At 42.5% G+C, this 64,844-nt stretch overlaps 4 protein-coding genes, 2 long non-coding RNA genes and 1 pseudogene across 6 annotated transcripts in view; 4 read left to right on the plus strand and 3 right to left on the minus strand.

Moving 5' to 3' along the window:
* Positions 1-547, plus strand: part of LOC100709847 (olfactory receptor 11A1-like) — a 6,408-nt gene extending 5,861 nt beyond the window's left edge. Inside the window, exon 2 of the mRNA XM_019367197.1 lies at positions 404-547. Coding sequence (XP_019222742.1) covers positions 404-547 — 144 coding nt within the window. The remainder of the gene's footprint in view (positions 1-403) is intronic.
* Positions 548-2,243: 1,696 nt separating this feature from the next.
* On the plus strand, positions 2,244-3,221 carry LOC100710114 (olfactory receptor 142-like). Its single transcript, XM_003460001.3, has one exon. It carries the CDS (start codon positions 2,244-2,246, stop codon positions 3,219-3,221), a length of 978 nt encoding a protein of 325 aa, XP_003460049.3.
* A 9,380-nt stretch (positions 3,222-12,601) lies between these two features.
* Positions 12,602-12,925, plus strand: LOC112842108 (uncharacterized). Its single transcript, XR_003213746.1, has 3 exons — positions 12,602-12,653; positions 12,753-12,815; positions 12,910-12,925. It is a non-coding gene; the product is annotated as an uncharacterized LOC112842108 (long non-coding RNA).
* A 6,821-nt stretch (positions 12,926-19,746) lies between these two features.
* LOC100691417 (olfactory receptor 52D1-like) lies at positions 19,747-22,127 on the minus strand (annotated as a pseudogene).
* A 6,184-nt stretch (positions 22,128-28,311) lies between these two features.
* LOC100691146 (olfactory receptor 4S2-like) lies at positions 28,312-29,474 on the minus strand. Its single transcript, XM_003457818.1, has 2 exons — positions 29,070-29,474; positions 28,312-28,851 (listed from the first exon to the last, which is right to left on the minus strand). The coding sequence occupies exons 1-2, from the start codon at positions 29,472-29,474 to the stop codon at positions 28,312-28,314; spliced, it is 945 nt and encodes a 314-aa protein (XP_003457866.1).
* A 12,404-nt stretch (positions 29,475-41,878) lies between these two features.
* LOC109205083 (uncharacterized) lies at positions 41,879-42,769 on the plus strand. Its single transcript, XR_002064552.2, has 3 exons — positions 41,879-42,090; positions 42,258-42,355; positions 42,662-42,769. It is a non-coding gene; the product is annotated as an uncharacterized LOC109205083 (long non-coding RNA).
* Positions 42,770-45,624: 2,855 nt separating this feature from the next.
* On the minus strand, positions 45,625-46,551 carry LOC109205076 (olfactory receptor 142-like). Its single transcript, XM_019367545.1, has one exon. It carries the CDS (start codon positions 46,549-46,551, stop codon positions 45,625-45,627), a length of 927 nt encoding a protein of 308 aa, XP_019223090.1.
* Positions 46,552-64,844: the final 18,293 nt, after the last annotated feature.

Genomic DNA, 64,844 nt, shown 5'->3' on the forward strand with positions numbered 1-64,844 from the left:
TACATTTTACTTATTTTACTGGAGACCTTCACTCAGTCTGTCCATTTCTACATTAAGTGCTGTGTAGAGAATGTGACAGTGACCAAAACCATTTGGGTTTTTCCTAACTGAAAACCTTGGATGACGAGTGAAGGTTCTGATCAGAACTCATAAGTCAGCCTTCAGGCTGAGGGACAGTTCTCTGTACATCACTGCCAGAGCCAACCTTAGGAGAGGCATCAAACAGAAGGCCTATAAGGGGCCTTCACCAGGTGTGGAGAGGCATCCAAGCCTTAACTAACTGCAAAAGACAGAGCCCCCAACAGCAGCCTCAGACTTGCAGAGGAGCTCAGTACCTTCTTTGCTCGGTTTGAGACAACCCCTCGCCCACATCTCCTGACCCCCCACTACCCCACCTACCCAGTGCAACCCGAGCAGTGACCCCAGGGGAGCTGCCCGTCCTGACGGCATCCCAGGGGCTGTGGTTAAAGCCTGCTTGGACCAACTGGCAGGGATTCTTACCAGGCTGTTCAACCTCTCCCTAACTCATGCCACAGTTCTCACCTGAGGGCCTCCACCATGTTTCCCATCCCCAAAAGACTGACATAGACAGCCTCAATAACTACTGACCTATCCGGTCTTTAAGGCTGACGTCATTAGCCATGTCTGGGCCCAAACTCCGCTGCAGATCCCAAAGTCAAACGATCACAAAACTATCTAAATTCTTTCATCTGTAATAAAATGATCAGCGTGGCTGCTTTACCACGTGTAACGATTACGTTGAACATCCAGGCATCCATGAAAACAGGGTTTGTGAAATTTAACAGAGAAGTTAGCAGGGAGTTAGCTCACTAGCGTCCATCTAAATATAATATACCAAGTTCTGACTGAGAGATTTCTGAAACAAATTAAGATGAACAGCTCTGCTTTCACTTCCGACATAAATGAAGACAGGAAAGTAAACAGCAGAGACATTTGTAGGGTTACTGAAGTTGGGCTAGCTGCTATATAATGATGTGCTACGTGATCGCTAGTGACACAGCTATGTTAGCATAGCATAAACAGTGAGGCTGGAGGGCTAGCGCTAACAAATGGAGGACTTTTTTCCACTGGATAAAAGTTAATGTGAGGGTTCCCAGTGGTTAGGGATAAATACACTCGGATGGCAGGATGGTGTAAACTGACCAAACTTAAGTCAGGAGAACAACTGGGATAATCCATCCACAATACGAGGTTAGTCATTAATACACTGCTGCATGGGCTGGGCTGTAGTTACATTGTAGGGGTTTAAACCTTAACTGAGTTTTAAAATGATTAGTGGTAATAAAAAACCGAGACAGGCCGACAGTGATCAGTGACTGTTACTAGGGGCTTGTTGAGATTAAATAGAACAAGATACAAAACATTAAAACACATTAAAAACACAACAGCCTTATGAAATGCAGAGTACTTTGGGCCCTTTGGAAGCAGGATTCATCACGTCATCACTTATAGACTGGGTAGGCCTCACGTCTGTAGACATGAAGTAAATGGTAAATGGCCTGTATTTGTATAGCGCTTTACTTAGTCCCTAAGGACCCCAAAGCACTTTACACATCCAGTCATCCACCCATTCACACACACATTCACACACTGGTGATGGCAAGCTACATTGTAGCCACAGCCACCCTGGGGCGCACTGACAGGCTGCCGGACACTGGCGCCACCGGGCCCTCTGACCACCACCAGTAGGCAACGGGTGAAGTGTCTTGCCCAAGGACACAACGACCGAGACTGTCAGAGCTGGGGCACTGATAGTCTCTGACATTGCCAAAAACATCATTGACTGCCCTCTAACACCCCTGGATGTCATCGCCTGATCCTCCTGTCTCAGGAAAATTACGTCCATGTTTGCTATTTATTGCTGATGTCTGTACTATTTATATATATTTTTTCACTCCTGTACAGTTGGCATGGGGCAACCAAGATAATAAAGTACTATTCTATTCGATTCGATTCTAACAAAAGACAAATATTCATTTTTCTAAAAGCCCATTTGGGTTTTTGAAACCACTAGTTTGAAATCTTTTTTCTGAGTCAGTGTCATGTAGTGTGTCCCCTGATAATGACGTTATACTGCTGCAGTGAAAAGGATAAAACAAGAAGTGATTCAGTGCAGTTGGGAGGGACTTACAATCAGGCCACTGTTGGGTGATTCTCATCCTTAAATGTAACTCAGTTTGTGCACAGTTTAAGTGATGTATGGTAAAATCAAAAAGAGGATCATGATGAACTCTTCACAGGTTTCATATTTCACACTCACTGCCTACCTCGACAGCGGGGCTTTGAAATATTTATATTTCACAGTTGTTGTGTTTTTATATATTGTTATTGTTACTGCCAACGTCCTGCTGATTGTGGTTATCTGTGTGAACAGAAGCTTACATGAACCTATGTACATGTTTCTGTGCAGCCTGTTTGTGAATGAGCTGTATGGTAGTACAGGGCTGTTTCCGTTCCTCCTGCTTCAGATCCTCTCTGATGTTCACACTGTTTCTGCTCCTCTGTGCTTCCTGCAGATCTTCTGTCTGTACACATATGCAAATTTGCAGCTCAGTAACTTAGCCATCATGTCTTACGACAGATATCTTGCAATATGTTGTCCTCTTCATTATCACACACGTATGAGTTCTAGTAAGGTATCCATGCTCATTGCTCTAATGTGGCTGTCTCCTTTTCTTGCAATCAGTGTTGTAATTTCTCTGAGTGCTCCTCTGCAGCTGTGTGGGAACATCATAAACAAAGTTTACTGTGATAACAACTCAATAGTTAAACTGGCCTGTTCTGACACCACAGCCAATAACGTCTATGGAGTACTTGGTGCTATTTTCATAACCATATCCTCTGTCTCTCTGATTCTCTACACCTACATGAGGATCCTGAAAGTCTGTTTTTCTGGATCCAAACAGACCCGACAGAAAGCCATCAGCACCTGCACGCCTCATCTCGCTTCTCTGCTCAACTTTTCATGCGGTTCCTTCTTTGAAACTGCACAAAATAGATCCAACATGAACCACGTCCCAAATATGTTGCGTACTCTATTATCATTATACTGGCTCATATGCCCACCGCTCTTTAATCCTTTACTTTATGGACTAAATCTGACCAAAATCCGGATCATATGTAAAGGTCTAATCTTTGTAAAATGCCGATGCTTGATGTTGAAATTTAGACAGGGCAGTGCATTAGTAAAGAGGAAATGAGAGTAAGAGCGTTGTGGGCTGCTGGCTCATGCTCAATTTACCGTTGAGAGTTTATGAAAATAAAGCCATCTCTTATTATCGCTTTATTTATCATAACGTACTATTAATTTATTGTTTAAATCCTTTGATCATTTGCTGTCATGTCAGCTACCATAAAGACGCCTGCATACAGACTGAATCTGAACAAAACTGAAACAAATGCAAACTTTAACCTGTAATTCTTTGCTAAAAGATATATCGGTACTTTAGTCATTAAATATCATCCAGTTCATTTTCCCTGTGATCTCAGTTTTTAAATTTTTTTTTTTCTTTTCCTGAATTTTCTGAGTTTAAGACTTTGAAGTGTGTCACATCTTGTTTAAGAAATCACTGTGAACTTTGCTGAAAGTGTTTCACTCTTTGATTGTTTTCAGTTCTGTTGCTCCTGATGATCATTTCATTTTGCTACTATTGTCAAACACAATGTTTGATTAATTATTTTTTATGAATAAAGTTTTGTTGTAACTATTGGCATGAAAGCAAAAGCAGAATTACATTTTACTTTCGATTTGTAGCTCAAATGCAATTATATTTAAAGCAGTATCATTGGTAAGCAGCTACTAGGCCTAATAATTTAAGTTTTATTCAGTCATCACAAATTACACATATTGCTCTTTAGTTTGAAGCCTAATCTTGAAAGTAGAGATAGTGTCTGTCTCCTGAATCCAAACTGGGAGCTGGTTCCACAGAAGAGGGGCCTGAAAACTGAAGGCTCTGCCTCCCATTCTACTTTTAAATACTCTACATTGAAAAAAATAATCAGTGGGACATAAAAAAAAAAAAAAAACATGAAAAAAATATTGTAATCGGTTGCACGAAATTAAGTTATGTTTGGTTAACCTTAGTTTTTTATGTTATACCTGCACACATTTTTCTGGTTACATGAACATGACTTTTTTATGTTGGTGTTATGTTTTTCATTCCGGGCAAATATTTATAGAAACCACTTGTTTATCAGACATGAACTTTTTGTGTTAATTGTATTGGACTACTATGTGTTATATTGACAAGGTTCTTTTATGGTAAGCTTATTTTATTTTATAACAAATTTCTAATATATAATATATAATCTAATATATAATTGAGTGTTCAATAAATAAAACTAAATTAAGGCTGATCTTACTGTATGTACTGTACACTTTCTCTTCAATCAAAGAAATAAGCAAAACATTTTTGAACAATGACCTGTATTTTTAAAAATACTACACAGTTGTAACAATGGACTTTCAATTCAGGCTTCCAAAATATACATGATTCATATTTGTACAATGCATCTCTTGAAAAACATTCCACAACATTCCTCAAAGTTATCTGCTGTAACCTGAATTCAACATTGTGGCCTTATGACATCACGCTTATGTAAAAGATTGTTTTTTAAATGTAAGAGCCATAAGGTAATATGGCAATAGGGGTGTAATTATTGAAATGACACAAAGAAGAGACTTAAAATAACATTATAACCCACAGGCACAAAACCAAGAGACCTAAACTGATTAGTATTGGCTTGCTTCTATCACTAAACATCACAATCACTAATACTAGACCATGCAATCTGTTTGTAGTGGTGCACCTTGGGAAAAAAATTGCAAACTAGTGAAATTGGTGCAAGGCACCATTTCCATTGAGAAAAATGGACATTCAAAGTTTGATTTTTTTTCAAAAGAGCCATGGCTTGAAAAGTGAACACTGAACACTGCAGTAATAAAGGCCCCAAGTTGAAAAGTGCCAGAAAAATAAGTTTCACTATGTACTGCAACTTTACCAGTGCTGGCTTAAAAGAAAGGATGGTCCATATTCGAAGAGGTAAACCTGTTGTTCCCACATCATAACTGGAAAACTGTTCAATCGTACAGTCTGGTCCTGAAAACCTGGGCCTTCTTTGAAAGGCTGTTCCTTTTGAGCTCCATAACCAGTTTCTATAATACCTCGAAGGTATACTTTTCCAGTGGGTAGGTGAGGTTCAAAGTGTACATTAGTCCAAACAGCATTGCAGCTGCTAGGGTATAGTTATCCAAATCCTGCCAGACTCTCTGGCCTTCAAGGACTATCCCGATGTCCTCAGGGCTGCCATTGGTATCTCTTGACTTTATGATGTAAATTCCCATGGTTGTTTCCTTATTAGATCGTTGGATAATGGCTTCATCTGCGGCCTAGAAAATGCAGAAATCCAAAATTTAATTAAACAGAACACAGGTCAAAGAACATTATACCAAATCTTATTTTAATCTGTGTCACTATTCCAAAAAATGTTAACATTAACACATTAGGTGAACAAAAATGGATTCATTACAGCATGTGATTTGAGTCCTCAGAATGCTTAAAAAGGTAATGCATTTCTGAAGTGAAATCTCCATGCAAAGAAGCAGAATACTGTCAGAGCATAGAGAGGTGTTCAACTATGAACTCCACACATAGTTCTAATGCAGGTAAAAGAAAAAAAAAACGCACCCATGGTAAATTGTGAATATCCCAGGTGATTTTCAACATACTCCTGGCATAGAGTGACAAGCAGCATTTTGTTAAAATTATTATTTTCCCTAAAGTGTATACACAAATTTTTTTTTTCTTACCTGGGCCGTGGGCTCCAGAATGTTCTGAAGTCTTCTTCCTATTTGTCCTCCTCGCCTTTTGAAGACCTTTATTAGTTTGTCAGATAGCACATCTATCTGCGAGAGTAATCTGGACTGCAGTGGCATGGTGGTAATGCGCTTAAACTCTGCATTTATCTAAAAAGAGAAGTTGTCACATAAAAATGCTGTCAAAATCTCAGATCTCACAAGGTTACATCCACACAAAGTTGTTATTTTTGTCATATTACAATTTATTAGCTATGGGTCCCATGTTGCTGAGCAGTTCCATAGTTGCCCTTACTTCCATACCACCCAAAGCCTGTTTGCAACCACAGCAGTTGCCTCCTTCTGGCCATTTTGCAGTTCTGAAAATGACCCAGAAACTACATCTATTAGTGTCATATACACATCAAGGTCTTTCATTAATACTTAGTTAAATTAATTAATTTGACCTTTCCAGAAAATTTACCTTACAGAATGAGAGATAACATATGCAAATCTTCACTAGTAAATAAAATAATGTTATTAAAACCTTAACTGTAACACCTCTACGTAACAGCGCTAGAGAATTGTTCTGAAGCAACACCAATCTGCCCTTCAGCAGGGATAAGCACCATATATCGATACAGAAAAAATAAATTTAACATATTTATATTGTCTTTTTTTTTTATCTCTTTAAGCCCTCCTCTCAGTCTCTCTATAAATCAGTTAAAATAATTTGTTGGGTTTTTGTGTGTCTTTAACATGTTATCAGTACATTACATTCACTGCCCCAGAACATGAAATAAAGCCCCACGTCATGCACTTCCTCTCCTAATGAGTACTGCATAGGTGTCATGCCCTAAATAAACCGACTTTAGTGAAGCCCCCCCCGAACACACACACACACACACACACACACACACACACACAGAGCCCACCCCATGGCAAACTAGCTTGTTTAACTGTTTAACTAAAACATTTTAGGTACAACCAGTTAACTAAATGGACACAAGTTTGTTAGTCTGTATTCACTGAGAAAAAACAAGCGAATGTGACTGAGTAGTAATAAGGTGGCACTAGTTCAAAATGGCGGCCAACCAAACCAGCCAGGTCCTGGGGTTATGCGAGTTCATGTGTGGAAACACACAGGGCGTCGGTGGGGTCATATGAGTTCATGTGTTTTTAACTTAATTTAATCAAACCATAGGGTTTTTAATTAAACTATTTTTTGTCACTTTGGTGTGTCTCAACATTCATTTATGCAGACATATGTGTCCTTAAGAGCAATTCTTTGTTTTTGCGTGTAGGGGTGGAAGCTGTTTTGCTTCACAGTGCTCCACAAAGCCCGAATGCTTTTTATTTACATCTAGTCAAAAGTGTTGGTAATAGTGTTTTAATCACACTAATTTTGTGATTCTGACAATGTCTCAGCAGGCAGTGATGCAAGTATTTTATTTTATAAACCACTCAAATGGGAATTTCTTCTGAATGGACAGTGTCAGTCTGTTCACAAGTCTTTCATTTAATCAAACCACTAGTTTTAATTTAACTAGTTTTTACGCATCTACTGGGGTTTCTTTCACTGGTTGATGCGATCATTTTATTTAAAAATCGGGATTTCGGAATGTTGATCCAAAAGGGAGATGGAGCCAGCTAGTTTTTTTCAACACCGTAAATGGTCACAAATAACATACAGTCCTTTAGAAAATAAATGCTATAAGCAGGCAGTATCACTCTTTTAAACTAATTGTGTTTTAATCACACTCATTTTGTGATTCTGACAATGTCTCCTCATGCAGTGATCCATGCCTTTTATTTTAAAAATGGCATAAACGGGAATTTCTTCTGTACGGGTAATTTCAGCTTGTTCACAAGCGTTTCATTTAATCAAACCACTAGTTTTAATCTAACTAGTTTTACGCATGTACTGGGGTTTCTTTCACGGGTTGATGCGATCATCTTATTTAAAAATCGGGATTTCGGAATGTTGAACTAAGACGGAGACAGAGCCAGCTAGTTTTTAACACAGTAAATGGTCACAAATAACATTCAGCCCCTTTAGAAAATAGAAGCTATTGGACTACTTCTAAAACACGTTGCACACGATGTCACCTTTTCCCCCAAAGCAACCAGTATCGCTCTTTTCAAACTAATCCTGTTTTAATCACACTCATTTTGTGATTCTGATGTCACAGCATGCGGCGATGCATGCCTTTTATTTTAAAAATGGATCAAACGGGCATTTCTTCCGTAAGGGGTTTCATGGTTTCAGAGTAGATTTTAACACAACAGATGGTTGCAAATAACATTCAGCCCTTTAGAAAATAAACGCTGCAGTGATACTTCAAAACCAGTCACACAGACCCGCTCCGTCTTTTCAACAGCCGATTAATTGTTTGAAATTGTTCAGGATTGCAAAAGCCCACTGCTGGTATCATTTAATTGTTGTGATTCCTTCGGAAAAGGTAAAAGCTGACAGGTGTACCAGGCGAGCCGGTGTTGTGCCCAAAAGTGATTGTCTGCCAGAAACTGATTGCCGTCCGCGGGAGCGCGCGCAGCTGCTTAAAGCTGCAGCGCCCGGATTACTTGCGTTGCCAGCTACTTCCGTGCAACTGATATAACGTGGGGGGGAAAAAAACCCCAAACACATTTATGCCTTTATTATTAGGCAAAGGTATGCATTTATGGAACTTTAACGTTTCTTGTAACCGAATTATGACGCTTATCAGAAGGTTGCTTTCAGTGTGTAGCACAGTCACGAATGACTACACGCATCACGATGGAATAATTAATGCCTACAGGTTTAGTATGTCTACTCTCGTTGTTCATATTTGTCATAAGACAGTCGAATAGCAGTTAAAACAATAAAGACTTATTGTGCCAGCATCACCATGACTCTTTCTTGTTTGTTCAGAATAACGACTGAGAACATGGCATTTTAGCGCTACCAAAAAGTGATTGTGGCCTATAACTTGTCACTGAAACAATATTTCGGTTTCAAACTTGTTGGATATATTCCAGAAGGGTTACATGTGACATATTATATCTCAAAAACTCTCCAAGAACTGCTGAATAACTTGTACAGGAACAATAAAACTGATAATATGCAATTTCCAACCTGCCAAAAAGTGATTGTGGACTATAACTTGTCACTGAAACAATATTTCTGCTTCAAACTTGGCGGATGTCATTCAGAAGGGTCATATGTCAAATATTACAACCCAAACAGTCCCTTAGAACTGCTGGATAACCTTTAAGGGAAGATTAACATTGATAATATGCCATTTTCAGCCTGCCAAAAAGTGATTGTGGCCTATAACTTGTCACTGAAACAATGTGTCTGCTTCAAACTTGGTGGATGTCATTCAGAAGGGTCCTATGTGACATATTATATCTCAAACAGTCCATTAGAACTGCTGAAAAACTTTTAAAATAACATTAATACCGATAATATGTCATTTTCAACCTGCCAAAAAGTGATTGTGGCCTATATCTTGTCACTGAAACAATATTTCTGCATCAAACCTGTTGGGTATCATCCAAAAGGGTTATATGTGACACACTGTATCTCAAACAGTCTCTAAGGACTGTTGAATAACTTTTAAAGGACCATTAATACCCATAATATGCCATTTTAAGCCTGCCCAAAAGTGATTGTGGCCTATATCTTGTCACTGAAATACTATTTCTGCTTTAAACTTGCTGCATGTCGTTCTGAAGGCTCATATGTGACATATCATATCCCAAACAGTCTCTAAAAAATGCTGAATAACTTTTAAAGGAACATAAACATTGATAACATGCCATTTTCAGCCTGCCAAAAAGTGATTGCCGCCTATAACTTGTCACTGAAAAAATATTTCTGCTTCAAACTTGACTGATATCATTCAGAAGGATCATATGTGACACATTCTGTTGCAAATTTAAATCAAGCCTTTATTGGACAGCGCAAAAAATGTCAAATTTCAAATATAATACAAAAAAACGATAATGGCCAAATGGAAACAGCTGGGAGGAGATATGCATAAACAAATTCGGAACAATAAGTAATAATAAAGAGAAAACAAAAGGTAAAAAATTGTAATTCCAATACAGCACTTATTAATTGAAACTAAAACCAAAAAAATAAAATAACAATAATATCCAATTAAAGAACAAACCACCAATTGAAATAAACTAACAAATATACCAAAAACATTGGGTATAGCGGAAGCTGAACACCAGTAAACCATGAAACAACATCAAAGCTGAATTTTAATGTTGTTAACAATACAGAAGCACACACAGCAACACAAACATAAATGAAAGAATAAATAAATAAACAACTAATAAGTATTATAGGAGACAGTTATTCAGCATTTCTTAGAGACTGTTTTGGATATGATGTGTCACATATGATTCTTTTGGATGATACCCAACAGGTTTGATGCAGAAATATTGTTTCAGTGACAAGATATAGGCCACAATCACTTTTTGGCAGGTTGAAAATGACATATTATCGGTATTAATGTTATTTTAAAAGTTTTTCAGCAGTTCTAATGGACTGTTTGAGATATAATATGTCACATAGGACCCTTCTGAATGACATCCACCAAGTTTGAAGCAGACACATTGTTTCAGTGACAAGTTATAGGCCACAATCACTTTTTGGCAGGCTGAAAATGGCACATTATGGGTATTATTGTTCTTTAACAGTTATTCAGCATTTCTTAGAGACTGATTGGGATATAATGTGTCACATATGATCCTTCTGAATGATATCAGTCAAGTTTGAAGCAGAAATATTGTTTCAGTGACAAGATATAGGCGGCAATCACTTTTTGGCAGGCTGAAAATGGCATTTTATCAGTTTTATTGTTCTCTTAAAGGTTATCTAGCAATTCTAAGGGACTGTTTGAGATATAATATGTCACATATGTCCCTTCTGAATGACTTCCAGCAAGTTTGAAGCAGAAATATTGTTTCAGTGACAAGTTAGAGACCACAATCACTTTTTGGCAGGTTGAAAATTGCATATTGTCAGTTTTATTGTTCCCTTAATGTTTATTTACCAGTTCTGAGGGACTGTTTGAGATGTAATATTTGACATATGACCCTTCTGAATGACATCCACCAAGTTTGAAGCAGAAATATTGTTTCAGTGGCAAGTTATAGTCCACAATCACTTTTTGGCAGGCTGAAAATGGCATATTGTGGGTATTAATGGTCCTTTAAAAGTTATTCAACAGTCCTTAGAGACTGTTTGAGATATAATGTGTCACATATAACCCTTCTGAATGATACCCAACAAGTTTGATGCAGAAATATTGTTTCAGTGACAAGATATAGGCCACAATCACTTTTTGGCAGGTTGAAAATGACATATTATCGGTATTAATGTTATTTTAAAAGTTTTTCAGCAGTTCTAATGGACTGTTTGAGATATAATATGTCACATAGGACCCTTCTGAATGACATCCACCAAGTTTGAAGCAGAAACATTGTTTCAGTGACAAGATACAGGCCACAATCACTTTTTGGCAGGCTGAAAATGGCATATTATCAATGTTAATGTTCCTTTAAAGGTTATCCAGCAGTTCTAAGGGACTGTTTGAGATGTAATATTTGACATATGACCCTTCTGAATGACATCCGCCAAGTTTGAAGCAGAAATATTGTTTCAGTGACAAGTTATAGTCCACAATCACTTTTTGGCAGGTTGGAAATTGCATATTGTCAGTTTTATTGTTCCTGTACAAGTTATTCAGCAGTTCTAATGGACTGTTTGAGATATAATATGTCACATGTAACCCTTCTGGAATATATCCAACAAGTTTGAAACCGAAATATTGTTTCAGTGACAAGTTATAGGCCACAATCACTTTTTGGTAGCGCTAAAATGCCATGTTCTCAGTCGTTATTCTGAACAAACAAGAAAGAGTCATGGTGATGCTGGCACAATAGGTCTTTATTTTTTTAACTACTATTCGACAGTCTTATAACAAATATGAACAACGAGAGTAGACATACTAAACCTGTAGGCATTAATTATTCCATCGTGATGCGTGTAGTCATTCGTGACTGCGCTACACACTGAAAGCAACCTTCTGATAAGCGTCATAATTCGGTTACAAGAAACGTTAAAGTTCCATAAATGCATACCTTTGCCTAATAATAAAGGCATAAATGTGTTTGGGGTTTTTTTCCCCCCCACGTTATATCAGTTGCACGGAAGTAGCTGGCAACGCAAGTAATCCGGGCGCTGCAGCTTTAAGCAGCTGCGCGCGCTCCCGCGGACGGCAATCAGTTTCTGGCAGACAATCACTTTTGGGCACAACACCGGGACCCGCCTATTGTTTAAAGTGGATGGTATCAGCTCTTTTTGTAATTCCTTAGGAATAGGTAAAAGCCCCAGGTGTAGCAGTCGGGCGGGAACCCCGCCTATTGTCTGAAGTATCGGCTCGTTTGTAATTCCTTGAGAAGACAAAAGCCCTAAAGGGTCTCATTTAAATTGATTGGAGACATACCTTCTTTTTGGAAACACCCATCCTATATAAAACAAGCTCAGAGTCCGAAACCCTTAGCCATTTACCCGTCAAGATTGCTGCAGAGCACACCATTTTCTTTGAGATCATCAAAACTAACATCGTTCTTCATAACATGGACATCGTAAACGGTAAGTAAAACAAAACCTATTATTGTATTTTTAAAAAGGTGTTATGTTAACATATTATAGGATATTTAAACATTTTTTTCCTAAAACAAAAGCTTAATTTTTAGGAGTTCGGGAGAACGGCACAGGACCCGTTTCTTTAGAAACGGGCGCTTTTACAGCTGGAACTAGTTCTCTAACAGGCACAAGGTGTGTACAGAATTACGCGATTTTTAAACGTATGTACGTTTTAAAGTTGCGATTGTTTTAAATTATGTAATAACAATGTTTTTCTTTGATTTGTTCCAGGGTTAACAAACTGAGCAGGAAAACATTCAGACGCCCTGACCACAGAGCCCAACCTTACATCAGGTGTGTATACAACGGGATTTTTTTTTTATTTTTTTTTTTTAAAGGGGTTTAAACAATTACAAATGTTCTAAAACCGACCGTTTTACACATGCAGAGCCACGCCAGAGAACTGTATGTGTGGAGAACCAGGGCCGTCCGGAATAACGCACACTACAAGGTAAGCATAGGCATATATAAATTAGATAAAAAGAGATAGAGAGGGAGACACACTTATTCTGTTTGAAATGGGTACATGTATAAATGTTTTAACACATGTCTATCTTCACAGACTGCAGCACAGTACCCCTCCTCATAATGACCAGGACACCGAACGATCCCAAACGTTTTTGGAATGTTTAAGCAGTATCGACCTCCCAGAACAACAAAAACCCGGAGCTTCATGCAACAGTGGAGTCAGAACCGATCTTCATCAGCGGCCCTGCAACAACACCGAGTGACTGGCTGCCTCGCAATTTCTCTGATGTTTTTGACTACAGTATATCAGATTTCGATCTAGTTCATATACCCACCACCCCAGAATGTGTCAGAAATAGCGACGATTCACACATAGATTTTGAAGAAGACGGCATAACAGACTCTCAAATATCAGCGGCATATGATCCTTACATGAATGTTGCAGACGGTCAGCCTGCTGAACAGAGTCATACAGCTTCAATAGTTGATAAATTATGTTTGATTGAAGCTAGCCTCAAACAATACCACCAAGAGGCACAGATACAAAGGCAAGAGTTTACCAAATTCATAAACAAAGTGTGTAGTACATTAGACACCATCTGCAGCAAAATTTCAAGTCCCTGACTTTTAAAATCCAGACCATGGACCCTCCAAATAAATTATTTAAACATAATAACGGAACCTCCACTCCTGTTAGATGTTTTGACTTAGAGACTTTTATGCAGTGGGCTGAACAAACAAATAACAAATTAGATGCTATTATTGCTAGACTTAATAGTGTGCCTGCATCATCCTCATCTGATACACATCCTTGTCAGACTGTTCCTACGCCTGCTATTGCTGCTGGGGCTATTATTGTTAACAATGCAGATTGTCCAGTCGCTGTTGCTCGGTCCGCTGTTGTTACTGATGCTAACCGTATTGCTGTTGCTGCTGTTGCTATTGAGCCTGTTACCACATCTACTAATACTTCTGTTACACATGCGTGTCCGGGCGCCGCTGCTGATGGTGCAACACCACACACCCCCTCAATCATTGCAAATTTCTCACAACCAGATACTGCAGTAATCGAGCCTGTTGTGCAGTCAGGGTCTGGCAGGCGCTCTCAGCCAGACATTAGAGAGATACCTAATTTTAATGCTCGTGAATTGTATGAGCACATTGATTTTAGGGGTATAAGTCTCGATCACCCAGAACAAGTGCCTGCGCGAGTGCTTAGCCAATGTGATAGACAGAGCTGTAGCTGGATCTCAACAGGGCAGCGTTCTAAACGTGGTCCTGCGTGGCCCCTCGCTGGCTTCAGATGTTCAGGCTGTTTTAAACGCTGATGATCGGTATGATCCGGAGCTGTTTCTCGATCAAATTGCACAAGTTATGCAGATGTAGCCGGATGGGCTACTCGCCTTTCTTTTCTCTCTCGCTCACTCTACTGCTCTCTCCTGCGCTCGCTCTCTCCTGCGCTCGCTCTCACTGCGCAACTACGCTAATTAGGAACCCACCTGTATATTGATTACAGGGTGGTGTTTACCTGTATAAAGGGAAGCCGGTTTTTCTTGTTGGATCATTCCTCCCGAGCTTCTGGTGCGACACAGCAGTAAATGCTGGCCTATCGGTTAATTTTACGATCGGATCGTGTGACTGCTACAGGTAGGCCTCCTTCTGACCTCTGATTTTTCTCAAAGTCGGTAACTAGTAGTCATATTTTTGCGGCCCGCTACAGCGCGGCTGTTTCTTTTTTTTACTCCAGCCGTGGTGGAGAGACGCGTGAGTTGCGTCCACCGTGCAGTACAGCGCCTCCAGTCTTGGGGTAAGCCGCTTATATTATAGCTGCTAGTATTTTTAAAGTAGAGAAGATTAAGGTTATCTTTGCCCTTTTTTTTTGTTTGTAGGATTTGATTGCTGCCGCACCCTCTCAGGGATCAACTGCCTGATTTTAAGCGAAGAGTTGAGACGCCTGCCTAGCTGCTGTCTTGTCTTGCCTCGTTTTATCTTGTGTTCCGATCTGTTGGTTGTCCAGTTTTGTTCCTGCTGCTTACCTCGCCCCTGGGGGCTTTGGGTCTCACGCTAAGCCCCTTTTGGACTATCGTTTCACTCCAGCTTTCGCGGCGGGTCGGGGCGATCCTCAGCTGCATATTGGGCTGGTGTTACAAAACTGGTACTGCCTTTTCTCTTAGTTGTGGAGAGCTGCGCGAGACTGAGTGGGGCTACGGACAATCGGAACCAGCACCAGCTGTGGGCTGGCTCGCAGAGTACGAGTACTTCTAATCTGTGCTCTGTGGTGTGTATGTGGGTGTGTTTTATTGCAGATCTCCGTTTTTCTTTTAATTTCTTTTTTTAGTATATAGAGAGCCTGTTTTATGTGTATGTCTTGTGTTTTTATTTCAGCGAACTGAGGATCAACCAGCGGCCGTGGGACCTTAGGTGGCGGGTCGTTTTCCACACTTCTTTTGTTGTACAGCACCAGGTGAATAGACTATAGTAGGTTTTTTTTGTGTGGTTTTCTTTTGGTCCACCGCTGCTGGTAAGTCCCAGTTGTGTTTTATTTTTTTATTGTAATTTGGGACACCGTTTTAGACATTCAGTGCGCTGTCATTGTTGTTGTTTTTATTTTACATTAATAAATAAAATTGTGTTAATATTTGAGTCGGCCTCAGTGTGCATCCCTGAACCTGTGCAAATGTTGTTGTTTTAATTACATTAAATTTTTAAAGTTCATATTTCCTGGAGGCTAAAATTCCCCCTCAGGTGGCGTTGTCATTTTATTATTTCTTTTATAACCCCGCCGACCACTTGGTCACACAAAGTAATGATGAATCTATCGGTGATGATGAATTAGAGTTTATTGTCACGGTAGCTCAGAACAGTAGTGGCGGGGCTTGCTTAAGACTGGCGCACATCCCTTATGATGAGATTCTCTCAAAGAAAGGCAGACATTTATACACACCAAACAACACACACAACAATTTGTGCTTCTCCCTTTGCATAGCACATTCATTAAACTCAACATCCTCTGAGCTTGAAAAACTTGCTACAGCTAAACAGATACATGCTGAAGTAGGTCTATGCGACACACAGCAAGTATCCTTCTCTGATGTCAGCAAATTTGAGAAGCACTTCAACATTAAGATTGTAATCTATTACCACACAGAAGGGCGTAAACGCCTGGAATGTTTTTTCACACATGAAGAGCCAAACACGTTGATGATGTATCTCCATAATCAACATTACCACCTGATTTTAAACCCGACCGCTTTTCTCGGGGCATCCTATGTGTGTAATTTCTGTTACAGTACATATAATACACCATTACACCACAGCTGTAAACATAGATGTAACACTTGTTACACACTCTGTCAACACCACAGGGGTCCCACAGTGAAATGCAGTGACTGTAACCGCATCTGCAAGTCACAACACTGTTACCAGCAACACAAATTACCTGAATTAAAACACAACATGATTCCCTGTGATAATATGAAGCATTGCATGCACTGCGGCAACACATATAGAGAATCCAAGAAATTGCCACACAAATGTGCGCAGCCTAGATGCGAGCACTGCCGCGAACCTAAGTTAGCAGGAGACTCCGACCATCAGTGTTTCATACAGCCTGTTGAAAAACAGAAGCCTGGCGATAAATACATTTTATATGATTGTGAGACGAGGTACCACAACGGTAAACACGAGGCTAACTTTGTGTGTGCGTCTGATCTGCAGGGCAATAAGTTCACATTTAATACATTAAAGTGTGTGGAGGCGTTTGTGCAGCATTACAGATGCCCAAGGTTTCGTGGGTACACTTTCATAGCACATAATGCATCTGGGTTTGATAATTACATACTCCTGGAGTACTTGGTCAGACGGAGCATAACACCTAGTGTCATAATGAACGGCAGCCGTGTGATTTTGATGCATGACCGGGACTATGACCAGCGGTGGATTGATTCGTTCAGCTTTTTGCCCACGGGCCTTGCCAAAATACCCTCTGCTTTAGGTTTTCAAGACCTGCAGAAGGGCCATTTCCCACACAGGTTTAATATGAGGGATAATGAGCATTATGTGGGCCCGTACCCAGACCCCTCCTTCTACGGCTATGAGCACATGTCTGAAAGTGATAAGGTGCGATTCATGGAATGGTACCAGACTGCCTCACAGAATCCCTTTGACTTTCAGGCTGAACTCAGGCGCTACTGTGTTAATGATGTTGATGTCCTGCGTAAAGCATGCAGCATATATCGTGACACGCTACTGGGTTGTACACAAGTTGATCCATTCACGTATACCACCTTGGCTGCATTTAGTATGGGTGTGTATAAAACGCTGTTTCTGCCTAGAGACACGCTCGCTCTCACGTATGACGGGGCATACGTTGAGCAGAATAAGACGTTTTCTAACGTCTCTATCGAATGGCTTCAATACGTGTCCCACACCACCAACACAGTGGTAAAACAGGCTCTCAGAGGAGGCGAACAGAGGGTTGGGCCGTATTTTGTGGACTGTTTTGACCCCACAAGTAATACAGCTTATGAATTTGCAGGATGTTTTCACCACGGCTGTGTTAAATGTTACCCCGAGAGTGAAGTTAATCCTGTCAGCAAAGCATCCTATGGACTGCTGCATCGCATGTTTTGTGACAAAGTGGATGCAGAGAGATCACAACACAGTTTGAGCGTAATAGTGATGTGGGAATGTGAATGGGCTGCCTTGAAGCAGACAGACCCCACAGTTGTGGCTTTCATGCACACATACAGAAAGCCAGAACGCCTGAATCCCCGAGACGCCCTTTTTGGCGGTCGCACAAATGCTCTAAAGCTGTACCACAAGACTGCAGGTGATGAAAAAATATTTTACTACGACTTCACCAGTCTCTATCCCACAGTGCAGTCTAAAAAAGACTATCCTGTAGGACACCCTCAAGTCATTTACACCAACTTCGACAAGCTAGAAAATTATTTCGGCTTTGTTAAATGCACAGTGCTCCCACCTAAGGGTCTTTTTCACCCCATCCTTCCCTACAGGTGCCACGGCAAACTGATGTTTCCACTCTGCAGCATGTGTGCTGAAGACCAGAACCAGCACACTGCATGCGGGCACAGTGACAGTGAGCGGGTGTTGAAAGGCACTTGGGTCTCATTTGAGCTTGAAAAAGCTGTTGAGAAGGGATACAGGGTTTTTTCTATTGATGAGGTGTGGCATTTCCCCAATAAGACCAACACATTGTTTAAAGACTATGTGAAAGCCTTTCTAAAACTAAAACAGGAGGCCTCGGGGTATCCAGAACATGTGAAAACACATGAGGAACAGCAGAAGTACATAGATGAGTATTATGAGGAGGGTATAATGCTAGACCCATCCAAGATTTGTGTAAATAAAGCTGTTCGTAACTGTAACAAGCTGTTGCTAAACTCGTTATGGGGTCGTTTCAGCATGAGGTCAAACATGGCGTCATCTGAGCTCATTACAGACCCTTCCAGATTTAGCCAGCTAATGTTTAGCGACCAGTACGACGTGCGTCAGTTTTGTTTCATCTCTGACGACCTCGCAATGGTGCAGTGGCGCCACGCTGATGGTAGAGCATCCCGTGTGAAGGACGTTAATGTCTTTGTCGGGGCCATGACCACTGCACACGCCAGACTCATGCTGTATGATTTGTTAGACAACTTGCAGTAGCGCGTGCTGTATTGTGACACGGACAGTGTCATTTTCACGGCACACCCTGGCGACTGGATGCCTCCTCTAGGGCCGTTTCTGGGGGATCTCACAAGCGAATTAGATTCTGGAGAGGGTGGTGTGGAGGATTACATAATAGAATTTGTTTCCGGTGGGCCAAAATGCTACACGTATCACACATCGCTGGGCAAGACCCAGGTCAAATGTAAAGGCGTGACACTGAATGCATTAAACTCGAAAGTTGTCACCCACGACTCCTTGAAAGGTTTAGTCCGCAAGTTTGTGGCCAATCAGACATCAGACGCACACCTAGTTGCCGTGTCTGATAGCATCAGACGTGATAAAAAGAAGCTTCATTTGAAGAACGAAACCATTGTGAAAAAAGTTAAAGTTGCTTACAACAAGCGCCGTGTGCTCGCAGACTATACAACCCTACCTTATGGATTTTAAATTAGATCAGGGGTTTGACGCCAGGTTGCAGCACCCGTTCAGCATGGTGGTCAGCGGTCCCAGTAACTGTGGCAAGACTTTTTTTGTTAAAAGCGTCATTGAAAATTCTTCCAGGATTATATCACACAGCATTGACAACATTGTGTATATATACTCATGCTGGCAGCCTTTATATGACCAGCTTCTTAAGATAAGAGACCGCTAACAATTTAGAAGTACAAAATGTGTTCACAAAGTATGTGCATCATAGGAATTTGAGTTGTATATATCTAGTTCAGAATTTGTTTATTCAAGGAAAATCCAGTAGAACCATTTCCTTGAACACTAATTACGATCATTCCACCCTGGAAAAACAGCTCAGAGAATCATTAAACACTCGTGCCAGTGTGTGGCACTGATAGGAAACAGGCCAAAAGATGGATGCAGAGATGGATTTGCTGTGCCAGTATCTGATTTCTGAGACCTTGTGGGAAATTTGCAGTAATTTCATTAAAATTCAAATGATAAACACACAACATAAAAAAACCTCAACCAGTTTTTTTTTCTTATCTTTTTATTTTTAATGATAATTTTTATGGAACATAAATGTATTCTTGTTGAAAGGCCATTTGTACAGTTCATAGTTAATTACTGATTTTTAACTTTCTTCTAGTTTGTACTTTGGAATAATTAGCTTCATCCTCTGTTCACCCGTACCTGACAAAACGAACACAGACTGAACAGATAAATCTGACACAGGATCATGAAACTGTTGATTTACTTTAGAATAAGTTTTGATTATTGCAGTTAGATTAGAAAAAGGCACCTGACTCTGAATTTAACATTCCCTGATCTGTAAATGTGTATTCATAGCCTAAAAACTCTTCACCTACTAAGAACTATATTTTCTTCATATACATAACCTGAAAAGCTCCTGATAAACATGTGAAGCACTGATAAGTGTTTACTGTTTTTAATGTTAGAAGTGGTTACACATCACAGGGTGTTCAGTTACATCTCTGAGAGCAATGATGCTGCATTACAAACTAATAATGTACAAAGAATTTAGTTTCCTTTTTTAACTTTTGGGGAATAAAATATATTTATTGATATATTATGAAAGGTTCTTACTTGGTTCCCAGTCAGCCAGGGATTTAATATTTTTGTTTGGAAAATGGAAAAAATCTGTTTTTATGGTTTTGAGTTGAGTGTATTTCCTATAAAAATGTGGTTTGTGCCTCAGCTGCAGGGGAGGCTGGAACAGCTAGCAGCCATGAGCTAATTAAACCTCCCCTTGTTTTACGCTGGGACTGGGCCAGAAGGAGAGAAGCTGACAGCGAGGAAGCTGGTGCTGTACACTGAAGCTGACCAGGCATTAGTGCAAAAGCACTGAGTAAAAGTTGTATAAAACAATAAAAAGTTATACCGGACTGGAAATGCTGCATCCTGTGTGTGGTCAGCCTCTAACTTAAGAAGCTCGTTATAATGATGTAAGCTGCAGGTGCTGCCTGGCTGGTACCTGTGCTAACCTTCAGTTATCACCACACTTTATTTAGCTTCCAAGACATGATTTGTTATCATTGTTGAGCTATTTCAGAACTTGCATTTGGAATTACTTCTCAGATGAAAAATGAGTTCAGGCTCTGCGGAGCCTGGAAAGAGAGTAACTGGACTTTAGTTTCTGTTCTTTTCTAGAAACTTACAGAAGCTCCTCAGGCTCATCCCTTTTCTGTAACACTTGCTAGAAGTACAGTGAATGCAACTTTGACACCTGTACCTTGAATGCATCACCGATTAAACATTTAACAGTATTATGTTATTATCTCAATATGAGATAATAACATATTGAATCACTTATTTACTGAGGGGCAACCGATCCGGCTAACTTTGCCCTGAGCTGTTAATGTGCTGTACATTTAGAACAATAACTAAGACAGATGTTTATTGCTATGGTTATATTAGGCAGAAAACACGTTAAACATAAAAAAGCCACCATGAGAATAATCACAGTAATAATCTGAGTTATTTTCCCAAACATTGAACCCATTTTCTTCAACTCCTGACAGGAACATTTTATAAAAACGTCCAATTTTGTCAATGTTTATTCTGATTTTTTTTTTAACTTATTGAATTTAAAGAAATATACCACAGTTTCCACATCAAGCATTTGCATTTTACCAAAAATCAGAGTTTTACATTGGATGCGGACTTTGGTCAGATTCAGTCCGTAGAGTATAGGATTGAAGAGCGGCTGAAATGTGAGCCAATATAAAGATAAAAAAATACGCAACAGATCTGGAACATGTTTCATATTAAATCTGTTTTGCACAATTTCAAAGAAAATGCCAAAGGACAAGTTGAGTAGAGAAGCGAGGTGAGGCATGCAAGTGCTGACGGCTTTCTGTTGGGTCTGTTTGGACCCGGAAAAACAGACTTGGAGGATCCACATGTAGGTAGGTGTAAAGAATGATAGACACTAGACACCCAAATGTCACAAATGCACTAATAAGTCCATAAATGTTGATTAGTGTGGTGTCAGAGCAGACTAATTTAGTGATGGAGTAGTTGTCACAGTACACTTTATCTATGATGTTCCCACACAGCTGCAGAGGAGCACTCAGTAATGGGGGAACAAAGCATAAAACTGAGGCATACATCCATGTTAGAGTAATCAGTACTGTTTCTGTTTGTCATCAGAGTGTGATACTGAAGAGGACAAGAGATGGCAAGATATCTGTCATAGGACATGATGGCTAGGTCAAAAAACTCTACACAAGCGTACGAGTACAAACAGAAAACCTGCAGAAAGCAAAATGAAACAGAAACAGTGTGAACATCAGAGAGGATCTGAAGCAGGAGGAACGGAAACAGCCCTGTACTACCATACAGCTCATTCACAAACAGGCTGCACAGAAACATGTACATAGGTTCATTTAAGCTTCTGTTCACACAGATAACCACAATCAGCAGGACATTGGCAGTAATTATAAAAAAAATATAAACAGAAGTAAACATGAAACAGAAGTACTGAAAATGCATAGTGTCAAAGTAGGCAGAAAGTGTGAGATATGAAAACTTTGTAGAATTACTCATGATCAGCATACAACACTTTTCACATGATCACCCACTTGTAACTACAATTTTACCTTCTGGTCTAGATAAAAATTGGAAAACTAGGTACATTTCAAGCTTGTTCATGACCACGGTTAGCACTGACACACATTGAGTAACACGTGTGTTGACATGAAGCTGCTGTGAGTGCAGCAGAATGACCTCATTAAGGAAGGTCCCTTCTGACCATGCAGAAAAACAGCTCAAACCAGTGACAAACCAGTTCCATACCAACAAGTTTTACAACTAATCAATCACAAACAAGCCAAGCTCTTTTTTGGAAATACCAAATATACATTACCAGTCAAAAGTTTGGACACACTTTCTCATTTAATGTTTTTTATTGATTTTCATGAATATTTGCATTGTATGTTTTCACTAATGGCATCAAAATTATGAATGAACTTATAGGGAACTTTGTGGTAAACAAAAAATTGTGAAGTTATTTAAAACATGCTTTCTACTTTACATTCTTCATAATTGCCCCCCTTTGCTTTATATTTTCACTCTTGGCGTTCTCTCCATGAGCATCACGAGGTCGTCTCCTGAAATGTTTTTCCAACAGTCTTGAAGGAGTTCCCAGAGATGCTGAGCACTTGTTGGCAGCTTTGCTTTCACTCTGCGCTCCATCTCATCCCAAACCATCTCCATTGGGTTAAGGTCAGGTGACTGTGGAGGCCACGCCTCCAGCACTCTCCTTCTTGGTCAAAGAGCCCTCACACAGCCTGGAGGGTTTGGGCTCATTGTGCTGTTGAAGAATAAATGACGGGATGGCATGTGTGCTGCAGGATGCTGTGGTAGCCATGTTGGTTCAGTGTGCCTTCAGTCTGGAATAAATCCCCAACAGTGTCATCAGCAAAGCCCCCAAATTAGGGATGGGTACCGGTATCCGGTGCCATTATGGCACCGGTTCTGACATAAACGGTAGTAACCAGACCGAAAAGCAGCGCACATTTCAGTGCTTTATTTTACTGAGATGTCATACACTTTGGATTCTAGCCAATCATTTTACCTTTGCAAGCATAGTAGGCGGGGCCAGGTACGTACGTTCTTTTAGAGCAGAGCTACAGATTAAAAATGCCCAAGGCAAAGCGGTCAAAAGTCTGGTTGTACTTCACAATTAAAGATGCAAACTCAGCAGCCTGCAACAAGTGCTTTAAGCTGATACTGTGATACTGTCAAAGGAGGTAACACCTCGAATCTGATGAAACACCTGGCGACGTATAGCATTTTGTTAAAAGCCGAGAAATGCGCCGTGTTTGATAGCTTGCTGCGAGACCTCACACCGTGCACATCTACTGCGGGTGTGGTGCCTGTTATCGGACCCGGAGTTAGCAACATCCCCCAAAAACCCGAAGAGTAGAGTCCTGGCCCCTAGCCCTGTCAGCGTAGCAGAAATGATGAGGATGATGATGGCAGCAGCAGCTGTTCTTCTCTGCATGAGTAGCTTCATGTTGTTCGTGTGTAATTAACGTTGAGTAGGCTAACCACGTTATTACATTAATGCATGTAAGATGAACTAGCAAACACCGTTGTAGTTACATGCGGCTGTCTTCTTGTTTGATGGCAGATACTCCCTTCACCCTGGCCAAAAAGGCTCAAGTGACCAAAGTGGAAAACAGTTAAACATGAGAGGTTTTTGGACACAGTTTGTGTTTTTTCCATTGTTTAAGCACTGCTTCCAGCCAAGAGTGAGACCATATATGCCCTATAGCTGCAGAAAAGGCTAACATTGTTATCTTTTTACAAAAAAACAGCTGAACATGAGAGGTTTTTGGACCAATTTTGTGTTCTCCATTCTTTAAGCACTGGTTCGAGCACCGTTTAAGCACCAGCACCGTTTCAAAAGTACCGGTTTGGTACTGGTATCGGATAAAACCTAAACGATACCCATCCCTACCCCCAATACCATCACACCTCCTCTTCCATGCTTCACAGTGGGAACCAAGCATGTAGAGACCATCAGTTCACAAGACATGAACTGGTGGAACCAAAGATTTCAGATGTGGACTCATCAGACCAAAGCACAGATGGTCTAATGTCCATTCCTTGTGTTTCTTGGCCCAAACAAATCTCTTCTGCTTGTTGCTTTTCCTTAGTCGTGGTTTCTCAGCAAGTATTTAACCATAAAGGCCTGATTCACACAGTCTCCTCTGAACATGTAGAGATGTGTCTGCTACTGGAGCTCTGTGTGGCATCTATCTGGGCTCTAATGTGAGCTGCTGTTAACTTGTGATTTCTGAGGCTGGTGACTCGGATGAATTTATCCTCAGCAGCAGAGGGGACTCTTGGTCTTCCTTTCCTGGGGCGTCCTCATGTGAGCCAGTTTCATCGTCGTGGTGGTTTCTGCGACTGCACTTGGGGACTCATTCAAAGTTTTAGCAATTTTCTGGACTGACTGACCTTCAGTTCTTAAAATAATGTTGGACTTTTGTTTCTCTTTACTGAGCTGATTGGTCCTTGCCATAAGATAAATTTATCAATCACTGTTTGTATCTGGAAGTATACAAACAGAAGGGTCCCACCTGTCTAGTAGACTGGCCAGGTCAAACACAAGACCCTGTTATTTTGAACTGCTCCAATTCAATCAATTTTATTTATATAGTTTCAAATCACAATAACAGTGGCCTCAAAGTGCTTTATATTGTAAGGGAGACCCTACAATAATGGAAAGAAAACCCCCAAAAGCCCAAAATGAATCATTTCCGGAGGGCAGCTGCGTGACCAGTGAAGAATCTGCTTAGATACCATATTTCTAAGATTTTCAGGGCCGAGTACAATAACCTCAGTTTGATCTGAATTAAGAAGCAGAAAGTTAGCGGCCATCCAGGTCTTTATGTCTTTAAGACATTCCTGCAGTTTAACTAATTGGTGTGTGTTACCTGGTTTCATGGACAGATAGAGCTGGGTGTCATCTGCATAGCAGTGAAAATGTATGCTATGTCTTCTAATGATGCTGCCTAAGGCAGGGGTCTGCAACCTTTAACACCCAAAGAGCCACTTGGACCCGGTTTCCACGCAAAAGAAAACACTGGGAGCCGCAAATACTTTTTGAAATCTAAAATGAAGATAACACTGTATATATATATATATATATATTTTTTTTTACCTTCACGCTTTGTGTGAACAACTAAAGTAACTAAGTAAAGTTTATTTATTAAGCGTTTTTCACAGACAGGCAGTTACAAAGTGCTGTACACAAATATTAAAATAAACAATACAATCAATAGACATTATACACAATGTAAAAGATCAAATGTAAATAATGTAAAGAATATAAAATACGTAGATCAACAAAAGGCTTGTTTGAACAGAAAAGTTTTTAACTGCTTTTTAAAAGAATCCACAGAGAAACTAAGGTGTGTTGCTTATGTAATCCATGAAGTGCTACAGAGAAAATTACATTTTATTTATGTAAATAAATAAAATGAACTCTTAAAGAAATATGACAAAAGGAAAGACACCCAGCTGAACTAAAATGATCCATGTAGCAAAGAAAAACTGTTGTCAGCCGCCACCCTTTTCAGGTCAAGGCTTTTGGAGCCTTGACCTGACTTTTAAAAAATAATTGGGAAAAAAGCTCTATGCTGCTAAAAAAGGAAAAATAGATATTTGCAAAATTCTGCCTAAATATGGATTTTACCTGCTTAATGCGTGTGGCGGGGCGTGGTCTGCAGTGCCGCTGCAGGGGAGGCGGACGTACCTGAGCGGCACCCGCAATCACGCCTCGCCGCCTTAAAGTCTGTGCTCTCTCTGCTGTTGTGTTGTTGGTATGTGTCGGGCTGTGAGCTGAAAAGCTACAGCTGGCTGTATGCGTACAGCAACTGTGTGTGAAAAGTGCTCAATATAGAGATGCTGAAAAGCAGCGGGTCTGCCGTGGTACGAAGTCACTTTCATCTTTACGCAGGACTGTAAGCTGTTATCTGTGAGGCGTGAACGGTGTTTGTCTTTAACATAGTTCACGGTGGAGAACAGCTGCTGACATAATGTGGATCCGAAGATCCATAATTGGCCGACCTGGGGTTGAAAGTCTCAATAAATGCATGGTGTTTCGGCGGGTACACCGGCTTCCGCGAGTGTGACGCTTATTTTGAGCCATGAAAAAATAATAAAATATAATTTTATTTTTATATTTCAATATCACAATAATCTTCCAATTTAGAACTGCAAGTTAAAAGAGAGCTAAACAGAAATAAAATACAGCTAAATACTTCTAATTTATTTTCCCAAACCACCCGGAGCCGCAAAATAAGGACTAAAGAGCCGCATGCGGCTCCAGAGCCGCAGGTTGCCAACCCCTGGCCTAAGGGAAGCATGTATAATGTAAACAGAATTGGTCCTAGCACTGAACCCTGTGGAACTCCATAATTGACCTTAGTGTGTGGAGAGGTGTCCCAGTAGTGGGTCTGCAAGATACTGGGTTGTGTTACAGGTTTTGAATTAATATTCTTTGATTTGTTGTTATCCAGAGTCCTGGTCCTCTTTATGGTTTTGTGCTTGTGTTGTAGTTTTTCTCCCTAGGAATCTGTCTGTCTTCCCATGTTTCAGCTTTTTCGAGCTGCTGTGTTCCATGTGCCCTTTGTGTCTCCCCAGTTAGTCATCTCTCCATGTCTCAGTTAGTACTCTTGTCTCTGTGCTCCATGTTTCCCTGTCTCCTCTGTCAGCCGTGTCTCTTTGTCAAGTCCGCATCTCTGTGCCTGTCTTATGTTTCCTGTTTTACTTTAACAGTCTCGCATCCTTTGTTAATGTTTGCAGTTTTGCTTCCTTTCTATCTCGTTATGTCAGATTAGTCCCAGCTGTGTTTCCCTTCGGCTCGCTGTTCCCTCATTACTCAATGGTATATTTAAGCCCTGTGTTCTCCTCTGTCCATTGTAGTTTTCCCAGTTTCCAAGTTTTAGTTCCATGTTTCTAGTTGTCAGAGTTTGGGTTTGCACTTTTTATATTTGGCTCTTGCATGTACAGCAATAAAGCTACCTGAATTCAATGATTTGGATGGGGGAGTAAACGTGTATTAAAAGTGTATTATTGTGTATAATTACTAACACCTCTCTGTATTATCATAGGATTTACCTTATACTATAAAGCACTTGGATGCAGCTGTTATTGTGATGTGATGTGACACTATAAATAAAACGTAACTAAACTGAACTGAGTGTCTGATAATGTTTCTGCATAAGTGGAAAAAAATAAGCGTTTCAATGACAGGGTCAGAGGTTTTACTCCTGGCCCAGACCTTTGTGATAAATGACTTTAATTACAACCTAACCCCATACATATGTGCAGAGCTGGAAGCTTGTATTCCACTCCCCAGTTTTAAACCATCACAGATTTAACAGTTTTTATGGAAAACCATTTTTTAAGGGAACCATCATGGATTCTTGTGATGGGCCATGTTTCTACCAATGTTTCTGTGAGTGTCTATCAGGCCAGCTTGAACTACTGAGGTCACCGTCACCGTCGATCGCTGTTCAGCTCCACGTTTGTAATCACGGTGTTGCAAGAATTATAGTAGTCATAGTAGTACTACTATGACTACTGATAAAACTGCAGCTCCACAATGCTGTTCATAAACATGGCATATTATAATCAGCACAGGTCTGCAATTAAGACAAAGATGAAGATGCTTCCAAAGAATACTTTATTGGATTTCTTTTAATTTTACATTTAAATGTTTTCATTCATTTATCCTGTTCGTTGACACTTTTATGGACCATTGTTTCCTCTAGTTTACAAAATCCTTGATTCATCATTGAGACTAGAAAAGTTTTACATAAACACCACACTATGTACCATTCTGACTAATGTGCTTAAATACATGTTTTATTCTCTGTTATGTGAGAATTGGTTGTGTAAATAAATGTTTCATTTATAAGATTTCTAAATATCTTTGTGTAAGATTAATATTTCATATTATTCACAGTGACAATATGTGACAAAAATTTAAATAAACTAGTTTTGTTTGAATTTGTTTTGAAATATGTAAATGTATTGCCTATTGCAGTCACACATATTCCAAACATTGTGAATGTTTGGAATATGTATATCCAACACATATTGTGAATGCAGAAGTTCCAGAAATAAACTTAATAAAGTATCTATTAACTTTGTAAATTCATATCTTACCAAATAAAAGACTTTTACATATGAGCTGGATTTTGGTTAGTTTGAGTCCGTACAGGACGGGGTTGAAAACTGGTTGGCAAGTGAGAAAATATATCGATAGGAAAACGCGTAAGATCATGGGAGCTCTGCTCATGTTAAACCTGCTCTGCACTATTTCAAAGAAGCAACCAAATGAAAAGTTGAGCAGAGAAGCGAGGTGAGGCGTGCAGGTGCTGATGGCTTTCTGTCGGGTCTGTTTGGATCCAGAAAAACAGACTTTAAGAATCTTAACATATGTGAACAAGTTTAGGAATGCAAGACCAATTAGTACAGTGAATGTGTACACGAGTCCATAGATGTTATTAACTGTTGTGTCAAAGCAGGCCAGTTTCATGACAGAGTAATTGTTGCAGTACAGTGTGTCAACAGTGTGTCCACACAGCTGCAGTGAGGCATTCAGTGATATCATCACAACTATATTCAGAATAGGGAACAACCATGTGAGAACGATCAGCTTGGCAACCTTGTTTAACGTCATATGTGTGTGATACTGTAGAGCAGGGGTCCCCAATCTCAGTCCACGAGGGCCAGTGTCCCTGCAGGTTTTAGATGTGTCCTTGATCCATCACAGCTGATTTAAATGGATAAATTACCTTCTCAACATGTCTTGAAGTTCTCCAGAGGCCTGGTAATGAGCTAATCATGTGATTCAGGTGTGTTGACCCAGGGTGAGATCTAAAACCTGCAGGGACACCGGCCCTCGTGGACTGAGATTGAGGACCCCTGCTGTAGAGGATAGCAGATAGCAAGATACCTGTCATAGGACATGATGGCTAAGTTATAAAACTCTATATTTGCATAAGTGTAGAGACAGAAGATCTGCAGGAAGCACAGAGGAGCAGAAACAGTGTGAACATCAGAGAGGATCTGAAGCAGGAGGAACGGAAACAGCCCTGTACTACCATACAGCTCATTCACAAACAGGCTGCACAGAAACATGTACATAGGTTCATGTAAGCTTCTGTTCACACAGATAACCACAATCAGCAGGAGGTTAGATCCAAATATAAACACATACAGAGACATGACAATAGTGAAATATAAGTATTTGAATGGCCCAGTGTCAAAGTAGGCACTAAAAATGAAATATGAAACCTGTGAAAGGTTTGTCATGATCAACAGTTTGCTTCTCGGAACAATGAAAGTTAAATGAGGATCACAGTTTTATTTAATAGAACTGCCAAACAAAAGCAGTTTTTAGTCTACTTACAGCATGTTACAGACGTGAATTTGCATAAAACTGACTGACATGCAGACGTTCCTTCATTTAATCTCTTCAGCCAGGTGATGTAATAGTCTGAGCTCATTGCCAACAGACACTAATTGTGTCTCACAGCTACTATCAGCATGAAAACAACATTTGCTGAAATACATTAACTGTAACTCTAAACTTTTTAAAGGGTTTTATGTGTGGACCTGTTAAATTTCTATAACTTTTGATCCAACTATTGCCTGATATATTGTATGTGAATGCCAAAATGATACAGTTTGACATTCAGGACTGCCCATCCACCATCTGGTCTGGATTTTTGTAATATATCCCACTTTATACGTGAACGCCTGTTATTCCATATGAATGACTTGAGCAGAGAGTCCACTTTTTTTCCAGTTGTCGACTGGGGGGCCAAAGGAAACATCGAACTTATAAAATTAATTTTGGTAATACATTCATTTTAAGTACAGCAATCTGAGCTGGCACTGACGCATGCGTCCGTCTATTAACATCCTTTTCTATCTTTTTTAAAGTATCACAGTAGTTGTTCTTAACAATAGAAGCTACAGACGCCACTATCTAAATACTCAAATAATTAATCTGTCCTACAATGTTTATATCCGGTGGGGTATTGAGAGTGTTTCTGTCTAATTTGAGTAACATAAGAGCAGATTTCCCGAGGTTAATCTTAAAACCTGACAGTTTACCAAAAGTATCTATTAAGTTCAATAGTGTGGGTAAGGTCGACTGGATATCCGACATGTCAGATATCCAACAGGCATCGTCAGCATATAATGAAATATGGTGTTTTGTACACCCTATAGAAACACGGATAAAGGTGTTGTTTTTGGCATATTGACTGTGCTAAGGGTTCTATAAAAAAGGATAAAGGAGTGGGGAGAGTGGACATCCCTGTCTTGTCCCGTGAAATATACTAAATGTAGATGAGGGAATTCCACCAATACAGACACTGGCTGAAGGCTCGGTGTATAAAATTTTTATCATCTTAATAAATTTTGGGCCAAAGTTAAATTTTCTAGTACTTTCTACAAAAACCTCCACTCCACTTGCTCAAATGCATTCTGGGCGTCCATAAAGAAAAGACCAATCAGAGATCAGGACCTACTTGATTCATCAATAATATGGCCTTAGTCATATTTCACTAGCAGGGACCACTTCCTTGGTAACGATGGGCGATGAGGGATGAGGAAGTGTGAATAGTGCTGTGGTTTGGGGAAGGCCTTGAAGGGGACTGGCGACGGCTCTCGGTCCGGGCAGATCCCCCTGTACTAACGAGAAATAAAGGGAGGAAAGGAAGAGAGGAGAGGACAGGAGAAGAGAGGAAAGAAAAGGGGGGGCAGGGTTGGGCATGAAAATGAGAACAGCAGGTATTGGAGCAGGAGGGTTTTTGTAGTCTGAGGCCGGAGGGGGCGTGAAGGAGGAGTGGTCCCGCTGCTGAAATTCAGATGATATCTCCACTTCACTAGCAGGGACCACTTCCTTGGTAACGATGGGTGATGAGGGATGAGGAAGTGTGAATACTGCTGCGGTTTGGGGAAGGCCTTGAAGGGGACTGGCGACGGCTCTCGGGCCGGGCAGAACCACCAAAGAAGGCATCCCCTACAGGAGCGGAGACTGGGCATTACGTAGGTCTTGGAGATTGTTTGTGAATGTATAACAGGTAGGCTTGTGATGATCATCGACCCAAGAGCTTGATTGAGTGGTCGGGGATTCCTTTGTGGAAGGCAGAAGTCACGGCGCTGATGCGGAAGGAATGGCCAGAGAAGAGATTTGGAGGAATTCCAGAAGACGAGAGCACTTGGCGAAAGTGTGAGAGGAACCATGTCCTGGTAGGGGCGTGGCCAGATTCGGTGATGAACAGAGGATCTGAAGGTAAGGCGTGCTGAGATTTTCTGAGGTGGAGGTAAGGGTTAGTGATTCGAAGGGACTTAAAGGTGAATTTATTTTGAAGCAGTATATAGGTGTGGGGCTGCCCGATTGATTGGTTTTGCTTCGTTTGAGGGTGAAAATAAGGCAGTTGTGGAATTAAAGAAATCGTTTTACTGTTACAATATAATCTACAGCATTAACATTGCATTAACAATATCACATATAGCTTTAAGACGGCATTGAGACATTTAAACATACCGACACCATATTAACCTTTATTACAGATGCAGGTATAATCATTTTTATATTTTTATATCTTTATACACACATTGCAGTTCTGTGCTTATAAAAGAGTTGAAGCTCGCCCAAGTAATTAAAGGTCAAAAGCTTCTTTTGGCGTGAGGTCCGGATGATCTATTGGATAAGTGGCTTAGAGCTGAAGAAAGATCGCACACATGCTTACAAAACACATATATATACCACATATAACCTAGAAACAGGCCTGAACAGAGGCCTGAGTGTATTCAGCAACATGTTGCATTAGAGTTTACTTGACAACAGGTGACAGAAGGAGAGGACGAGTCCATGGGGACCTCAATGGCCTGAGACCATCGCCTTATTTGGAAGAAGATGCCAGAAAGGGGAACTTCTGTGTCTGCATTTAGCTCTTAAAATTGATCATTGTCTGTAAAAGAGGCAAATAATGTTCTTAAGATGCAAATTATGTGCTTGTAAATGCAAGAGGGGGCGTTATAATACCCTGATGATATAAAAGCAATCTGAAGTGTATTTCTGACGGAGATCCATGCTGATTGTGTGCAGTAATTATCTCCCCGCGCGTGTGTTCAAATAAAATCATTGTTTTGACCCAACCCTTCTGGACTTTTGTACTCTTCCTCAATATTTGATACCCGTAACATTTTGGGGGCTCGTTCAGTCATTGAGGTGAGGATTGTCGGAAGTTTGGACGTCCGAGGGGCGTCAGACGGACAGACACGATCTGGTGATCGTATTGAGTGGACAAAGGGCAGCCCATCTAAAAGGTAAGGCACTACCTGTTGAATCATTTCCAAAGTGTGCCAAATTGGATATTGAAATTCAAAGTCTACTCATTAGATTACTGGCAAATGTCTGTATTGGGATTTTAACAGATTCTGAAAAGTCTTGAAAGTTTGAAATAATGACCAGGAGGGAGAACACAGAGGTTGGTTTCGTGCAGCGGTGCTGGCAGGGCTGCCCATACAAGTTAGAACTGATCTAGAAAAGAATCCAGACTTTGCTGTTGCAGATTCCTCACAATGGGAGAGACATGTGACAAACCGACTGCAGCAGGAGCAGGACGACGCGAACAAACAGAAGAAGGAGTTGGAGGAAGTGCAGGCGTGGCTGCTCAAGTTACAGCTGGCAGAAGCAAAAAACAAAGCCAGCGAGAAAAAGAAAGAGATCAAGGAAGCCACGAAGAAAATGATGGTGGCAAGGCCCCAGCCAGATCCCGTGCCTGAATGGCCAGATCAGAACCCCAACGTCTACCCTGATGACCGCTGGCCCGTCAATGCACCAAGGCAGCGACAACCCGCAGGGAATTGGGGGGCCGCTAGAACGTTCAGAGGGCGTGGTGGATCCGCCGGGAGAGGACAAAGGGCTCGTGGGGCGGGGAATCCCAGTAACACGTCCTGGAATGCTTGTTTCAGATGTAGAGCTGACGGACATTGGGCTCGGGAATGTCCTGGACCGGCCCAAAACACTCAACAGCGTGACTACCAAACCCAGGCACGCAGAGCTCCAAGAGGAAGAGGTGCATACAGAGGAGGACACCAAGCTCCAAACCCAGGTGCAGCGCCAGTCCCCCAGTATCCAGTGGCTGACTGGGACTGGGAGGGGGAGCAGTACTGACAGAGCCCCGACAAACCGGACAGCGTGGGGATGGCAGATCCAATGCTGTCAATGACCGTGGAAGGAGCACAACTGACCTTTCTGGTGGACACTGGAGCAACTTACTCAACACTGAGAGCCACACCAAACAGTGCAACACTCTCCAACCACACTGTGAGTGTAGTGGGTTTTTCTGGGGTTCCTATGACTCTGCCTCTGCTAACTGATCCAGCACTGACAAAGCTGGGAAAACAGACTTTGAAACACCAATACGTGGTGTCCCCACAAGTGCCTGTAAATCTGATGGGCAGGGATCTGCTCGTGAAACTGGGAGCCACTATCATGTGTTCTGCAGATGGACTGACTGTTACTCTTCCAGGAGGAAAAGAGTTCCCGTGCCTGGGGACACACTCAAAGAACCAATACCTGGTGCAAAACTCTGAACAAGCTACAGCTGACATTTACTGGGGAAGGCTAGTAGAAGACGGCATTCTGAGACAATACCAGCTGTGGAAACCCTGGATCATGAGCCTGTCCGTCTACACCCCCCGCGTGATCCCTACCACGTCACTCTCTTTTATGACAGAGACGATGATGACATGTACCGAGAAAACTTCCAATCTGAGCTTGAAGGTGAAATTTGGAACGTGCGTTGCCATAATATCTATGTCGGCCCGGACGGAGTAGCAGTGGCTGTGAAATTGACGGACGAACAACTGCCTTGGTACGAGATGGGATCAGATTCGGCTCCTCATGTCACATTGGCAGTCCATGTAGGTCATCAGGCGAGAGAAATGGGACCATTTCTCTCGCGATAACACCAAGTGTTATCGCTGGATAACACTTGGTGGCAAAGCACTCAGATTTCAAATGTGTGGTACGCGCCAAAGTGCAAAACGTACCGAATCACCTGTCTGTCTAACGACGCAGTGGTTTTAGAACATCAGGAAATATCAAGAACACATGGCCGAGAGAAAACTGACCACCCTGATGCAGTCGACGCGCTTTCACAACTGCCTGACACTCTGTGGTCTACGGGGCCCACTGATGTTGGCCTCGCTACCTGTTCGCCTGTCCTGTTTCAGCTGAAGTCGGAGGCACCAATTAACAGACCGCAGTACAGACACAAACCGGAAGCGGAGGAAGGGATTGCAGAAACCATTGAAGGGCTACTGAAAGTAGGTGTGCTTGAGCCTTCACAATCATTTTGGAACACACCTATTTTGCCAGTGGAGAAACATGGGACAGGAAAGTACAGGATGGCACATGACCTGAGGGCCATTAATGCCATACTGCGCACCGACACTCTGCCCGTACCAAACCCATACACGGCTTTAACTGCCATCTCATGGGACCAAAAGTGGTTAACAAGTATTGATCTTGCTAATGCTTTCTTTTGTCTCCCCCTACATGAGTCACTCAGGGACATTTTTTCATTCACATACAGAGGCCAGAAGTACAGATACACACGCCTGCCACAAGGCTTTGCACTGTCCCCAGGCATTTTCAATCAGGTGCTGAAAGATGCACTGTCACCATGCCACCTGCCTGAAGGTTGTACACTGATACAGTATGTTGATGATCTTCTCATTGCAGCCCCGTCAGCATCAGCCTGCACGGCAGCCTCGCTCGTGGTGCTGAACAGATTGGCGGAATGTGGCTTTAAAGTAAGTAAAGAAAAACTGCAGTTGGTCCGACCAGAAGTAACGTTTTTGGGCCGTGTAATCGCACACAGGTCAGTGGGTTTGATGAACACACACAGGGACCAGATCCTGACACACCCTAAACCAAGAACCTTGAAGGAACTCCTTTCTTTTCTTGGGTTGACAGGTTACAGCAGACAGTTCATTCCTAACTATGCGGGCAAAACGGCCCCTTTAAGGGACCTGATAAAGAAGGTGGGCGTTCGAAATCTTAAGGTTGAATTGCCTTGGACGCCAGCCACAGAAACAGCGTTCATTTCACTGAAGCAAGATCTGTCAAGAGCCACAAACCTGGCCACACCTAAATATGACGAACCATTCTATTTGGATGTTTCTGAAACAGACGGAATAGTAAACGGTGTGTTGTTTCAGAAAAAGGGGGGAGGCAGAGATGTGCTTATGTACGTCAGCATAAGACTAAATCCAACAGAAGCCAGGCATCCTACATGCACACAACATGCAGCTGGGGTGGCAAAAATCATTCAGAAAACAGCACACGTAGTGAGAGAACATCCACTAAAAGTGCTCACCACACACAGTGTAGTAGCGTACGTGAACTCACAAGCTTTCACCATGACACCATTGACACAACAGAGATAGAGCAAAGTCCTAGACGCTCCAAACCTGACATTCATACATGAAGGAATCAATATGTCAGACTTAATGGGGTCAGGGGAACCACACGACTGCGCCAAAAAAGCTGAAGCTGAAGAGAAAATCAGAGAAGATCTGAAAGCAGAGCCCATCCCCGGAGCTGAGGACTGATTCACAGACGGCTGTTGTCATCGTGATGAAGAAGGACTGAAAGCAGGCTACACTGTGGTTTGCAGGAGAGGAAAACAGTATGAGGTAAAAGAGGCTGGAAGAATTGAGGGTCAACAGTCAGCACAGAGAGCTGAAGTAATAGCCCTGACGCGAGGGAGAGGTCTCAGATGCAAAAGCGGCGTGGCTGAAGGTCATTAAATGGAAGTGGAAAGAGCCCCGCTGGACCGGTCCGTACAAGGTGACTGCCCGGATGGCTACAGCGGTCCGACTGAAAGGGAAAGGCGACACCTGGTTCCACTGGATGCAGTGTGCTGCAGCAGACGAGAGCTTGGTGGAGGAAAACCCGGCTTCACCAAACACAGGTGGTAACAAAAATCAGAGGCAGAATAAATCCTCTCACCTGTGCAACGGGCCGACCAGTACTCCACCTGGAAGGCCGAAGCAAGAAGAACAGCCTAGGAGGAGATCGCCACGCCAGCAGAAAGGAGTGGTAACAAATTGAGGAGAAAGAAAGGAGTAAAATCTTATGCTAAAAGTACAAATTTCACACAACACAATGCACCCACACGAATCAGATACACGTAATGGGACATGTGGAGAGAAGAAATTGGTAAAAATGCTTCTCACAACCACATGCTTGCTATATCAAATAATATTAGTTATGGCCGTGTATTTTCTCGTGTATATTTTGCAGACCGTCCCACGTGCCCTAACTGAACACGGAGGTTAGTCCAGCCCAGCACCTACTGAGAAACTGAATACTGAGATGTGGCCGTTGAAAAGACCAAAGCGTGAGGTGTCTCAGCGCATATAATGGCTTAGAACTGGACTACGTTAAAGGGTCCACAAGCTCATACACGTTTGATTTGTGTGAAGTGATTAATTGCAAAGGAGCAAACAGCAGCTGGAGGGGATATGATGTGTGGGTTTGTAGCCACCGTGATATATGCATGAGGGGAGGGAACCCTCACTCCAGCCGGGGAATCCGCCCTGTACTGGCGTCATATACTGCAGGGCAGTGGTGCGCTCCTGGCTGGGGGAATGTGGTAAGTTGGACCGGAGTAGGGTGGCAGCCACATGTGCCTGGAGGATTGAAGGGAATAGCAATTCAGAGGGATTTTTCTGCGTCTCAGAACCCTATCACTCTTTCTCTGGGTCCCTGGAACACTCTGCCCAGGTCAGATAGTCAGGGAGGCGTGTTCTACCTGGTAATTGGGGTAGATGTGTCAGGGACAGATCCAATAGGGGTAATTAGAATAAACTTAATTAATGCAAAGCCCAAGCCAGTAATACACATGACTAACAATGTAACAAACTCTGTCACAAACATTACAGGAAATGGAGGAAATGGGTTGTCAACCGTCACACCAGAGGAACATGAACCAAAAGGCAGACGAGTCCTGACGGTCGATTATACTAGGTTGAAGCCTCAGGATTTAATTGAGTGCGCCACCGGTTTCAGTGACAGTAACCTTTGGCTGGACTAGGTGGCTCAAAATGCTAAAGAACAACAGGTATCTAACTGTGTTGCTTGTGCTTCAGCTAGGCCGCGTTTGTTTACAGAGCCCGCACCACTGTATCCAGAGGATAAGTGGGGCTACGACTGCATGCTGCGACTTACTAGGGAAGCGGTGAGTACTGGCAACTGTTCAATCTTGGCCAGCCTCTTCCCACCAATTGACAAGCAGACACAGGTGGGGCCATTCATGACTAGAAAAGACAACTACACGTGCTTTAAGTTCTCTACAGATAAGACAAGATACAAGCTGGGAGAGATTGACCCTAGCTGGTGCTCTGTGACACTCACAGGAAGGACCACTAACAATAGGAATGACTCAAGCACGGTAATTGGAACATGGGCAAGAAGTGGGTTATATTATTACTGTGGGCAGAAAACTATTTTGGTTCGTGTTCCTATGGGAAGTGTCGGGACGTGCGCAATGGTGAGACTAGGAGCCCCACTGATGCTGATTGAGAACAAAGCAAAAGTCATACCACAAAGAAACACACGCACATTGGCAGCCAGATGCACGAGACACATTTTGGCAAAGAGGGGTATACAGGGGGCACATGCATACGACCCCAGGGTGGACTCGCCCACGTGGATTGACTCAATAGCAGTGCCCAGGGGAGTTCCCGATGAATATAAACTAGCGGATCAAGTAGCCTCGGGATTTGAAAGCATATTCATATGGGTAATGCCAAATAAGAATGTGGAAAGAATAAACTATGTTCATTATAATGTGCTGAGACTCTCAAACCTATAACCAGAGACGCCATGGAGGGATTAGTGGAACAATTGGGCCCGACTTCGTTGATCAGAGTCCAAAATTGGATGGCCCTTGACATGTTGTTGGCGGAGAAAGGGGGCGTGTGTGCCATGTTCGGTGACCAGTGCTGCACCTTCATCCCCAACAACACTGCCCCAGATGGCTCGGTTACCCGAGCCCTGGAGGGCCGTAAAACTCTGTCTAAAACCATGCCACCTGCCACCAACCTGGCATCCCGGTGCCGAGGTTGGTGGCAGAGTTTAGCAATGGAGGAATATGTGGCTGAGGCCTGGCAACTCGGTGCCGAGAGGGTTTGTTGGGGCGAGCTGCGAAGGGGGGATTGGGGCACACAGAACTGGCAACCCTAGACGAGTGTCACGCTGAGTGGGAGGAGCAGCTGAGGAGGGAGCATGCAGAGTGGTGGCGAGCTGCGGCTGTAGCTGGCTGGGTGAGGCTGAAAGGAGTGAGGAAGCGTTCTTAATGGAGACGCTAGCTTCGTTTGTGCCCGGAAGAGTATTAACTCTGTTCGGTGAATGAGAGCGGGAGCGCTGAGATGTTGAGAAGAAACGGAATAATTGTAGCCTTGTTATCGGATTGATGAAAGCGGATGCCTCTCTCTTTCAGAACTCATTGGAGACGGGCGACGGTCCAGTCAGAGATCTTCGTGGGCAAAGAATCTTCAGGAGACCTCACCGGAGCGTGGGAACGGCGGCGCGACCTTGGAGTTGAACGCTGAGATCGATCGTGTTTCCAGGAAGCTCTGCGGGGCTGGAGTGGAGCCAAGAACTTTTACTGGGAGGAGATCGTCCTCTAGTAGCAGATCGGAGGTTGTAGTTTTGCGGGGAAGGGGAGCGACCGGAGCCGCTGTATTGTTGAAAAGAGCGGAGAGAGGAGTTCCGGGGAATGCGAATGGCAGACCTGACGGCTGCACGGCGAGAACGGCTGCTGGAAGGAGTGCCAGTCAGGCCGGCTGTAATAGGGCACTCCACGGTGGCTCCACTAGGAAGATCGTTTGCAGATCGCGAACTGCCAGGGGAAAATCAGGTGGAGAAAGAGCAAGGTCTTGGTCCGATGGTCTGAGCGACAGTGAATCTATGGTGATGAGCTGAAGGGTGAGTAGGAATCAAGCTCTTAGAATTTGCGAGGCGTCTGACAACGAGGGGTGTAGGAGGAGTGGTCCCGCTCCTGAAATTCAGATGATATCTCCACTATGTTGTGAGAGGCTAACCTACCTTTCATGAAACCAGTTTGATCATTGTGAATCAGGTTACCCAACGCGTTCACGAGGCGTACAGCTAATACCTTAGCTTATAATTTAATATCTGCATTTATTAAGGAAATAGGTCGTAGTTAGGTAGTTACAGCACTCCACGGGATCCTTACTTTACCAGGCTTTGGCAAGACTGTTATTAAGGCTGTATTAGAGGGGTTTTTTTTAAATGGATCCTTATCAATGGCATACTTCACTGCCTCTAACCATAGTGGCCCCAATAATTAAGATAAGATAACCTTATTTAGTCCCACACGTGGGAAATTTGTTTTGTTACAGCAGACAGTGGACAGTGCAAAGTTACATTGCAAAAATAAGAACAACACTGGAATAGGATAAGAATAAGATACTGTACATAATAGATTAGAATAAAATAAAATAAAATACTATATACAACTGAGTACAATACAACATTGTCAGAAAAAGAGTATTGCACTTAGTGTTATTGCTATTGCATATGTAGAGTCTGACAGCAGCTGGAAGGAGACCTGCGAAATCTCTCTGTCCCACATCGTGGGTGCCGCAGCCACTGAAGGAGCTGCTCAGTGCTGTCAGAGTCTCCTGCATGGGGTGGGAGATGTTCTCCAACGGGGATGACAGCTTAGCCACCATTCTCCTGTCACTCACCACCTCCACTTGGTCCAGAGGGCATCCTAGAACAGACCTGGCCCTGTGGATCAGCCTGTTCAGTCTCTTCCTGTCCCCAGCAGAGATGCTGCCGCCCCAGCAGACCACACCGTAAAAGATGGCTGAGGCCACCACAGAGTCATAGAAGGTCTTCAGGAGTGGGCCCTGTGGGAGTGGGACAGGAGACCTAAGCCTCCTCTCCAGGTACAGCCTGCTCTGCCCTTTGCCAGCAATATGGACTAAGCTCTCGCAACACTTATACAGGGATTGATGGACACCACATATTCCCAGCTGAATGTGGTTGTATCCTTTCTCCAACTCCATAAAACATGTAGACTGGTTGGGCAAACTCCCACACACCCTGAAATATCCTTAACAGAACAAAGCTTGTCCAGTGTTCCATGACCAGGATGAAAACTCCATTGTTTCTCTTTCTTCCCAGTACCCTACCATCGAAATTCCCAGGAGACTGAGGAGTGTGATGCCGCTGTAATTTGAGTACAAACTTATTCTTATTTTTGGTGATTTTAACATCCATGTTTGCAGTTCTACATATATATGACAGGTAAGCTCAATGTCCTGCATCACTTTAGAACCACGGTTGAAATTATGTGATCTGTTTAGATCTTTTACACTCTTCCTAATTTAACACAACCTTCTCCATGGCCATAGCTAATAGTTTTTCCTCTGTTGCCCATTTTAATTGGGATATCCCTCAGGACTCAAGCCTTTGCCTACTTTTGGTTTCAATATACATGCTTATTCTCAGCCACATGATTCTATATCTCTAACCCCAACAAACAGATGACGTGTGAGACACTGTGTTTTTAAGATTCAGTTTATTTTCAAACCAACAAATATCACATGACAAGACTCATTTTTCTGCACATAAAATCTTTTGGCTTTGCCTCTTCAGATTTTATGTTTTTTAGATTTATTTATTACCAAAAATACAATTATGTGTAAATTGACTGACCAATGTACAAAAAATATATTATAGTGCTACAGTATAAAGTACAAAAAACAAACACCCATCTGAATTTAACAAGAAGACATGGAAGCAGGGGCGGTCCTAGCCTGTTTGGTGCCCTGGGCGAACACTTTCTCTGGTGCTAGCACTGAAGGGTTCTGATTGTTTCAGGATACATGACCTGCCATTATCCAATCACACATCTGCTTACCTGTATCTTTTGCTCGTTTCTCCTCCTCTTATTTTCTCTTTTTTCTAAACTGAGCACCTGATGGCTTTGAACTTTTCTTGTCCATCTTACATTGGTTTTAATTTTGCACTCCAGTATGAACACCCATCCTCCAACCCGAGGATCACCACAACATAACCTAACAGACCTACACCTTAGTTCACAGATTCACTTTGTCTAGGGTGTATTTCTGGGATTTCGCACAACCCAGGATTCAAATCATGAATACATAATGGGCTTGGATTTACAACATTATGAATGAAATGTGCTCTATTTGGAAGCAGCAGGCCCCTCCCCTTTCGACGGGTTGTGTGTGAGACTTTAAATCATCAAACTGTAAATTATAAATTTTAAATTGTCATTGATCCCTTTACCCCGAGTCCCTTAGTTTATATTTATTTTCTTACTCTTCTTATATTTATTGTTTGTTTAGTTGCACTGCTGTAACTGGAGCCTCGTCGTCTCGTCTCTCTATTTACTGGACTGTATGTAGCGGAGATGACAATAAAGTTTACTTTGACTTCAGCAGCGAGCAGGTGCACCGAGGGCTCTCGCGCTCTCGCGCTCTCGCGCTCACTTTTCACGTATAGAATTTCGAAAAAACATCGGTGCAAATTATAAGTCTGTATCATGATGTCCGGTGTTTTCATGTTCGCTGGTTTGTTTTTATTTTGTTTTATTTTGCGGGTTGGTTATTAGATGCTGCTCCAGCCAGCCAGAGAATCCCCCGCCGCCTCGCCTTCTCCTCCCTGTGCCGCAAGCAGCAGGCGCACCTCGCAAACCGATTGTGTAAATTTTATTTTTGTAAAAAAAGGTTCCACATGTCACTGTTGAAGTGGGGCATTAATCAGTGTGACACCACTTGTAAACATGCTGCAGGTGTGGGGGTTCCCAGCCAGAGCTGCATGGACTCCACACTGGTAAGGTACACTTTCTGTAGCTCCTCTCCCTGTACTAAATTATATGTTTAAATTTGGTGTAGTTTTTTTTACTAAGTATTAGTTCTTATGGCTAAAAGCCCCCAAAGTGTTTTTGATTACTTTGAACAAGGAAAATAGTAATTGGAACTGCCTTTTATCTTTTACAGCATCCGTTTATGTGTTCCCTACTTGTGCTAAACAGGGATGAGGAGAGGCCTGCTGTTGCTGCTTGACACTGATTTTGCTGCTGCACTTTGTCTTTTAGGTATGTGTGAATGTATAGGTTTTGTTTTATGTGTATATTGAGTTCATCATCTGAGGCTGCACGCTGAATAGTATTTTCAGCCATGTTGGGAAGAGTTACATTTATTTGAATGTGTACCTTGTAATTGATCCATCTTAGTGGGGATTTAAATATTACAAGTTATTATTAGTAGCTTATTTTTGACTACACCTTGCTTTATATTTGTCTCGGTTTTACCACACTATTACATTTGATTTTAAAGTGGTTGTTGAGAGAAACCTCACCATTGTTCTGATAGTTTCAATTTTTTTTCTATATTGTGAGCAGAGCTGCATGGACTCCACACTGGGATGAGGAGAGACCTGCTGTTGCTGTGTGACACCGATTTTGCTGCTGCACTTTGTCTCTTAGAAAATAAATCCAGTTTTCAACCACTCTGTGTCTGTCGTCACAACGCAGTCTTCCATTCGAAATATGCTACATGAGCACATAGAGGTGACCAGGGGGACTGTTGCCAGGATCAGGTTGCATTGGTGGGCCTTGTGAATGGCCAACTCATTTCCCAAGATTGTTGGCGCTCTCTCTCCCAGAGAGTGTGCCAACCACACAGAATGGAGGCAGGATTGTAGACTGCATCAGCAGCAGAGAATTGACGAGAGAGTGCGTCTGGTTTTGACGTTTGGAAAGCCAGGCCTGTATGTGATGGTAAAATTAAAGCAGGTAAAAACAAAGCCAAACCTCTTTGCTGAGCGTTGAGTCTCTTCACCTTTTGGAGGTATGCGAGGTTCCACCCACTGCCTACATTCCTTGAGGGTAAGCTTGATTGCCAGCGGCTCCTGATCTCTGACATCATAATTCTGCTCTCCAGGGAAGAGAAAGATGCACAGACATGAGTAATACCTTCTTTATCTTGATAAAAAATGGCTCCCTACCTGAAATCTGATGCATCTACCTCCACTATGAACTGTTCGATTGAGAAAGGAGGTGAAGCATTGTTTGTGGAGATCAGAGGATTGAGCCGCTGTGGTTCACTGGAACTGTAACTTGGGAGAGTTGGGTTGCGTTAGAGGCAAGTCAATGTTATTTAAATCCCAGATGAATTTATAGTAAACGTTAACAAAACCAAGGAAACATTTCCACTGCTTGACTGCCCAGTCAATGACTGCTTGTATCTTAGTGGGGTCTGGTTTATGGTGTCGTTTTTCAATGATGTGGCTGAGCAAAGAAGCAGTGTAAACATGAAATTAACATTTTTCACCCTTTACAGACAGCTAGCTCTCCAAAAGCTGCTGCAGGACTAACCTCACGTGATAGTGGGAAGATCGGGATGTCATCCAGGTAGACAAGCACAAGGTCATTTATGAAATCCTGAAGGACGTCATTGACCAGGGCCTGAAAAACACTGGGTGCGTTAATTAGTCCGAAAGGCTTACCAGTTATTCGAAGTGTCTCAGATAGGTGTTGAAGGCTGTCTTCAAGTTGTCCCCCTCCCCAATCCTCACCAAGTTATAGTCATTACAGAAATCCAGTTTGCTGAAGATGCTCCCTGTAACAACTCAAAAGCAGAAGAAACGAGAGGCAAGGGATACTTTGCATTGATTTTGTTCAGTTCCAAAAATCAATGCAGGGGTTGAGGGTCTTGTCCTTTTTCTCCATAAAGAAGAAGCATCTAATGGAAAGGAAGATGGGTGAACGATACCTGCGGCTCGAGCACGATACATTTTTCCATAATCTCGCGTTCATGCTTTGACAAACTGTAAAGTCTGAGGAGCACTAGGCAGGAAGTCTATGGTGCAATCATATGGCCGAAGTGGAGGGAGAGACAGCGAGATGTTTTCTGAATGCTTCAGCTGGCTCATGATAAACAGGTGGGACTGATGAAAGATCAGGCTGGTCTGGTTCGGAGAGTGTAGGATGTAAATTGTTCTGATGCAAGACAGGCTACAGCCTCATCATGAGACATGATAGGCAGAAATCCTCTTCGTCGTTCAGGTCCCCTGCAATTAATGATGAGCAGTCTCCTTTGGCTGCACAGGGCATGAGTCAATGAAATGGCCTCAGTGGCCTCAGGATAGGCACTCACGCACAGCTACACTCAGAGAGGAAGAAATGAGCATGACCAAATTGCATGATTAAGCCCCATTTTCTTCCTTTCTGCTCTCTCAATCAGCAGCCTTTTCCGAGTCCCTACTGCTGGAGGAAAAAGTGAGAGCCTGAAACATTCTGGGACATTGAATGGAATTTTTTTAACCAGTTCTCACTAACATCATCATCTATTCTAATACACTTGAGCGACTCCAACAAAGGACCTAACTCTTTAACTGTCAATTCATGCTTGAACTCCTCATTCAAGTTATTCAGAAAAGTGCCATGGGGGGCTTTTTCCTCCTCGCCAATATCCAAAAATCTGTAGAGAAGTCAGCCACAGTCTGCTTACCTTGTTTTAATGTAAAGAACCGATGAGGAGATGCATCCAGGTTGGATTCCTTATCAAAAAAATTGCAAAACCTTACAAGGTTTCTTCTAAAGAGAGATTAGGTTTAGCTTTGGACACAGCAGGGGTCAATTTAAGGGCACAGCCACATAACAATTACACACAAAAGACTTTTTTTTTAAGAGCAAACCAAAAGGCTATTTTTGAATGATTTGATTCATACATTTTCCGCTGTTGCCTGAACAAAAAAGAACATTTGGTGAGGAATCCAGCACATTTGCTCTACTCACCTGTGAACACCTCTGGAGACGGGAGAGGTCATTCAAAAGAAAGCAGTCTTACATATTTCTTTGATATGTGCATTGAAGGACATATCCTGGTCAACAATGACTCCAAGGTTCCTCACAGTCTTACTGGAGGCCAATGTAATGCCATCCGGAGTAAGAATCTAAAGCACAGACTTGGACAGGAACAATTACATGACTTAAATAAAACAAAATTCTATTTTAAATAAGAAATACATGTTAAAGCTTTCCAGAAGTGTCAGTGTAAAAATTGAATTTGAAAAAAAAAGACATTTATTTTGCTTTTGTTTTTGTAGAGTAAAGAATTTAATAGCAGCTGAATGTCAGAATCTAATCATTTAAATGTTTTAAATGAGAAAAAGAGAACAAACAAAGCAAAAATGAAAGTATTTGAAACATACTTTTACATTCTAAAATTATTTTATAGGCTAACAGTAAACTGTCTTCAAAGACAGATTATGAGCATATACAGAAGACAGCAGGAGCCTGGATCCTCTCCACATTTCCTCTCTGCTGCTGCACTGACTGGTCCAAGTTCTAACATCAAGCATTTAGACTTTACTTAAGATTAGACCTTTATATATGATTCGGATTTTGGTCAGATTCAGTCCATAAAGTAAAGGATTACAGAGCGGTGGGCATATGAGCCAGTATAATGATAAAAAAATACGCACCCTATTTGGGACATGTTTCATGTTGAATCTGCTTTGCGCAGTTTCAAAGAAGGCACCACATGAAAAGTTGAGCAGAGAAGCGAGATGAGGCGTGCAGGTGCTGATGGCTTTCTGTCGGGTCTGTTTGGATCCAGAAAAACAGACTTTCAGGATCCTCATGTAGGTGTAGAGAATCAGAGAGACAGAGGATATGGTGGTGAGAGAAGTGGAAATAAGTCCACAGATGTTATTGACTGTGGTGTCAGAACAGGCCAGTTTAACAATAGAATAGTTGTCACAGTACACTTTGTTAATGATGTTCCCACACAGCTGTAGAGGAGCACTTAGAGAAATCAAAAGCGTGATTCCAAGAAACGAGGAAAACCACGTTAGAGCAATGAGCATGGATACCTTACTAGAACTCATTCGTGTGTGATATTGAAGAGGACAACATATTGCAAGATATCTGTCATAAGACATGACGACTAAGTTAGTTAGCTCTGCAGTTCCATATGTGTGCACACAGAAGATCTGCAGGAAGCACAGAGGAGCAGAAACAGTGTGAACATCAGAGAGGATCTGAAGCAGGAGGAACGGAAACAGCCCTGTACTACCATACAGCTCATTCACAAACAGGCTGCACAGAAACATGTACATAGGTTCATGTAAGCTTCTGTTCACACAGATAACCACAATCAGCAGGACGTTGGCAGTAACAATAACAATATATAAAAACACAACAACTGTGAAATATAAATATTTCAAAGCCCCGCTGTCGAGGTAGGCAGTGAGTGTGAAATATGAAACCTGTGAAGAGTTCATCATGATCCTCTTTTTGATTTTACCATACATCACTTAAACTGTGCACAAACTGAGTTACATTTAAGGATGAGAATCACCCAACAGTGGCCTGATTGTAAGTCCCTCCCAACTGCACTGAATCACTTCTTGTTTTATCCTTTTCACTGCAGCAGTATAACGTCATTATCAGGGGACACACTACATGACACTGACTTTTTAAAAATTATATAGAATCTTAAAAAGCCATCATGACACAGTGCCAATAAATACAAACCATAATTATTTAATTTCATGTACACAATGTATATTGTCTGCAAATAAAGTGAAGCGCTCGACGAAAAGAGTGTTTCGTAGCTGGACCTTTATGCTGAAACCAGTTTGACCATTTTGAACACCATGTTCATTTATTGTCATTAATTAATGGCAGGACTTCTGTGAGCAGTTTTGTAGGAATGGGGTCTAAAAGACATGTTGATGGTTTGGAGGAAGTAATTATTGAAGTTAACTCAGAAAGATCAATTGGAGAAAAAGAGTCTAACTTAACATCAATGGTACTAAAAGTAGCTGTAGATGATATTACATCTGTGGGATGATTATTGGTAATTTTTTCTCTAATTATTAAAATTTTATTTGTGAAGAAGTTCATGAAGTCATTACTAGTTTACGTTAAAGGGATGGTTGGCTCAGTAGAGCTCTGACTGTTTGTCAGCCTGGCTACAGTGCTGAAGAGAAACCTGGGGTTGTTCTTATTTTCTTCAATCAGTGACGAATAGTAAGATGTTCTGGCTTTGCGGAGGGCTTTCTTATAAAGCACCAAAATATTTCTCCAGGCTAAATGATGATCCTCTAAATTTGTGACACGCCATTTCCTCTCCAGCTTACGAGTTATCTGCTTTAGGCTACGTGTTTGAGAATTATACCACGGAGTCAGGTACTTCGGATTTGAGGCCTTAGTTTTCACAGGAGCTACAGTATCCAGAGTCGTACGTAGTGAAGACTTAGAACATAATCAATCTCTGTTGGAGTAGTGTTAAGGAAGCTGCTCTGCTCTATATTGGTACAGGGCATTGAAGATGATAACAGTAGGGTAATTTCTATTCTTAAACTTAGAGAACTTTCAGAAAGACATGTACTTATGATGAGCAGCTGTGTGTGACAGGCAGAGTTGCGGACCCAAAGTGCATACACACAGGCAGTACTGAAGTTAACAATGGCTTTATATAGACATTTTTCTTCTTCTTGTATCCCATCGACAGATCAAATGAGCAGTTACTAAGGTCAACAGGAGGAAAAAAAAAAAAAAAGAAAAAAAAGAAAAAAAGAAAAGAAGAAAAAAAGAAAAGAAAAAAAGAAAAAAAAAAGAAAAGAAAAAAATGGCTTTATTGCTGGATCTATGGTGAACCATAACAAACCTGGGAAAGCTAACTGACAGAAACGAAACAGACACAATGGAACAGGAGCTTTATTACAGGGACAGGGCACACAGCAAGCAGGAGCTTGCAACACAAGATGAAGGGAGACAGACAATAAACACATGAGTGGGATTCAGGGCAGAGAGGAAACACCAGGAGAACGCAGCTGAACACAATCAACTCACGTGCAGGGGAAGCACAGCTGAACACGCAGACAAAACCCAGCGAACAGAGGGAGGAGAGGGTGAGAGAATAAGGGGCAAGAGATGGCGAGAAGGCGAGTCCAGAACAAGAAACACAGTCCAAAAACAAGGAACTGGAAACCAATCCTGCGGCCAATGGCGGCAACAAAGCAGTAGACGGCCATGGCACCAGTGGCAGCAGTGAAGCAGGTCTGGCGGATGGAGGCGGCACCAGTAATGTTCCACCAGGGATCAACAGAGGTGACTGGACACCTCAGATGGCTTGGCAGATGGCTGGCCACAAGTGTGGTGCAGAAATCAGGCTGAGATTAAGCAGGACCAGAGAGCATGGCGACCTCTGGCTGAGCAGGTGACAGCGTGGAAGCCACAGATGATTGAGCAGGTGGCGCAGCTACCTCAGCAGAGCCACAAACCAGCAAAGGACGAGGCTGGATGGTCTCGCCTGAGCCTCCAGTGAAGACAGGTGGTGGAGTTGAGCACTAAATCTGATAAAAAGTCTCAGAAATCAGACCGAAACTCAGAGTAAGGCCCAGGGTGACAAAAGATAACAACAAATAAATCAGGTTCTTGAGTTTTCCAGGTAGGGTAGACAAGGCCAATTGTCAGGCTTTCAGATGAATTAAAACTGTCTTGGTCTTTGGTTAATTAACAAGCTGGAGTGGACAGACTAAGCATATAACTCCTGGTCCGATCAGGGAGGAGAGAATAATAATGGATTGCATTGATGCAGTGCTTTTCGAGACCCTCAAACCGCTTTACAATTCCACTATTCATTCACTCTCACATTCACACATTGGTGGAGGCAAGCTACAGTTGTAGCCACAGCTGCCCTGGGGCAGACTGACAGAAGTGAGGCTGCCATATTGTGCCATCAGCCCCTCTGGCTGGAGAGAAAGGGGTTCCACAGAGTTCCATAATAGGACCAATTCTGTTTACATTATCCATGCTTCCGTTAGGCAGTATCATTAGAAGGCTTGCCTGAGCCCTCAGTAGAGACAGGTCGTGGCTGCACAGGCTCAACTGACCCCCAAGCTCAGCACAGGGTGCTGAGCTGCCTCCAATGGCAGCTCAGCACAGATGGCAGCTGAGACAGATGAAGAAGACCAATTATCTCCTCCCCAGGAGCAGGAATGGCTGCAGGCACCTGCTAAACATTAGCCGCTCAGTCGACGCAGACCAAGGTAGTGACATAGGTTGCACAGGTAATAGTACACTGTAAGAAATGTACGTAAAAATTACAGTAAATAACTGTAAAATGGCAACGGTAAATTACCATTAAATCAAAAAGAGTAAATGATTGTAATATGTATATTAAATTTCTGTAAATTGAAAAGCGGTGATTTGCTTTTATTTTTACACTGCTAATATGTTGAAAATATATTAATGTACTGTAATATGGCACATTGTCTTTGAAAACAACAGGAAAAATCTGTAACATTATTTACAATTAATCACCCTACAATTTACATAATAACTCTGTATGAATGACAATCTTTCCTGTTTTTTTCATTTGAATACACGATTTACAACTATATATTAATTACTCAAAATTTACCATATTTTTAATTTGAACAAAATGTCAAAACATTGTTAGAATTATTGTGAAAATTACGGTGAAATGTTTGTAATATTAACAGTAAATACAATCAATTACTAAAAATTAAAAAAAGTATATTTCTTTAAGTTCTACAGTCTCACCAAGTATACCGCAGCTATTTACAATGAAAAAAAAAATATTTTGTGTTATAGGGAGGTTTAAATCATGGATTTGCCACTGTTCAGTCTGTGTTCAATCTGTTTGAGTGTGATACCACCTGCTGAAATTAAAATTAATTGATAAAAATGAAATACAAGAAAATAATGAAATAATGTTAATAAAATAATTGGTGTAGTTTGCAAGGCCAAGAGCAGTCAAAGAATGTATTATAAAAGCTGTAACAATCAGTTTCTTTGAAAAGTCTCATTTATAAACACATTTTGGAGACATTGCATCACGTGTCAACAAGGGAGTGCCCCCAACACCCTGCACCGAACCAACAACCTTCTCTTTCAATGTAAGTATATCATTAGACGTGAAACGTATATCAGCTGTAACCATAGTTCGCTTGGTCAGTTTTCTTGTTGCGTTGAAAGCGTTCCTCTGTTACAGGCTTCGCCTTCAGTCCTGTTTAGTTTTCTGGAAAGTTCATGCTAATGCAGCAGGTTGAAGATTTTAGCTAGCTTTACTGTGAACCAAACACCTGTTTAATTTACCAGGAGCAGCTAAAGACAATGTTTCTTTTTGATTTCTGTGGCACGTCAGTAAAGTCACTGAGGGGTTATGTATTTCATTGCGACCTGCTTCTGCCATCCTGACCATTGTAGAGGAAATTTAAAAAAAATACATGAGTTGGGTCAGTCATATACTCTGAATAAACTACACTTCTAAAAACTCAAACAACATTATCTGATGAGGGTATTGCCAAGCTTTGTGAGGCGGTCAAGGGATCCAGGCTGTTTTCTGCATGTCATAAAGGGCCAGTGAGGACAACATACTCCAGAACACAGTCCTTCATACACATGTTGAAGTATGTGAAGCCAAAGAAAATTTTTTTAGGACAAAGAAAGAATAGAACAGATCAGTTTGCATACTATGTACCTCTAAGAGAGACGTTGAAATATTTGTTAGACTCTGATTTGTGGCAGAGATGTGTAACAGGTGAGCAATCAGCTGAGTCTTCATCAGATGTACTGTGTGACATTAGTGATGGTCAGATATTCAAAAGTAGTACTTTTTTTTTTTTTTAACCAAAATCCATCATGTTTCAAACTACTGCTATACCAAGATGCCTTTGAAGTTGTTAATCCTTTATGGAAATAAATCGATAAAACTGTAGTTAAAGGAACCTTGTTTTGCATGCTGTAGATAATTTGGGCTCACATTGCACTGGTGGCCTCTGCTTTAGTCGTACACAACATTTCTGTAGATATTGTTTAATGACACAATCTGTTTTTCAGGGTAGTGATCCAAATCAGTGTGGAGCAGAATGCACCATAGAGATGTACAACTCTCCTGTTGAACACCTCAAGACTGAAGGTACACCAGATATAGAAGGAGTAAAGTTTGAGTCAGTTTTCAACTGTTTAAAATATTTTCACATCTGTCAGCCAGGTTTGCCATTTTGATTAGGACACAAGATTTTTATGGTATTTTGTCATATGATGTTGTGCTGTTTCTTAAATTTTTTGTGAAAAAAAAGAATGGTTCACCCACTCCATTCTGAATCGGAGCATTAAACAGTTTAAATACTCTGACTCTGATACCTCTTCAAAGCCATGTGAGATCAGTCCTCAAACTAACTCTCAGCACAGTTAATACAAAACTGGAACTTTTTAAGGCTGTTGCCTCTCATAATTGGTGACAGAGTGGAAGATGGAACAGATGATTTTTACCCCACTGCATCCAGACTGCAAATGAATCGCGCATGTGCGAAGCCACTGCTGGCATGTGATGTGCAGCAGCAGAAGAAAAGGACCTGTGAGGCTCAGTAACAGAGATTTTATTAGAAAAATACAGAAATTTTGCGCCGAAAAATATAATTTTTTTCCCAATGCATCACAGTAACTTCATTTCAGTTTGTTTGTTTTCATCAACAAATAAAGGAGGTTACATATAAGCTACTTTTTTTTATTGCTCAAAACTTGTCTGAACAGAGGCTGCACTGGTTGGTCCACTGTGATGTATGTGGCTGAAGAAAACAAATTGCTGTTATTTTTAGGTTGTACAGTCCTGATCAAAAGTTTTAGACCATTTGAAAAATGGCAAAAAATCATTTTTTTGCATAGTTGGATCTTAACAAGGTTCCAAGTAGAGCTTCAACATGCAACAAGAAGAAATATAGGAGAAAGGCAAAACATTTTTTGAGCATGCACTTTATTAAAAACAATGCTTAAACTGAAACAGGCTGTTTTACAGCTGATCAAAGGTTTAGGACCACACCTCCAAAAAAGATGGGTAAACCCCAAAACAGAGAGTTCAAAACTTGAACTCAGTAATTAATTGGTCCGCTGTTCTTGTTGATCACTTCATGCAAGCGTTTCCATGAGGTGACTGGGAACATTTCTCCAAGTGGTGAAGACGGCCACACGAAGGGTGACTACTGTCTGGAACTGTTGTCCATTCTCAGTTGGATTTAGATCAGGGAAAGACGCAGGATGGTCCAAAAGAGTGATGTTATTCTCCTGGAAGAAGTCCTTTGTCCTGTGGGCATTGGGGACTGCAGCGTTGTCCTGTTGAAAAACCCAGTCGTTACCACACAGATGAGGGCCCTCAGTCATGAGGGATGCTCTCTGCATCATCTGGACATAGCCAGCAGCCTTTTGACACTCCTGCACCTCCTGAAGCCCCATTGTTCCACTGAAGGAAAAAGCATCTCCCCAACCATTGTGGCACCCCCTCGTTTGTAGGGCGTAGAAAACATCTCAGGTGGGATCTGCTTGTCATGCCAGTAAGGTTGGAAACCATCAGGACCATCAAGGTTAAATTTTTTTACAGGAGAAAAAAAAAGGTTATATTTTTTTCTCATCAGAGAATTGGTTTTTGAAGCCCTTCAGTCTCAGATGCCATTTGATGGTTATGGGGGTGCAGTTGGCACCACTAATGGCCTTAATTTGGCTTGAGGATTTTTTAGGTTTTCCACTTCACGTTTTTGTTCCATAACCCCCAGGATTATTTAAGAAATGACCGTCTTAACTGCGTCCCACCTCAGCAGCGATGGCGCGCTGTGAGAGACCGTGCTTATGCAGTTCAACAACTTTACTTCCGGCGCCCCCCGTGTGTGGCAGCCTGTTACAGCAGCTCTGCTCATTCTGAGTTTCTTTCTTTCTTATCTTTTTTCTCCTTGTAATTTTTATAGCTAACGTATTGCAGGTAGACTCTGCAACCATGTTCTACCGTTTTGTGCTAGTTCTGGTCGTTTTTCTTAGTTTTTTTCCACTTTTTTCACCCGTGTCTGGGGACCCAGAGCAGGGATCCTTTGTTTACAGTAGGGATCAGCTGTTAGTGCTGCGTCCCGCAGTGGTACTGCCGGCGGACAGACTCGACATTCCCAGCGAGCTGAGGAAGAAAAGACGGGGGTGTCGTGCTCGGAAGGAGCGCCGTCGCCCGAGGAAGGAGACGTTATCGACCATTGCTTCCTCCTGTAATCATTGGAAACGTAAGATCTTTGTCCAATAAGATGGATGAGCTCACGTCGCTAACCTGGTCACAGAGGGAGTACCGGCAATGTAGCATCATGATGCTAACGGAGTCGTGGCTAACACCGCTATTTCCGGAGCGGACAGGACGACAGACAGCGGTAAGAGGAAAGGAGGGGAACTGAGAGTGTTTGTGAATGACAGATGGTGTAACCCCGGGCACATCACTGTGAAAGAACAACTCTGCAGCAGAGACATTGAGCTGTTAGCCGTTAGCATGCGTCCGTACTACCTGCCCCGGGAATTCTCGCATGTTATCGTGATAACAGCGTATGTCCCCCCCTCGGCCAACGCAGATGCAGCCTGTGACTCTCTCCACTCTGTGGTCAGCAGACTGCAAACACAATCTCTGAGAGCCCTTCTCATAATATCAGGGGACTTTAATCATGTCTCACTGGACTCCACACTGCCCACCTTCACCCAGTATGTGACCTGCCCAACAAGAGACAATAAAACACTGGACTTACTGTATGCCAATGCTGAAGAGGCATACAGTTCATCACCTCTCCCTCCCCTGAGCAGATCTGATCACAACCTGGTGCACCTTGTCCCTGTGTATGAGCCCTTAGTGCGCAGGGAGCCACCAGCCACCCGCACAGTGCAGAGATGGTCGGAGGAGCGCGAGGAGGCTCTTAAGGATTGTTTTGAGTCGACTGTGTGGGAGGTGATCTGTGACGACCACGGAGAGGACATCGACAGCCTTACTACATGCATTACTGACTATATTAATTTCTGTGTGGATAACACCGTACCTACCAGGACTGTGCGGTGTTTCTCCAACAACAAACCTTGGATTACTCCAGAAATTAAAGCTGTCCTCAATCAGAAGAGGAGGGCCTTCAAATCCAAAGACAAAGAAGACTTGAAAAGGGTGCAGAGAGAGCTGAGGGGACTGATAAGGAATGGGAAGGACAGCTACAGGCAGAAGATGGAGAACCAGCTTCAGCAAAACAACTTTGGTGAAGTCTGGAGAGGCCTCAGAACGATCACAGGCCACAAACATCAGAACTCTCTGCCTGGGAGGGATGTGAGGTGGGCAAATGAACTGAATCATTTCTTCAACAGATTTGATTCATCCATGAGGCAGTCTCCAACATCGGCTGCAGATTCACCCACCCCCACTGCTGCTGTTCCACCTCTGACACCTCAGACACTTCACAGCTCCTCTATTCACCCTGCTCACTCCTCCCCACCCCCAACAACAGCATCCAATACGCAATTAACACAAGGCTCCAGCCTGTCTCTCTCAACCACCCAGGTTAGGAGGGAACTGAGGAGGATTAAAGCCAGGAAGGCAGCGGGTCCAGATGGCATCAGCTCAAGGGTTGTTAGGTCCTGCGCGGACCAACTGTGTGGGGTGATGGAGCACCTCTTCAACCTGAGCCTGAGGCTGGGGAGAGTCCCACAGCTCTGGAAAACCTCCTGTGTTGTACCAGTGCCAAAGACTTCACGCCCCAAGGAGCTAAACTGCTACAGGCCGGTGGCTCTGACATCCCACTTGATGAAAACCCTGGAGTGGTTGGTCCTGGCTCAGCTTCGGCACCTGGTGAGCTCATCACTGGACCCACTTCAGTTTGCCTACCAACCTGGCATTGGAGCGGATGATGCCATCATTCACCTCCTACATCGTTCCCTCTCTCACCTGGAGACCGCTGGGAGCACTGTGAGAATCATGTTCTTTGATTTCTCCAGTGCCTTCAACACCATTCTGTCCACAGTCCTGAAGGACAAGCTGGAGAACTCTGGAGTGGACCATTACCTCACTACCTGGATCTTGGACTACCTCACCGACCGACCACAGTATGTGAGGACTCAGGGCTGTGTGTCGGACAGGGTCGTCTGCAGTACGGGGGCCCCACAGGGAACGGTTCTGGCTCCGTTCCTCTTCACCATCTACACTGCAGACTTCTCCCACAACTCCACCCAGTGCTTCCTGCAGAAGTTCTCTGATGACACTGCAATAGTTGGCCTCATCACTGATGGGGACGACAAGGAGTACAGAGAACTGACTCAAGACTTTGTGGACTGGTGCCAGCTGAACTACCTCCAGATCAACAGTAGTAAAACCAAGGAGCTGGTGGTAGACTTCCGCAGGCACAAGCATCCTCCACTGCAACCACTGAACATCCAAGGTATGGACATTGAGGCTGTGGACAGCTACAGGTACCTTGGTGTTCATCTGAACAACAAACTGGACTGGACTCATAACTCAGACGCCCTCTACAGGAAAGGGCAGAGCAGGCTGTACCTGCTGCGGAGACTCAGGTCGTTTGGAGTGGAGGGCCCACTCCTGAAGACCTTCTATGACTCTGTGGTGGCCTCAGCCATCTTCTATGGTGTGGTCTGCTGGGGTGGCAACATCTCTGCTGGGGACAGGAAGAGACTGAACAGGCTGATCCGGAGGGCCAGCTCTGTTCTAGGATGCCCTCTGGACCCAGTGGAGGTGGTGAGTGACAGGAGAATGGTGGCTAAGCTGTCATCCCTGTTGGACAACATCTCCCACCCCATGCAGGAGACTGTGACAGCACTGAGCAGCTCCTTCAGTGGCTGCGGCACCCACGGTGTGGGACGGAGAGATTTCGCAGGTCTTTCCTCCCCACTGCTGTCAGACTCCACAACAAAGACTTCAACTGATCAAACACACACATCCACACATGTGCAATAATACTAAGTGCAATAATCTTTTCTGGCATCGTTGTGTTTTTACTCAGTTGTATACAGCATTTGTATTCTATTTTTATCCTATTGTATATTTTATTCTATTTTATTTTACTGTATATAGTATTTTATTCTATTCTGTACGGTTGTGTACTGTATTTATTCTTATTGTATTCAAATTTTTGCTTCATAACTTTTGCACTGTCCACTTCCTGCTGTGACAAAACAAATTTCCCACGTGTGGGACTAATAAAGGTTATCTTATCTTAACCCGACCACGTTCAAAAAGGAAAGTTTTTTTGCTTTTGCCATCAGAACATCCTGACAGTGTGACTACCTGACAGAAAATGACAATGAATCCACAGTTTTGCACAGATTTGGCCTTTTAAAGGCATGTGGTCCTAAACATTTGATCAGCTGTAAAACAGCCTGTCCTAGTTTAAGTTTGTGAAATGTAAGTTAAATGTTTTGTCTCACTCCCATTTCCTCTTGTTGCATGTTGTTGGAACCTTGTTAAGATCCAACCATGCAAAAGATGATTTTTTGCCATTTTCAAGTGTTCTTAAACGTTTGATCGGGACTGTATTTAATAATCAATTAGTTTGTTCTGAATGGATTAAGAATGCTTTATGTCCGCATTCCATTGCATCACAATTGGAAATCATTTTACGATTAATTGTGTCAGCTCTATTAGATGTAAGATTGTATATTTGTTTTTGAAATGGGCAGTTTGCTTTATTGTGCTTTGTATTTGCTTTCAGATTTCAAGGAAAGAACGCTAATCTACACCGAGCATCTGAAGAACAACATGCAAGTCCTCAAACACATTCGATCCAATACCTGTTCCAGTTCCTCCGACACCATCAGAGACTGTTTTGAAAGCCCTCTACTATCAATCTGGATAAAAAGAAACTTGGTCAACCACTGCAAGTATCAAGTGTTTTAAATTTTATTTGACTGTTTATTATGTACTTATTTGTTTTTGGTTATTTTAAGTTTGATATTAATTAGATGAGTGCCTTTTTAGTCATTAATTTGATTATTAAATATTAACTGTTTAATTTAATCATTGTCTCTATTGGTTTTCATTAATATTTCTAGCAAATTATAACAAAAAGTCAAAGAATGTCTTTCTGGTCTGTCTCAGTTTGTCTCTGTTGGCTTCCTGTTAAATCCAGAATTGTATTCAAAATCCTGCTCCTCACAGGATTTAAATAATCAGGCCCCATCTTATCTTAATGACCTTGTAGTACCATATCACCTCATTAGAGCACTTCGCTCTCACACTGCAGGCTTACTTGTTATCCCTAGAGTATGTATTATTGTAGGGTCTACCTTACAATATAAACCGCCTTAAGGTGACTGTTGTTGTGATTTGGCGCTAAAATTGAATTGAATTGAATTTAAAAGTAGAATGGGAGGTAGAGCCTTCAGTTTTCAGGGACCTTTTCTGTGGAACCAGCTTCCAGTTTGATTCAGGAGACAGACACTACAGGGAGTGCAGAATTATTAGGCAAGTTGTATTTTTGAGGAATAATTTTATTATTGAACAACAACCATGTTCTCAGTGAACCCAAAAAACTCATTAATATCAAAGCTGAATGTTTTTGGAAGTAGTTTTTAGTTTGTTTTTAGTTTTAGCTATTTTAGGGGGATATCTGTGTGTGCAGGTGACTATTACTGTGCATAATTATTAGGCAACTTAACAAAAAACAAATATATACCCATTTCAATTATTTATTTTTACCAGTGAAACCAATATAACATCTCCACATTCACAAATATACATTTCTGACATTCAAAAACAAAACAAAAACAAATCAGCGACCAATATAGCCACCTTTCTTTGCAAGGACACTCAAAAGCCTGCCATCCATGGATCCTGTCAGTGTTTTGATCTGTTCACCATCAACATTGCGTGCAGCAGCAACCACAGCCTCCCAGACACTGTTCAGAGAGGTGTACTGTTTTCCCTCCTTGTAAATCTCACATTTGATGATGGACCACAGGTTCTCAATGGGGTTCAGATCAGGTGAACAAGGAGGCCATGTCATTAGTTTTTCTTCTTTTATACCCTTTCTTGCCAGCCACGCTGTGGAGTACTTGGAAGCGCGTGATGGAGCATTGTCCTGCATGAAAATCATGTTTTTCTTGAAGGATGCAGACTTCTTCCTGTACCACTGCTTGAAGAAGGTGTCTTCCAGAAACTGGCAGTAGGACTGGGAGTTGAGCTTGACTCCATCCTCAACCCGAAAAGGCCCCACAAGCTCATCTTTGATGATACCAGCCCAAACCAGTACTCCACCTCCACCTTGCTGGCGTCTGAGTGGGACTGGAGCTCTCTGCCCTTTACCAATCCAGCCACGGGCCCATCCATCTGGCCCATCAAGACTCACTCTCATTTCATCAGTCCATAAAACCTTAGAAAAATCAGTCTTGAGATATTTCTTGGCCCAGTCTTGACGTTTCAGCTTGTGTGTCTTGTTCAGTGGTGGTCGTCTTTCAGCCTTTCTTACCTTGGCCATGTCTCTGAGTATTGCACACCTTGTGCTTTTGGGCACTCCAGTGATGTTGCAGCTCTGAAATATGGCCAAACTGGTGGCAAGTGGCATCTTGGCAGCTGCACGCTTGACTTTTCTCAGTTCATGGGCAGTTATTTTGCGCCTTGGTTTTTCCGCACGCCTCTCAAGTCCTTCTTTTGACCCATTTTGCCAAAGGAAAGGAAGTTGCCTAATAATTATGCACACCTGATATAGGGTGTTGATGTCATTAGACCACACCCCTTCTCATTACAGAGATGCACATCACCTAATATGCTTAATTGGTAGTAGGCTTTCGAACCTATACAGCTTGGAGTAAGACAACATGCATGAAGAGGATGATGTGGACAAAATATTCATTTGCCTAATAATTCTGCACTCCCTGTATTTCCCAGCAGGCTATTCTCTCTGGTAAGACCACAGGTGGAGGCGTCTGCTTCTACATTAATAGTGGCTGGTACACAGATGTGACAGTGATTGCTCAGCACCAGAGATGGGCAGTAACACGTTACTGTAATCTGATTACTTTTTTCAAGTAACGAGTAATGTAAGGGATTACTATTGCAAAAACGGTAATTAGATTATCGTTACTTTCACGTAGGAACGCTGCGTTACTGCGTTACTAAAACCGTGATTTTTTGCGAGAATGTCTCATGACAGTGACGTAAGCGAGTGCGACGTTCGTGACAACAGCTGTGTGCAGATCAACAATGGATAATATATCGAGTGCGGGAGAGAGTATGAGCGTGCAGCGTTTAAAGCGTGGAAGTACTGACCTTACTTTGAGTTTGATTCCATAAAAAGTGACAAAAACATTAGTGTCCACTGTTCACTGCGTGGGAAGAAAACTTCTTTTTAAACCCCTCAACTTCCAAGCAAGCAGCGAGTGCGCTACGACTGTAATGGGAAATTCACAGAGAAACTCGCGGATTCTTCCACTGACCGCCGCGGCACACCTGCACCAGGGTAAACCTCCGCCTACCCCAGTCCTGCTTTACAGGTGAAAATAGAGCAACAGGACCGCTAGTCTTTGATTTTATTTATTTTCTGCTGTGTTTTACTTTCATCTATTTGAAAGAGTGAGTGTAAACACAAAAACATATTTTATTTTATGTGCTGGAATGTGCAGAAAATAGGTTTAAATGTTAAACAAATTTCTTCCAGTCAGAGAATGTTGCATATAATTTAATTTTTGCTTGATGCATAAAGTTAAAAGATTAAAACTAATAAAACAAGTTTTAAAAAGAGACGTTTCCATTTGATTACATTTTGTATGATGGATTATGCAGAAAAAGTAGAATTGGGCTGAAAGATCTATCGCTTTATCACCTATTCAGGTTGTAAATCGTGTTTTTAAAAAGTAACTAAGTAACTAAGTAATTAATTACTTTTGAAAATAAGTAATCAGTAAAGTAACGGGATTACTTTTTTGGGGAAGTAATCAGTAATTAGTTACTGATTACTTTTTTCAAGTAACTTGACCAACACTGCTCAGCCCTGCTCTTCCTGTCTGGAATATCTTTTTATTCACTGCAAACCGTTTTATTCTCTGCGGGAGTTTGCTTCATTCATTATGGCTGCTGTTTACATCCCGCCAGATGCGGATGTGCAGGCAGCTCAGTGCGCCCTCGCAGAGCAGATACTGCACATGGAGCGGACATACCTGTACTCTCTCATTATTGCTCTTGGGGACTTTAACATAGCCAATCTGAGCCAGGAACTTCCCATATATAAGCAGTATATTAAATGCCCGACCAGAGAGGAGAGGACATTGGACCACTGTTACAGCAAGATTAGCAGGGCCTATCGCACGGTGTCCCGTACTGCACTTGGACTTTCTGACCACATCATGATCCACCTGATCCCTGCCTACAGACAGAGGCTGAAGCTCTCCAGACCTGTCGTGAGGACTGAAAAACTGTGGAGCAACAAGGCTGTGGAGGAGCTTCGCACATGTGTTGAATCTACAGACTGGGACATAATGAGGGCTGCTTCTAACAGCTTGGATGAGTTTACTGCTAGTAAACTTCTACTGCGCCACCATCGAGAGCCTTCTGACTTACTGCTGCACACTCTGATTCAACTGCTGCACCATGGAGGACCAGAGGAAACTGCAGCGGGTGGTGAGGGCAGCGGAGCGGGCAATCGGCACTTCAGCTCAAGGGTCATCAGGTCCTGCGCGGACCAACTGTGTGGGGTGATGGAGCACCTCTTCAACCTGGGCCTGAGGCTGGGGAGAGTCCCACAGCTCTGGAAAACCTCCTGTCTTGTACCAGTGCCAAAGACTTCATGCCCGAAGGACCTAAACTGCTACAGGCCAGTGGCTCTGACATCCCACCTGTTGAAGACCCTGGAGCAGCTAGTCATGGCTCAGCTTCGGCGCCTGGTGAACTCATCACTGGACCCACTTCAGTTTGCCTACCAGCCTGGCACTGGAGTGGATGATGCCGTCATTCACCTCCTACATCATTCCCTCTCTCACCTGGAGACCGCTGGGAGCACTGTGAGAATCATATTCTTTTTCCAGTGCCTTCAACACCATTCTGCCCACAGTCCTGAAGGACAAGCTGGAGAACTCTGGAGTGGACCATCACCTCACTACATGGATTATGGACTACCTCACCGACCGACCACAGTATGTGAGGACTCAGGGCTGTGTGTCGGACAGGGTCGTCTGCAGTATGGGGGCCCCACAGGGAACGGTTCTGGCTCCGTTCCTCTTCACCATCTACACTGCAGACTTCTCCCACAACTCCACCCAGTGCTTCCTGCAGAAGTTCTCTGATGACTCTGCAATAGTCGGCCTCATCACTGATGGGGACGACAAGGAGTACAGAGGACTGACTCAGGACTTTGTGGACTGGTGCCAACAGAACTACCTCCAGATCAACACTAGTAAAACCAAGGAGCTGGTGGTAGACTTCCGCAGGCACAAACATCCTCCACTGCAACCACTGAACATCCAAGGTATGGACATTGAGCCTGTGGACAGCTACAGGTACCTTGGTGTTCATCTGAACAACAAACTGGACCGGACTCATAATTCAGACACCCTCTACAGGAAAGGGCAGAGCAGGCTGTACCTGCTGCGGAGACTCAGGTCTTTTGGAGTGAAGGCTCCACTCCTGAAGACCTTCTATGACTCTGTGGTGGCCTCAGCCATCTTTTACGGTGTTGTCTGATGGGGCAGCAGCATCTCTGCTGAGGACAGGAAGAGACTGAACAGGCTGATCCGAAGGGCCAGCTCTGTTCTAGGATGCCCTCTGGACCCAGTGGAGGTGGTGAGTGACAGGAGAATGGTGGCTAAGCTGTCATCCCTGTTGGACTACATCTCCCACCCCATGCAGGAGACTCTGACAGCACTGAGCAGCTCCTTCAGTGGGAGACTGCGGCACAAAAGGGGTTTTAGCTCAAAAACTAAAACCCTCACATGTGCAATAAGACTGCTATAAGTCCAATACTTTTTTCTGACAAAGTTGTACTTTTGTATTTTCTTACTCAGTTGTACATAGCATTTGTATACTACTTTATTCTATTGTATATAGTATTTTATTTTATTCTATTCCGGTGTCTTCTAATTTCTGCTACATAACTTTGCACTTTTGCTGTAACGAAACAAATTTCCCACCTCTGGGACTAATAAAGGTTATCTTATCTAACTACAAGCCTAAAACCCCCCACTCCATTGATGACTTGCTCTTGGCCAACACCCTCAACAATTTTTACTGCCGTTTTAATGAGCAATCAAGCAGACTTCACACCTTCACCAGCCCCAGCAATAGACACCTTGAACAGTCATCCCCCAGAGGCCTTCTGCCCAGACGCTGTGTCTCCTGCCACCCTCAGACACTGTGCAAACGAGCTGGCCCCAGTTTTTTTCTGCATTTTCAGCTCCTCACTGCAAGCATGTCATGTGCCTGCCTGCTTCAAGTCCTCCAGTCCCTGTCATAGTTCCTGTCCCCAAGAAGCCAAGGATCACTGGGCTGAATGACTACAGACCTGTGGCTCTGACATCCATGGTCATTAAGTCATTTGAGCGCCTGGTTCCCTCCTACCTCAAGACCCTCACGGTCCCCCTCCTGAACCCCCTGCAGTTTGCATACAGAGCCAAGAGGTCTGTAGACAATGCTATCAACAACACTTTATCCTGCAGCATCTGGACTCCCCAGGAACCTACGCCAGGATCCTGTTTGTAGACTTCAGCTCTGCCTTCAACACCGTCCTTCCAGACCATCTCCAAGGCAAGCTTTCCCAGATGAATGTGCCTGATCCCATCTGCCCATGGACAGGAAGCAGCGCGTGAGGCTGGGAAAGAATGCCTTGGACTCCCAGACCATCAGCACTGGCTCCCTCCAGGGCTGTGTTCTTTCTCCTCTGCTCTTCTCCCTGTACACTAATTGCTGCACCTCCAACCACCTGTCTGTCAAGCTAATCAAGTTTGCAGATGACACCACCATTCTCGGACTCATCTCGGATGGGGATGAGTCTTCCTACAGGAGGGAGGTTGAACATCTGATGTCCTGGTGCAGTCACAACAACCTGGTGCTGAACGCCTAGAACACAGTGGAGATTTTTTTGGACTTCAGGAAGCACACAGCCCCACTACCCCCATCATCCTAACTGACACCCTCATCAGCACTGTGGATTCATTCTGCTTCCTGGGTACCACCATCACCCAGGACCTCAAGTAGGAGCCTACCATCACCTCCGTCATAAAGAAGGCCCAGCAGAGGATGTACTTCCTGAGGCAGATGAAGAAATTTAACCTGCCAACACGGACAATGATGCAGTTCTACACTGCAATCACCATCCTCACCTCCTCCATCACCGTGTGGTACACTGGAGCCACCATCAGGGACAAACAGAGACTGCAGCGTGTTGTGCACTCTGCTGAGAAGGTGACTGGCTGCAGACTCCCATCTCTGCAGGACCTGTACACCTCCAGGACACTGGGGCGTGCAGCTAGGATCACAGCTGACCCTTCTCACCCTGGACACAGTCTGTTTGACCTGCTCCCCTCAGGCAGGAGGCTCCGGTCCATTCAAGCCAAAACCTCTTGCCATAAGAACAGTTTCTTCCCCTCTGCTCTTGGACTCATGAACAATAACCATATGACTGTTCCCACCACAAACACATGATTCTATACTGTGGATCTGTTCCATTTTTGCACTGATCATCACCTGGATTTATGTATATATCAATCTGCTCAGCACTTTTAATTTGAATTTTTATGTTTATTTAAGTGTTTGCTTCAGTATTTAGTGCGAAACGTACTGTAAAACAATTTCCTAATGTCGTAAATCTTCTCAATATTTGGCAATAAAACCCTTTCTGATTCTGATTCTGATTCTATACTTTCCTTTTTCCTAAAGCATATAGTTAGGGCTGGATCAGGTGACCCTGAGTCCTCCCTTAGTTATGCTGCAATAGACGTAGGCTGCCGGGGATTCCCATGATGCACTGAGTATTTCCTTTTCAGTCACCTTTCTCACTCAACATGTGTTAATAGACCTTTTTGCATTGAATCATTCTTGTTATTACTCATATTAATTAATTAATTAATTAATTAATATTAATTAACTCATATTAATCATACTTGTTATTACAAACACTGTTAAATCTTCAGTTTCTATGCCATATGTTTAAACAAGATCTAGAGTGTGATTAAAGTGGTGGGTGGGTTCTTTTACATTTTGAGAGAAGCCAATTGAGTCTAATAACAGATTAAATGCCATGTTGAGGCTGTCATTTTTAGCATCTACATGGATGTTAAAATCACCCACAATAATTATTTTATCTGAGCTGAGCACTAAATCAGATAAAAAGTCTGAGAAATCAGAGAGAAACTCTGTGTAAGGCCCAGGTGGACGATAGATGATAACAAGTAAGACTGGTTTCTGAGTTTTACAGCTGGGGTGGACGAGGCTAAGCATCAGGCTTTCAAATGAATTAAAAGTCTGTCTTGGTCTTTGGTTGATTAATAGGCTGGTGTGAAAAATTGCTGCCACACCGCCCCCTCGGCCTGTGCTTCGAGGTTTCTGGTAGTTAGAATGACTCGGGGGTGTTGATTCATTTAAACTAACATAATCATCCGGCTGCAACCAGGTTTCTGTAAGGCAGAGTAAATCGATTTGTTGATCAATTATTAAGTCATGTACTAACAGAGACTTGGAGGAGAGAGACCTAATATTTAATAATCCACAGTTCACTGTTTTACTCTTTGGTTCAGATGTGGATACTGTATCGTTCTTTCTTTGTGATTTTTTATG

The sequence above is a fragment of the Oreochromis niloticus genome, linkage group LG14, assembly GCF_001858045.2.
Source record: "Oreochromis niloticus isolate F11D_XX linkage group LG14, O_niloticus_UMD_NMBU, whole genome shotgun sequence".
Lineage (NCBI taxonomy): Eukaryota > Metazoa > Chordata > Actinopteri > Cichliformes > Cichlidae > Oreochromis > Oreochromis niloticus.

Excerpts from the sequence above, each read along its gene's own strand:
- LOC100710114 (XM_003460001.3), top strand. The coding sequence starts at position 2,244 with ATGATGAACTCTTCACAGGTTTCATATTTCACACTCACTGCCTACCTC.
- LOC100691146 (XM_003457818.1), bottom strand. The coding sequence starts at position 29,474 with ATGACAAACCTTTCACAGGTTTCATATTTCATTTTTAGTGCCTACTTT. Across the intron at positions 28,852-29,069 it reads AGCAGGGGTCCTCAATCTCA|TATCACACACATATGACGTT; the intron begins GTCCACGAGGGC and ends CCTGCTCTACAG.
- LOC109205076 (XM_019367545.1), bottom strand. The coding sequence starts at position 46,551 with ATGATGAACTCTTCACAGGTTTCATATTTCACACTCACTGCCTACCTC.